Source organism: Triticum aestivum, chromosome 6B, assembly GCF_018294505.1.
Source record: "Triticum aestivum cultivar Chinese Spring chromosome 6B, IWGSC CS RefSeq v2.1, whole genome shotgun sequence".
In the NCBI taxonomy this organism is placed as follows: domain Eukaryota; kingdom Viridiplantae; phylum Streptophyta; class Magnoliopsida; order Poales; family Poaceae; genus Triticum; species Triticum aestivum.
The window spans coordinates 417,062,470-417,134,057 of record NC_057810.1 but is presented as its reverse complement, the minus strand read 5'-3'; the positions used below and the strand labels follow the sequence as shown (position 1 = coordinate 417,134,057).

At 45.5% G+C, this 71,588-nt stretch overlaps 4 protein-coding genes and 1 pseudogene across 7 annotated transcripts; 4 read left to right on the top strand and 1 right to left on the bottom strand.

The window, feature by feature from the left end:
• Positions 1 to 25,644: 25,644 nt before the first annotated feature.
• LOC123137311 (ribosomal RNA-processing protein 8-like) lies at positions 25,645 to 41,244 on the bottom strand (annotated as a pseudogene).
• Positions 41,245 to 44,290: 3,046 nt separating this feature from the next.
• Positions 44,291 to 48,182, top strand: LOC123139243 (uncharacterized). Its single transcript, XM_044559039.1, has 5 exons — positions 44,291 to 44,569; positions 46,672 to 46,860; positions 46,977 to 47,582; positions 47,688 to 47,825; positions 48,156 to 48,182. The coding sequence occupies exons 1-5, from the start codon at positions 44,291 to 44,293 to the stop codon at positions 48,180 to 48,182; spliced, it is 1,239 nt and encodes a 412-aa protein (XP_044414974.1).
• Positions 48,183 to 49,302: 1,120 nt separating this feature from the next.
• On the top strand, positions 49,303 to 58,037 carry LOC123134179 (uncharacterized). The gene is made up of 6 exons (XM_044553479.1): positions 49,303 to 51,428; positions 51,929 to 52,097; positions 52,203 to 52,301; positions 52,542 to 52,804; positions 52,892 to 53,060; positions 57,756 to 58,037. Exons 1-5 carry the CDS (start codon positions 49,375 to 49,377, stop codon positions 53,058 to 53,060), a joined length of 2,754 nt encoding a protein of 917 aa, XP_044409414.1. The 5' UTR covers positions 49,303 to 49,374; the 3' UTR covers positions 57,756 to 58,037.
• A 1,333-nt stretch (positions 58,038 to 59,370) lies between these two features.
• On the top strand, positions 59,371 to 61,301 carry LOC123139242 (uncharacterized). Its single transcript, XM_044559038.1, has 2 exons — positions 59,371 to 59,863; positions 60,710 to 61,301. The coding sequence occupies exons 1-2, from the start codon at positions 59,371 to 59,373 to the stop codon at positions 61,198 to 61,200; spliced, it is 984 nt and encodes a 327-aa protein (XP_044414973.1). The 3' UTR covers positions 61,201 to 61,301.
• Positions 61,302 to 61,311: 10 nt separating this feature from the next.
• LOC123137310 (uncharacterized) lies at positions 61,312 to 66,562 on the top strand. 4 transcript variants are annotated; one of them, XM_044557016.1, is made up of 6 exons: positions 61,312 to 62,646; positions 63,332 to 63,798; positions 63,940 to 63,959; positions 64,645 to 65,268; positions 66,225 to 66,389; positions 66,473 to 66,562. In XM_044557016.1, the coding sequence occupies exons 1-4, from the start codon at positions 62,538 to 62,540 to the stop codon at positions 65,132 to 65,134; spliced, it is 1,086 nt and encodes a 361-aa protein (XP_044412951.1). In that variant the 5' UTR covers positions 61,312 to 62,537; the 3' UTR covers positions 65,135 to 65,268; positions 66,225 to 66,389; positions 66,473 to 66,562. The 4 variants fall into 4 exon arrangements, 3 of the variants coding, with proteins under 3 accessions (XP_044412951.1, XP_044412950.1, XP_044412948.1); XM_044557015.1 differs by lacking the exon at positions 63,940 to 63,959; XM_044557013.1 differs by lacking the exon at positions 63,940 to 63,959 and having other exon boundaries at positions 64,645 to 66,389.
• Positions 66,563 to 71,588: the final 5,026 nt, after the last annotated feature.

Here is a 71,588-nt window from a genome sequence, read left to right as displayed (position 1 = left end):
GCAGATGTCTCTAATGCATAACCCCAAAACAATAGTGGTAAATCAGTAGGAGACATCATAGATCGCACCATATCCAATAAAGTGCGGTTACGACGTTCGGACACACCATAACGTTGTGGTGTTCCAGGTGGCGTGAGCTGTGAAACTATTCCACATTGTTTTAATTGAAGACCAAACTCGTAACTCAAATATTCATCTCCACGATCAGATCGCAGAAACTTTATTTTCTTGTTACGATGATTTTCCACTTCACTCTGAAATTCTTTGAACCTTTCAACTATTTCAGACTTATGTTTCATCAAGTAGATATACCCATATCTGCTTAAATCATCTGTGAAGGTCAGAAAATAATGATACTCGCCACGAGCCTTAATACTCATTGGTCTGCATACATCAGTATGTATTATTTCCAACAAGTTTGTTGCTCGTTCCATTGTTCCGAAGAACGGAGTTTTAGTCATCTTGCCCAAAAGGCACGGTTCGCAAGCATCAAATGATTCATAACCAAGTGATTCCGAAAATCCATCTTTATGGAGTTTCTTCATGCGCTTTACACCGATATGACCCAAACGGCAGTGCCACAAATAAGTTGCACTATCATTATTAACTTTGCATCTTTTGGCATCAATATTATGAATATGTGTATCACTACGATCGAGATCCAATAAACTATTTTCATCGGGTGTATGACCATTGAAGGTTTTATTCATGTAAACAGAACAACAATTATTCTCTGACTTTAAATGAATAACGTATTGCAATAAAAATGATCAAATCATATTCATGCTCAACGCAAACGCTAAATAACATTTATTTAGGTTTAACACTTATCCCGAAAGTTTAGGGAGTGTGCGATGATGATCATATCAATCTTGGAACTACTTCCAACACTCATCGTCACTTCCCCTTCAACTAGTCTATGTTTATTCTATAACTCCCGTTTCGAGTTACTAATCTTAGCAACCGAACAAGTATCAAATACTCAGGGGCTACTATAAACACTAGTAAGGCACATATCAAGAACTGTATATCAAATATACATTTGTTCACTTTGCCATCCTTCTTATCTACCAAATGTTCAGGGCATTTCCGCTTCCAGTGACCATTTCCTTTGCAGTGTAAGCACTCAGTTTCCGGCTATGGTCCAGCTTTGGGCTTCTTCACAGGAGTGACAACTTGCTTGTCTTTCCACTTGAAGTTCCCTTTCTTTCCCTTTGCCCTTCTCTTGAAACTAGCGGTCTTGTCAATCATCAACACTTGATGCTCTTTCTTGATTTCTACCTTCGTCGATTTCAACATCACGAAGAGCTCAGGAATCGTTTTTGTCATCCCTTGCATACTATAGTTCATCATGAAGTTCTAGTAACTTAGTGATGGTGACTAGAGAATTCTGTCAATCACTATCTTATCTAGAAGATTAACTCCCACTTGATTCAAGCGATTGTAGTACCCAGACAATCTGAGCACATGCTCACTAGTTGAACGATTCTCCTCCATCTTTTAGCTATAGAACTTGTTGGATACTTCATATCTCTCAACTCGGGTATTTGCTTGAAATATTAACTTCAATTCCTGGAACATCTCATATGGTCCATGATGTTCAAAACAACTTTGAAGTCCCGATTCTAAGCCATAAAGCATGGTGCACAAAACTATCAAGTAGTCATCATATTGAGCTAGCCAAACGTTCATAACGTCTGCATCTGCTCCTGCAATAGGTCTGTCACCTAGCGGTGCATTAAGGACATAATTCTTCTGTGCAGCAATGAGGATAAACCTCAGATCGCGGATCCAATCCGCATCATTGCTACTAACATTTTTCAACACAATTTTCTCAAGGAACATATCAAAATAAACATATGAAAGCAACAATGCAAGCTATTGATCTTACAACATAATTTGCAAAATACTACCAGGACTAAGTTCATGATAAATTTAAGTTCAATTAATCATATTACTTAAGAACTCCCACTTAGACAGACATCTCTCTAGTCATCTAAGTGATCACGTGATCCAAATCAACTATACCATAACCGATCATCACGTGAGATGGAGTAGTTTTCAATGGTGAACATCACTATGTTGATCATATCTACTATATGATTCACGCTCGACCTTTCGGTCTCCGTGCTCCGAGGCCATATCTGCATATGCCAGGCTCGTCAAGTTTAACCTGAGTATTCCGCGTGTGCAAAAACTGGCTTGCACCCGTTGTAGATGGACGTAGAGCTTATCACACCCGATCATCACGTGGTGTCTGGGCACGACGAACTTTGGCAACGGTGCATACTCAGGGAGAACACTTCTTGATAATTAGTGAGAGATCATCTTAAAATGCTACCGTCAATCAAAGCAAGAATAAGATGTATAATAGATAAACATCATATGCAATCAAAATATGTGATATGATATGGCCATGATCATCTTGCGCCTTTGATCTCCACCTCCAAAGTACTGTCATGATCTCTATCGTCACCGGCACGACACCATGATCTTCATCATCTTGATCTATATCAATGTGTCATCACATGGTTGTCTCACCAACTATTGCTCTTGCAACTATTGCTATCGTATAGCGATAAAGTAAAGCCATTATTTGGCACTTGCATCTTATGCAACAAAGAGACATCCATAGGGCTTCTGCCAGTTGCCGATAACTTCAACAAAACATGATCATCTCATACAACAACTTATATATTATCACGTCTTGATCATATCACATCACAACATGCCCTGCAAAAATAAGTTAGACGTCCTCTACTTTGTTGTTGCAAGTTTTACGTGGTTGCTACGGGTTTAAGAAACAACCAATCTCACCTACGCATCAAAACCACAACGATAGTTTGTCAAGTTGGTGTTGTTTTAACCTTCGCAAGGACCGGGCGTAGCCACACTCGGTTCAACTAAAGTTGGAGAAACTGACACCCGCTAGCCACCTGTGTGCAAAGCACGGCGGTATAACCAGTCTCGCGTAAGCGTACGCATAATGTCGGTCCGGGCCGCTTCATCCAACAATACCGCCGAACCAAAATATGACATGCTGGTAAGCAGTATGACTTATATCGCCCACAACTCACTTGTGTTCTACTCGTGCATATAACATCAACGCATAAAACCTAGGCTCGGATGCCACTGTTGGAGAACGCAGTAATTTCAAAAAAATTCCTACGCACACACAAGATCATGGTGATGGCATAGCAACGAGAGGGGAGAGTGTTCGTCCACGTACCCTCGTAGACCGTAAGCGGAAGCGTTAGCACAACGCGGTTGATGTAGTCGTACGTCTTCACGATCCGGCCGATCCAAGCACCGAACGTACGGGGCCTCCGAGTTCAGCACACGTTCAGCTCGATGACGATCTCCGGTCTTCGATCCAGCCGAGTTCCGGAGATGAGTTCCGTCAGCACGACGGCGTGGTGACGATGATGATGTTCTACCGACGCAGGGCTTCGCCTAAACTCCGCGACGATATGACTGAGGTGGAATATGGTGGAAGGGGGCACCGCACACGGCTAAGGAACGATCCGTAGATCAACTTGTGTGTCTATGGGGTGCCCCCCGCCCCCGTATATAAAGGAGGGAGGGGGAGGTGCGGTCGTCCCCCTAGGGGTGCGCCTGGAGGAGTCCTACTCCCACCGGGAGTAGGACTCCCCCCTCTTGCCTTGGTGGAGAAGGAAAGGGGGGAGGGGAAAGAGGAAAGGGGGGCGCCGCCTGCCCTTCCTTGTCCTATTCGGACTAGGGGGGAGGGGGCACGCGGCCTGCCCTGGCCGGCCCTCCTCTTCTCCCTCATGGCCCACTAAGGCCCATTAACCCCCGGGAGGGTTCCGGTAACCCCCCGGTGTTCCGGTAAAATCCCGATTTCACCCGGAACTATTCCGATGTCCAAACATAGGCTTCCAATATATCAATCTTTATGTCTCGACCATTTCGAGACTCCTCGTCATGTCCGTGATCACATCCGGGACTCCGAACAAACTTCGGTACATCAAAACTTATAAACTCATAATAAAACTGTCATCGTAACATTAAGCGTGCGGACCCTACGGGTTCAAGAACTATGTAGACATGACCTAGAACCATTCTCGGTCAATAACCAATAGCGGGACCTGGATGCCCATATTGGTTCCTACATATTCTACGAAGATCTTTATCGGTCAAACCGCATAACAACATACGTTGTTCCCTTTGTCATCGGTATGTTACTTGCCCGAGATTTGATCGTCGGTATCCAATACCTAGTTCAATCTCGTTACCGGCAAGTCTCTTTACTCGTTCCGTAATACATCATCTTATAACTAACTCATTAGTTACAATGCTTGCAAGGCTTAGGTGATGAGTATTACCGAGAGGGCCCAGAGATACCTCTCCGACAATCGGAGTGACAAAACCTAATCTCGAATTATGCCAACGCAACATGTACCTTCGGAAACACCTATAGAGCACCTTTATAATCACCTAGTTACGTTGTGACGTTTGGTAGCACACAAAGTGTTCTTCCGGTAAACGGGAGTTGCACAATCTCATACTTGCAGGAACTTTGTATAAGTCATGAAGAAAGCAATAGCAGTATACTAAACGATCAAGTGCTAGGCAAACGGAATGGGTCAAGTCAATCACATCATTCTTCTAATGATGTGATCCCATTAATCAAATGACAACTCATGTCTATGGTTAGGAAACTTAACCATCTTTGATTAACGAGCTAGTCAAGTAGAGGCATACTAGTGACACTATGTTTGTCTATGTATTCACACATGTATTATGTTTTCGGTTAATACAATTCTAGCATGAATAATAAACATTTATCATGAAATAAGGAAATAAATAATAACTTTATTATTGCCTCTAGGGCATATTTCCTTCAAAACTTTCACATACTTTTATCCCCGTTGAAAACTTCAACCAGTTTGTCATCAATCACCACAAAGGGGGAGATTGTAAGTGCATCTAGTGCCACCCCTAGTTGGTTTTGGAGTATTGGCGACAAACGTGGTTGAGGGACTAATGTGTTTGTGAGAATTGCAGGATAACACGGGTAGTAGTCCCTCATTGATTCGGTTTACCTACCAGAGATGACCCCTAAAAATGTGTGAAGACATTGAAGACAATGGTGGTTCGTGAAGACATTCATGATGAAGATTATGACGTGTGAAGATATTCACTTGAAGACTATGGAGTGCGAAGACATAGCCGTTTCGTAGTTTCCTTCTTCTTTATTGAGTCATAGGAACCACCGTACTGTTAAGTGGGGTCCAAGTGAGCAAAGTCAGAGTGGCTGATGTGATTCTCAACCAAATCCTATGTCTTCGAGTGAAGACAATGAAAGCAAATCTTATCCCAAGTCAAGCTATCGCGTGTGTTTGAAATCCGACCGTTGGACACGTGTCGGTTCCTTAGTGACTGTCACGCCCAAGATGCGACCCTATCCTAAAGGAACTCGAAGGTCCCACCAAGGATAGAAGTGCATCTTGAAGACGCTTTTGCAAGGTGGATATCATTACGTCAACATTACATAATAGTGGGGATACATCCAATACATATAATGTCACATGAATACAACAATACAACATACAAGAACAACATCCGACTACGGATGAATCATAAACAGAAACTCAAACAATATCCACCCTGCTAGCCCAGGCTGCCGACCTGGAACCTATCCCCTGATCGAAGAAGAAGTAGAAGACAAACTCCAAACAAGCAAACATCCCTCTCGCGTCAAGATCATCGCATAACCTGTACCTGCAACTGTTGGTGTAGTAATCTGTGAGCCACGAGGACTCAGAAATCCCATTACCATGGGTATCAAGACTATCAAAGCTTAATGGGAAAGGAAGGGGTAAAGTGGTGAGGTTGCAGCAGCGGCTAAGCATACATGGTGGCTAACATATGCAAATGAGAGCGAGAAGAGAAACAAAGAAACGGACGTCATCTAGTAATGATCAAGAAGGTGATCCTGAACTCCTGCTTACGTCAAACATAACCCAGAAACCGTGTTCACTTCCCGGATTCCGCCGAGAAGAAACCATCACGGCTACACACACAGTTGATGCATTTTAATTCGGATCTGGTGTCAAGTTATCTACAACCGGACATTAACAAATTCCCATCTGCCACATAACCGCGGGAACGGCTCTCGAAAGTTTATACCCTGCAGGGGTGTCCCAACTTAGCCCATGATAAGCTCTCGCGATCAACGAAGGATATTCCTTCTCCCCGGGAAGACCCGATCAGTCTCGGAATCCCGGCTACAAGACATTTCGACAGTAATAAAACAAGACCAGCAAGACCTCCTGGCGTGCCGACATCCTGATAGTAGCCGCGCGTATCTCGTCTCAGGCCACGACCGGATGAGCAGTACATACAACTAGAACCAGCCCTCAAGTTTCCCCGAGGTGGCGCTGCAAGTGGCTCTAGTTTGGACCAACACTTAGACAAGCATTGGCCCGGGGGGGCTAAAATAAAGATGACCCTTGGGATGCGTGACTCCCAAGGGAAAAAGGTAATAGGTGAGGCAAATGGTAAAACCAATGTTGGGCCTTGCTGGAGGAGTCTTATTCAAAGCGAACTGTCAAGGGGGTCCCATAAATCACCCAACCGCGTTAGGGACGCAAAAACCGGGAACATAACACCGATATGACGGAAACTAGGGCGGCAAGAGTGGAACAAAACACCAGGCATAAGGCCGAGCCTTCCACCCTTTACCAAGTATATAGATGCATTAATAAAATAAAAGATATTGTGATATCCTAACATAAAATAATCGAACATGGAGCAATCTTCATCTTCACCTGCAGCTAGCAACACTATAAGAGGGGTTGAGCAAAGCGGTAACATAGCCAAGCAACGGTTTGCTAGGAAGGGTGTCAAAGGTTAGAGGTTCATCGCAATTTGGGAGGCTTGAAGAGCAAATGATAGGTAACGCGGCATAGCGATAGAACGAAGCAACTAGCATAGCAAGGATAGTAGTGAGATCCAGGGTAGCGGTCATATTGCCTGAAATCCCGCTAGGAAGAAGAACGAGTCCATGAAGAAGATGAACGGATGAAGCCGAACCAAGCGTAGACGAACGAATCCTCACGATCGCAATGAAACAGGAACTATCGAGAAGAAGCACACAACATAGTAAACACACCACACATGAACAAAGCATGATGCACAACAAGCATGATGCATGACAAAGCTACATGGAGCTACTCATGGCAATAGATGATGCAAACAAGAACAACACATCAAAGCAAGTTTAAATGAGGCCGGAAACAACATATAACAAATCCGGTAAGTCCTCATATGCAAATTTCGAAATTGGTCCAGATCTGAATAAACCTTATGTTCAAGTTGTTAAACAGCAAGTTAAGATGCACCATGATGAACTACATGAAATTCCAGTCAAGTTACATATAAAGTTCATTTAGTTCGGAGCTACGGCCTAGAAGATATGAGCAAAACAAGTTAAACATGGCATTGATGCAAAATGCATGCAAACATCAAGCAAACACACCAAAACAAGGATGCAACATGATAATATGAAACTACATGCAATTCTAAGCAAGTTTCATATAGAGCACACCCAAAACGGAGCAACGGTTCAACACATACACTATACAAGCCATAACAACAATCTGTCCAAAACAGCAACTAGGCATATTGCAAGCATCAAAACAACATGCTACAGCACCTCAACGTAAGAACAAAAGGCATGGGCATGAAGTACAGGTAAAGCATGACAAAAGATGAACACTAAGCTATCTCCAGAAATCACTAGAACATGCTCAAACACACATGGAAAGATTGCAAATAATGACAGTTTCAGACTCATCAGGAAATAACATCAGGTTGCAATGTTTAGAGCAAGCAAACAACATGTTACAGGAACATATCATGGCAAACAAAGGCATGACATGAATCTACTAATTGCATAGAACAAAAGTCCCTTACTGACCATGAGCCAAAAGGGCACAGAAAATATGATGGCACCCATGTAAACATGGCAAGTTATATTACAGATTCATACATGGCAGGAACAACAATAAGTATGCATGTTGGTGAGCTTGAACCACTCACCACAGAGAAATACATGGCCTAGAAAGGCAACCAACAGTAAGAAGACATGTTCATGAAGTTAAGCATGGCAAGAACAAGTTCATAGGGTGCATGGATTACTAGAAAAGCACATGGCCAAAACTGAACTTAATGTTAACAGGCTGACAGCAACATTATTTAGCAAGTTTGGAGCAAGATTACAACATGTTACAACAGACTATAAATGCAACCAGGGGCATGAATGGAAATAATAAGACATGTATAACAAAACATCCTTAGTGAACATCTCCAGATTATGCATGGAATGACTTGTGGAAGCGGGTTTACATAGCATCAAAACATAACAGAATATGTCAGGAAAACAGCAACAGCAAGTACCATACTTAACAAGCTCGATGCACTCAGCACACAACTCACAAAAATACATGGTTTGCACCTATGGAAAGATGACATATCATAGATCAAAACACATGTAGACATCAACCTCATAGGATGCACACATCAAACATGGCAAAAATGACAAATCAGCATGTTATAACAGTTCCAGCAGATTAACATCAATATGCACTCTTCCAACAGCATTTCGGGCATCAAGATGAGCTCAAATGAAAATGATGCAATGGAACAAAATGAATTACCCATCGAAGCAAACAATTTGACATATTACACGCATGAAACGGAGCAGTGTGCAGCAAGTCATGATGCGATGAACATGGCATGATTACGCAAAAATCTCAGGGACTTGGAAGATTTTCGAGGTCAACCTTAGGGCTGGATCTGGATCCGGGGCGCGGATCCCGAGGATCACCGGAGCTCCGCCGGAGATTCGTCGGGGAAGAAGAGGAAGCAGTGGTCGGGGCTTGCGGGGTTCGCCGGAGACGCGAGGAGCGCGGGATCTGGGGCGGCGCGGGCGGCGGGCACGGCCGCCGGCGACCTCGGCGCAGGGCGGCGCGGCCGGGTTGGGGAAGACGGGAGACGGCGGCGCGCGGTCCGGCCGGAGGCTCGGCGGCGCAGGGGCGGCGCCGGTCGGGGCGCGGAGGCGGCGGCGACTCCCGAGCACGGGGAGGCGTGCGGAGGCGGGCGCCTCGGGGCGCCGGCGGCGGAGACCGGGCGCCGGCGGCGGAGGAGCACGGCGGGGACTGCACGGTGAGGACGGCGGCCGGCGGGGAGGTGCCGGCAAGGCGGCGGCGGAGGCGAGGGCCCGAGGCGCGGGCGCGCGGAACCAGTCGAGCGGCGGCGGGGGCGCCGGGCCGGGCGGGCCTCGCTCGGGCCCGCGCGGGTTGCGGCGAAGGACGGCGGCGGGAGGACACGTGTCGCACCCGGATTCGCCACGGGGGCGGTGGCGGACATGTCCGATGGGAGGAGAAAGCGTCCGGCGGCGCGGGGAGGAAAAGATCTAGGGTTTGGACGAAAATTTCGGGGAGAGAGGCCTATTTATAGGTAGAGGGAGCTAGGAGAGTCCAAATGAGGAGCGGTTTTCGCCCACACGATCGTGATCGAACGACCGAGAGCATGGAGGGGGTTAGGATGGGTTTTGGGCCACTTTGGAAGGGGTGTTGGGCTGCAAACAAAAGAGGCCTTTGCGGTTACCCGGTTAACCGTTGGAGTATCAAACGACCTCCAAATGGCACGAAACTTGACAGGCGGTCTACCGGTGCTATACCAAGGCCGCTTGTCAAACCTCGGCCCATTCCGAGAACATTTAATACCCGCTCACAATGAGAGACAAAAAGGGGACGCCGGAGGACATAGGAGTGCCGGATTGCAAAACGAACAACGGGGAAAATGCTCGGATGCATGAAACGAACACGAATGCGAAATGAGATGCACATGACGACATGATATGAAATGCATAAGATGACATGGCAAAGTGCAACACGCAAGCAAATGACATGGCAACGACGGCGAATAACTGGCAGACACCTGGCGCATCGAATCCGGGGCGTTACAACACTCCTCCACTAACAAGAGATCTCGTCCCAAGATCTTAGGACCGAGACGGAAGGGAAAAGGGATGAGGTGAAACAAGAACTCAAGAGAAGGAGCAAAGAATCGAGAGCACTCGAGAAGAAGAGAGGAACGATGAGAATGACAAGAATCGAAAGCTCATGGAATCAGATAGACTATGTAACCACTCCTGTTTGAACGAGATAAGAAACGAATAAGACTGAAAGGATTTAGGCAGCACTCCGGCTGAAAATGGAAGGAATAGAACACGAGCTCCACAAGATGGGATGGCACTTGATGAACTCTTGAAGAATGAATTAAATCATGAAGAACCATCATGAAGAACTCCGGTGACAAAAGTATGATGAGATAGAATGAAGGAAGAAAGAATAAGATTAAAGCCTTGCGTTGATTTAGATGGAGGTTCCAACGAAATGGCCGAGGAAAAATTTGAACTCCGGAAAAGAAAAGATGAAAACACTTGAAACTAGAATTTATTCATCAAGAACAAACTCCGAAGAAAGGGATTAATCACTTGGATGAAATAAGAATAACATTTATTGTATGCTTATATCCTTCATCAAATTAAATTGATGACAAGCAATGGATTTTGCATACTACTTATTCTCATTGAAAAATGATTACATATAGAGATATAGTGCAAACTTGAGAAGGTATTCATGAATCACCGGTAGGTTGAAAAGAACGAATGGATTAATATGATAAACAAGGAAAAGAATCTTGAACGAACCACCGTAAGAATTCAGAAATGACTGGAGAAAGAGAATGAATCACCGGGAAGAATTAGGAGCACAAATATGCTTGAGGGGATTTAGATGCAAGAGGACAAAGAGATCATGAGCTGATTGAAGAATACTTGAGCGAAGCACCGGAAGAATATTGAGACGAACGAAAGAGCACAGATATCGAATAATTGGAGAACGAATCTGAAAACTTAGAACGAAGAAATCTTCCGAAAAGATGGCCTCCAGATGATCGAGAGAGAAAGCAACTCCTAAAATGCTCCGGATGGATGAAAAGAATTTGCATGACTTGAAACAATTTGATAGGATAACATCGAGCTAGCACCGCGAATCTCCGGGGAACGGACAAGATTTAGAGGAAAGACTCTTCTTCGGTTTTCAAATGGTGACGGAAAACAACACAAAAATTACTGAGATACTCCGGGAGAATGAAAAAGTGAAGAGGTTAAGCCAACAATGAAATGATTTGAAAGAGATCTTGGAGAAGGCAAGTGACTGATGGGATCCATTCTTACATCACACTTGAAAAGAATTGAGAATAACTCCGGGGAAATTAGAAGAGTCAGGTAAGATCCTGGGAAAAGACCTATGGGTTAGGGCCCACCGAAGAAAACACCGTTGGAAAGGATTGTTGAAAAGATAGATGATGCACCGGAACAATTGAAATATATGAATGAGGTGACAACCTCGAGATAATTGAATGCAAACACGAATCTTCTGAGATGTCTTCATCACTCCGAAATGATAAAATGGCGAGAGGCGAACAAGCAAAGGGAACACTTGAGTCGAGGAAAAGAATATGATCGAACCGAGAAAATTGAGTTGAAATCCACCGGAAAGAAAAAGAGATGAAGAATGTCAAACGAGACGAGACTTCACCGGTTGAAATAATTGAGGGAAGACTGAAGAGGCTCCGAGCGAATGAAATAGCTTCTCAAATAGATGCTCAGACTCTGGGAAGAAAAGGGGTGGAAGGGCGGGAAAAAAACAGGCAACTGGAAGGGGAAACCGACGAATATCTAGAGAGAAAACACTGGTTGAAATCATTGAGGAAAGAAAGCAAAGACTTCGCACGAGTAGGAAGGATACTCGATTACAGACTCTGGTTCCAAAAAGAAGAAGGGTGGGTGGGTGGGTAAAGAAAACAACTGAGGATTGAACTTGCAAAAACGGAGAGGGTCGAATCACCTTGACGAGAAATGCACCGGATGAAAAAAAAAGCTAAGAACCAACGATCGGAAAACCAACTGTGTGATCCTAAAGAAAATTTGAAAGGGAAGAGGAGTAGTTCAAAACACCTATGTCAAGATTCCTCACCAGAGCGACGAAGGGGCTGAGGAGTAAAAAGAATTCCTACTCTCTGATATAACTAGACTCCGAAAATAGTTTTCTTCTAGACTCAACAACGGCCAAACTACACGATCAAACAAGGGGGCTCCTAGGGTCAGTCGAGGCTCTGATACCAACTTGTCACGCCCAAGGTGCGACCCTATCCTAAAGGAACTCGAAGGTCCCACCAAGAATAGAAGCGCATCTTGAAGACGCTTTTGCAAGGTGGATATCATTACATCAACATTACATAATAGTGGGGATACATCCAATACATACAATGTCACATGAATACAACAATACAACATACAAGAACAACATCCAACTACGGATGAATTATAAACAGAAACTCAAACAATATCCACCCTGCTAGCCCAGGCTGCCGACCTGGAACCTATCCCCTGATCGAAGAAGAAGCAGAAGAAGAACTCCAAACAAGCAAACATCGCTCTCGCATCAAGATCATCGCATAACCTGTACCTGCAACTATTGGTGTAGTAATCTATGAGCCACGAGGACTCAGCAATCCCATTACCATGGGTATCAAGACTAGCAAAGCTTAATGGGAAAGGAAGGGGTAAAGTGGTGAGGTTGCAGCAGCGGCTAAGCATATATGGTGGCTAACATACGCGAATGAGAGCGAGAAGAGAAACAAAGAAACGGTCGTCATCTAGTAATGATCAAGAAGGTGATCCTGAACTCCTGCTTACGTCAAACATAACCCAGAAACCGTGTTCAATTCCCGGACTCCGCCGAGAAGAGACCATCACGGCTACACACACGGTTGATGCATTTTAATTCGGATCTGGTGTCAAGTTATCTACAACTGGACATTAACAAATTCCCATCTGCCACATAACTGCGGGCACGGCTCTCGAAAGTTTATACCCTGCAGGGGTGTCCCAACTTAGCCCATGATAAGCTCTCGCAATCAACAAAGGATATTCCTTCTCCCCGGGAAGACCCGATCAGTCTCGGAATCCCGGCTACAAGACATTTCGACAATAATAAAACAAGACCAGCAAGACCTCCTGGCGTGCCGACATCCTGATAGTAGTCGCGCGTATCTCGTCTCAGGCCACGACCGGATGAGCAGTACGTACAACTAGAACCAGCCCTCAAGTTTCCCCGAGGTGGCGTTGCAAGTGGCTCTAGTTTGGACCAACACTTAGACAAGCATTGGCCCGGGGGGGCTAAAATAAAGATGACCCTTGGGATGCGCGACTCCCAAGAGAAAAAGGTAATAGGTGAGGCAAATGGTAAAATCAATGTTGGGCCTTGCTGGAGGAGTCTTATTCAAAGCGAACTGTCAATGGGGTCCCATAAATCACCCAACCGCGTTAGGGACGCAAAAACCGGGAACATAACACTGATATGACGGAAACTAGGGCGGAAAGAGTGGAACAAAACACCAGGCATAAGGCCTAGCCTTCCACCCTTTACCAAGTATATAGATGCATTAATAAAATAAGAGATATTGTGATATCCCAACATAAACATAATCCAACATGGAGCAATCTTCATCTTCACCTGCAGCTAGCAACGCTATAAGAGGGGTTGAGCAAAGCGGTAACATAGCCAAGCAACGGTTTGCTAGGAAGGGTGTCAAAGGTTAGAGGTTCATGGCAATTTGGGAGGCTTGAAGAGCAAATGATAGGTAACGCGGCATAGCGATAGAACGAAGCAACTAGCATAGCAAGGATAGTAGTGAGATCCAGGGTAGCGGTCATCTTGCCTGAAATCCCGCTAGGAAGAAGAACGAGTCCATGAAGACGAACGGATGAAGCCGAACCAAGCGTAGACGAACGAATCCTCACGATCGCAACGAAACAGGAACTATCGAGAAGAAGCACACAACATAGTAAACACACCACACATGAACAAGGCATGATGCACAACAAGCATGATGCAAAGCTACATGGAGCTACTCATGGCAAGAGATGATGCAAACAAGAACAACACATCAAAGCAAGTTTAAATGAGGTCGGAAACAACATATAACAAATCTGGTAAGTCCTCATATGCAAATTTCGAAATTGGTCCAGATCTGAATAAACATTATGTTCAAGTTATTAAACAGCAAGTTAAGATGCACCAAGATGAACTACACGAAATTCCAGTCAAGTTACATATAAAGTTCATTTAGTTCGGAGCTACGGCCTAGAAGATATGAGCAAAACAAGTTAAACATGGCATTGATGCAAAATGCATGCAAACATCAAGAAAACACACCAAAACAAGGATGCAACATGATAATATAAAACTACATGCAATTCTAAGCAAGTTTCATATAGAGCACACCCAAAACGGAGCAACGGTTCAACACATACACTATACAAGTCATAACAACAATCTGTCCAAAACAGCAACTAGGCATATTGCAAGCATCAAAACAACATGCTACAGCACCTCAAAGTAAGAACAAAAGGCATGGGCATGAAGTACAGGTAAAGCATGACAAAATATGAACACTGAGCTATCTCCAGAAATCACTAGAACATGCTCAAACACACATGGAAAGATTGCAAATAATAACAGTTTCAGACTCATCAGGAAATAACATCAGGTTGCAATGTTTAGAGCAAGCAACCAACATGTTACAGGAATATATCATGGCAAACAAAGGCATGACATGAATTTACTAATTTCATAGAACAAAAGTCCCTTACTGACCATGAGCCAAAAGGGCACAGCAAATATGATGGCACTCATGTAAACATGGCAAGTTATATTACAGATTCATACATGGCAGGAACAACAATAAGTATGCATGTTGGTGAGCTTGAACCACTCACCATAGAGCAATACATGGCCTGGCAAGGCAACCAACAGTAAGAAGACATGTTCATGAAGCTAAGCATGGCAAGAACAAGTTCATAGGGTGCATGGATTACTAGAAAAGCACATGGCCAAAACTGAACTTAATGTTAACAGGCTGACAGCAACATTATTTAGCAAGTTTGGAGCAAGATTACAACATGTTACAGCAGACTATAAATGCAACCAAGGGCATGAATGGATAGACCAAGACATGTATAACAATACATCCTTAGTGAACATCTCCAGATTATGCATGGAATGACTTGTGGAAGCAGGTTTACATAGCATCAAAACATAATAGAATCTGTCAGGAAAACAGCAACAGCAAGTACCATACTTAACAAGCTCGATGCACTCAGCACACAACTCACAAAAATACATGGTTTGCACCTCTGGAAATATGACATATCATAGATCAAAATACATGTAGACATCAACCTCATAGGATGCACACATCAAACATGGCAAAAATGACAAATCAGCATGTTATAACAGTTCCAGCAGATTAACATCAACATGCACTCTTCCAACAGCATTTCGGGCATCAAGATGAGCTCAAATGAAAATGATGCAATGGAACGAAATGAATTACTCGTCGAGACGAACAATTTGACATATTACATGCATGAAACGGAGCAGTAGGGAGCAAGTTAGATGCGATGAACCTGGCATGATTATGCAAAAATCTCAAGGACTTAGAAGATTTTCGAGGTCAACCTTAGGGCTGGATCTGGATCCGGGGCGCGGATCTTGAGGATCGCCGGAGCTTGCGGGGTTCACCGGAGACGCGAGGAGCACGGGATCTGGGGCGGCGCGGGCGGCGGGCACGGCCGCCGGCGACCTCAGCGCAGGGCGGCGCGGTCGGGGTTGGGGAAGACGGGAGAAGGCGGCGCGTGGTCCGGCCGGAGGCTCGGCGGCGGAGGGGCGGCGCCGGTCGGGGCGCGGAGGCGGCGGCGGCTCCCGAGCACGGGGAGGCGTGCGGAGGCGGGTGCCTCGGGACGCCGGCGGCGAAGGAGCACGGCGGGGACTGCACGGCGAGGACGGCGGCCGGCGGGGAGGCGCCGGCAGGGCGGCGGCGGAGGCGAGGGCCCGAGGCGCGGGCGCGGGGAACTAGTCGAGCGGCGGCGGGGGCGCCTGGCCGGGCGGGCCTCGCTCGGGCCCCGGCAGGCCCGCGCGGGTGGCGGCGAAGGACGGCGGCGGGAGGACACGTGTCGCGCCCGGATTCTCCACGGGGGCGGTGGCGGACATGTCCGGTGGGAGGAGAAAGTGTCCGGCGGCGCGGGGAGGAAAAGATCTAGGGTTTGGACGAAAATTTCGGGGAGAGAGGCCTGTTTATAGGTAGAGGGAGCTAGGAGAGTCCAAATGAGGAGCGGTTTTCGCCCACACGATCGTGATCGAACGACCGAGAGCATGGAGGGGGTTAGGATGGGTTTTGTACCACTTTGGAAGGAGTGTTGGGCTGCAAACAAAAGAGGCCTTTGCGGTTACCCGGTTAACCGTTGGAGTATCAAACGACCTCCAAATGGCACGAAACTTGACAGGCGGTCTACCGGTGCTATACCAAGGCCGCTTGGCAAACCTCGGTCCATTCCGAGAACATTTAATACCCGCTCACAACGAGAGACATAAAGGGGACGCCGGAGGACATAGGAGTGCCGGATTGCAAAACGGACAACGGGGAAAATGCTCGGATGCATGAAATGAACACGAATGTGAAATGAGATGCACATGACGACATGATATGAAATGCATAAGATGACATGGCAAAGTGCAACACGCAAGCAAATGACATGGCAACGACGGCGAATAACTGGCAGACACCTGGCGCATCGAATCCGGGGCGTTACAGTGACCCAGGGTCATTTCAGACATATCAGATCGGGTTGCCTTGTGGCTATAAATATCCCACCCCCTACACCATAAATTGGTGGCTGCTCAGAGTTAAGTGCACGACTTTTGTTCTTTGAGAGCAACCCACCTCCGAAGCATTTGAGAGAGAGATCCTTGCGAGGACAAAGCCCAAAACACCCAGAGCCAAAGAGTGTTAGGCATCACTGAAGTCTTTCTGTCCGCGTGATCTGAAGACTTGTTACACTTGTGTACTGTGAATCCTCCAGCCGGTTAGGCGTCGCGTTCTGAGCATCCAAGAGTCATTGTGGATCGCCGGTGAACGAAGTTTGTGAAGGTTTGGAAGTCTACCTTGAAGACATACCAGAGTGATTGGGCGAGTACTGGGTGTCCTTAGCTCAAGGGGAATAAGGTGAAGACACGGTCTTCTGAGTTCAATCTCAGCCTCCCTAACTAGATGCAGTTGTCACATCAACTGGAACTGGTCTATCAAATCCTTGTCTTCACCAAACTACTGGTTCTATCCACTACTCTCCTTACTTTTCAGTTTGTCTTCGTGAAGTCATTGCTTGCCTGCCTGATTCATTTGGCTTCATTGTGTGAGGACTTCTATCTGTTTGGCTTCATACTGTCTTCCATTCTGATCCTGCCTACCTAGTTGCTGATAGTCTTTGTGCTTTCTCTGTACTGCTTGCTTGACTATTGCTTGCCTAGTGTAGTTTACATTCCGCTGCATATCATATAGGATTCAGTATTGCCTGTTTGTCTTCATAAAAATCGCCTATTCACCTCCATCTGGTCGATAACTAGCACTTTCAATGTGTGGAGTAATAGTAGTAGATGCAGGCAGGAGTCGGTCCACTAATCTTGAATGTGATGCCTATATATTGATCATTGCCTTGGATATCATCATAATTATTCGATCTTCTATCGATTGACCAACAGTAATTTGTTTACCCACCGTATGATATTTTCTCGAGAGAAGCCACTAGTGAAATCTACGGCCCCGGGTCTATCTTTTATCATATTGCTTTCAGATCTATTTTTCAGCACATTTGTTTTCAGATCTATTATTCCAAAAACCCCAAAATACCTTGTTGCACTTTTTCTTTACTTATTTTATTTCGTGTTTTATTCAGATTTATTTATCCAAACACATACAGACCAATCTATCTTTTTACCGGGAGGGATTGACAACCCCTCTTATGCGTTGGGTTGCGAGGATTTGTTCTTTGTGTGCAGGTACCGTTTACATAGTGTTGCTTGGTTCTCCTACTGGATTGATACCTTGATTTCAGAACTAGGGGAAATACCTACCATAGCTGTGTTGTACTGCATCATCCCTTCCTATTTGGGGAAATACCAACGCAGTTTCAAGCCGCATCAAGAACATATTGTTGATCTTGATAACCCACCTCCTAAGAATAAAGGATATGATAAAAGTGATTTCATTGCTAGAAAACATGGTAAAGAAAGAGAACTAGGGGTTAAAAAACCCATGCCTTTTCCTAGTAAGCCTCCAAAAAATAAGGATGAGGAGGATTTTGAGCGCTTTGTTGAGATGCTTAGACCCATCTTTTTGCACTTGCGTTTGAGTGATATCTGAAAATGTCTCCTTATGCTAAGTACATGAAAGATATTGTCACTAATGAAAGAAAGATACCTGAAGCTGAAATTTCCACCATGCTTGCAAATTATTCATTTAAGGAAGGAGTACCTAAGAATCTAGGAGATCCAGGAATACCAACTATACCATGCTCCATTAAAAGAAACTATGTTAAAACTGTTTTATGTGATCTAGGAGCCGGTGTTAGTGTTATGCCTTTCTATTTGTATCGCGGACTTGATTTGATTAAGTTGACACCCACTGAAATCGCTTTGCAAATGCCTAATAAATCAACTGCTATACCCATCGGTATTTGTGAGGGTGTACATGTCATAGTTGCAAATGTTACTATCTTAACAGAATTTGTTATACATGATATGCCCGAGGACGACAGTATGTTGATTATCCTTGGTAGACCCTTTTTTAATATTGCAGGGGCTGTTATTAATTGCAACAAAAGCAAGGTTACTTTTCATGTTAATAGTAATGAGCATACGGTATATTTTCCAAGGAAACAAAGTTCAGTGAATAGTATCAACTCTATTGAAAAAATTGTGACAATTACTATTGGAGGTTTTGAATTCCCTATTCCATCCGTCAAAAAGAAATATGAAATCCTTATTTTTGGGGAGATGCATATCCCCGTTGAGGTAACTTAGCGTTATGCTAAATTTCTTCGGTTTCATGTTACTTGGAAATAGTTTGTGAATAAGACTTGATCAACCCTATTAATGGATTCTTTTTTAGGGGAATGTGGTCGATGAATTTATTAAGCACAACCTAATATGCCTACTATTTTCTCTCTGTTATTTAAATTTTAATGAAGTAGAATGCCATGATTATCATGATTCCTGAATTATCCATGCAATAAAAAATGTCCCAAAAATAAAAGTTCCCGGAATGACCTGAAAATTTAGTATGATTTTTCTACAATATTTATGATTTTTTGGCACTGAACACACCCTGTGAGCCACGAGCTCATAGGGCGTGCCTAGTGAGCTTGTGGGTCCCACAGGGCCCCCCTCACTTATTCCTCTAGCCTATTGCCTTCTCCTTCCTCCAGAAAAAATCACCATTGCCTCATATCCTGTGTTCTTGCTCATTTTCGTGTGATTTTCGATCTCCTTGCTCGAAGCTTCGTTTTCGAAATTGTTTTGGGGGATCGCTCCAACTCCTCCGTTGGTCCAATTAATTTTTGTTCTAGAGTTTTATGTTTTGCAAATCTTGCTACTGTTGGTGACCATGTATATGAGCTTGCATTTTGAATTTGTATGGTTGAAAGTAGTTTTGAAGCATGATATAGCCTCTAGACACTTGTGGGAGTAGTTGCTATCAATTTTGTTAAGTTTAGTTCACTTTTATTTTGAGGACTAAAAATTTCAGAAATTTTCTCAGAGAAAAAGAAAATGATTAGGAAGATATTCCATGGCGTTTCTTCGAGCAACAGATCCTCAAGGGTTGCAATACATGAGTCGGATCTCGAACCACCACGAGATGCTCTCGTGCAACCATGTGAATGGCCATCCGATGCCTTCATGATATGAGCCGATATCAAAGAAGAGTTAGATATGTGCGTGCAATATGCCGAGTTGACAGACTTCTTATCAGATAAGTGTCTGCAATATCATGATCTAACTGATTCCTTTGTGCGGAAATTCAAGTATATCTCACCGCTCCTCTCATGATGTTATGTTTGACATTTATGATAAATTCTTTTGCATGCCTTAAACCTCTTAAAGCATTCGCACGGGATCATACACCAAAGAAGAGGACACATTGATTTGCGAGAGTTGGATTGAGATAGGCCAAGATCCCAAGATCGGTGCCAAGCAAAAAGGATCCCTTTTTTGGACGAGAGTTCATACAACCTTTCATGAATGGAGGAAGTTTGCGCCATACAAGTTTGCGAGCAACCGTGGCATCAACTCAATCCAAAAGAGATGTGGGTTCATTCAACAAGAATGCAACAAGTATTGTGCCGCACTTGAGAGCGTTGAAGCCCGTCCCGTGAGTGTCCTAGGCGTGTGTGACTTGGTATGACCTCTCCTATTTCATTGATATGCCATGTTCATCTTTGTTGCATCTTGTGCCCTTTCCTATTACATTTGTGGCCTTCTCTTTGATTGTGTAGGCATTCCAATCTTTAGAAGCCTTCAAGGCCCAAATAAGAACAAGCCATGCACTCTCATTCATTGTTGGCCGTTCATCAAAGATTGCCACAAGTTCAAAGATCAATATGCCGCTCTAAAGAAGAAAGGAGGGCCGGTGGCCGTGGCTGGGATTGGAGATGTGGTGAAGAGGACGAGGGGAAAGACCAACTCGAAGGTTGACGAGAAGCGTGATGTGGCATCTATCGCCTTGCAAGAAACTTTGCACGACATGATGACTCAAAAGAAAGTGAGGGACGAGAGGAAGCGCTAAGGAATGGAGGACCAAATGAAGATATACTTGGAGCTCCAAACGAAGACGCTTGACATGGAGAAGGCCGACAAGAGGAGGAAGCTCGACATGGAGAAGGTCGTCCAAACGAAGAAGCTCACAATCAAGGCCACTAATGCCGCCACTAAGGCAAAAGAGGTGGCGCTAGCAATCATGGGCGTGGACTTGACCAACATGTCCGCAAAGAGTAGAAGTTGGTTCGAGAGCCGGCAAAAGGAGATGTTCGACCGAGACGGCATGAACTAGGGAAGACTCAGCCGTGGACTATGGCCGTTCTTTCTGAAAGCTGGCAAGTGTGTCGGTCACTGGCTTTGTTGCTGGCGAGAAAACTTGGGGGGTCATTTTTGAAGGCCGGCAAGGGTGTCGGTCGCTGGCTTTGTTGCCGGCGTGATCATTTTTTAGGTTGGCATATGTATGCCACTAGCGCTGTAGCATGCATGAACTATGCATTGCTGTTGGCATGAACTACGGACGCGGTGCAAAATTTCATTTGCAAAAAAATTCAGGAGGACAAAACAGACGTATTTTTGGGGTCGTGCGTTGGAGATGGCCTTAGAGCATCTACAACTGGGCGCCTCAAATCTGCCTCATAAGCCCGGGCAGGCCGCCTGGTCACTGTCCGATCACGATTTTTTGACCCAAACGACCCCACAAACGGCCCTCAAATGCCCAGGCTGACCGGCACCCCTCATATCCAGCCCAAATATGGGGCGGGGCGCGGGCGCGCCCATCACGTCTAACCCGACCCATGCTGGCCCACTTGACCCCACATAAATTCCTCCCCGTCCACTCGTGGAACCAAACCCTAGCCACTTCACCCCCCCCCACTCCCCTCTGCCACCCAACCTCGTTTCTGGCTCCTGGCGTCTCCGACATGGCGGGAAGTGGATCTGAATCCTTCACCTCCAGATCCGTCGACTCCGAGCTAATCCCACGCGGCCCCGAGGAGGAGATGGTCGTCCGGCTTGTGCTCCGCCGCGCCCGGGAGGAGGCCCGTGCACGGCTGCGCTCAGACTCCTTCCATCGGTAATTCATTTGCGTCCGCCCAAATGGCGCATGGGTCTGGCGCTAGGCCAGCTGTAACTGCCTCGCCGGAGGTTGTGCGGTCCGTCTGGCGTTCGAACACGTTGGCGGACGTGCAACCCCTCCGTTGGCGTGCCGAGCATCAGAACGCACCATGGGCCTCGTCCGACGAGAACATGGCATGGGTTGCCCGCCGTGCACGGCATCGGGCGCGGGAGGCAACGGCAGCCCTCGCGGCGGCGGACGTCGACGAGGCGGAGTCGCATTCTCCGACGCCCCGTATGGTGCATCAGTCCGGACGCCGTAACCGCATCATGGTGGACGTCGGCGGCTCGTCCCCGGACGGATCTGTCATCGATCTGACGTCCATTGGCACCCAACGGGTTCCGGGCTCCGACGAGGAAGAGTAGGGCATGGGAGACGACGGCGCCTTGAGTCCCGTGAGCCGGCTCATGTCCCATGCCCTACTCTACCTTGCTGGCGACCAGGCCAACACTCTGAGGAGCGCAACCGGCCGCCAGACATGGCCACGACGACCAGACGAACTCCGCTTAAAGATCGCTATGTTGCATGTAATACTATGGAGTTGTGGTTTCTAATTTGAGGTATCCGGATGTGGATTGCATTTTTTGAGGCGTGACTGGTCACTATCCGCGGACGTGACCGGGCACACCTGCGGGCGTTTGAGGGGTCGAATTACGGCACGTCATCTGCATGCCCGGACCTGCGTGGTATAAATCCTCTCCCGGTTGAACGAAGCACTTTGCCTGATAGAAAAAAAATTGTTCATTTTCTTACTACTTCCTCTGTTTCGAAATAGATGACTCAACTTTATACTAACTATATACTAAAGTTAGTATAAAGTTGAGTCATCTATTTTGGAACGGAGAGAATATATTAAGAGACATCCATTTGAGCGACATACATTTGACGTTTGATGGAGAGTAGTAGATAGATATACACGAAAGATATTCCACTAGAAAAAAAGAGGAAGAAGGCGGAAATACGGGGTAGGTGGAATTTAGCGGAAGGGTTGGAAAACTAAAGGTCCAAACGCGGCGTTGGATCGAGGAGACGAATTAGCCCTAAACATCGATCATTGCGGCCCCGATACGCAATTAGTGTTATTCTTGGCACCTTTCGGGGGTATGGCGCCAAAAAACACTAAAAACAGAAGCTAATTAGGCCGAGACGTAGACGAAAATGATTACTGGTATTTCGGTAGGGATTGCTCCGACCCACGAAAATGAGTGTAGCGCATTATAATGATCATGTTTGCTGTGGCTTAAGCCAAGTGTGTGCCCCCCCCCCCCCCCCCCCCCCCCCCCCAAACACTGCTCATTTCTTTCCACTTCATAATTGGGATCCGGCCAATGAGTCCAGATAGCGATGGATGGATGGATACGGCTGGTGAGTGAAGGTTGCACGAAGCAGCGTGTGTGTAAACTATGCTTAACTTAGTTGTTAGTACTTCCAGTATACAAATGTACTACATATTAGTTGTATATAGTACTACTGTGTGTGGCGGAGTCTACCGTTTCTTTTTTACAGCCGTGTGCTGTGTGCTGTGTCTCTCTCCCTCTCGGAAGGGGCACCTGTCAGATCTAAAGCGATCCTCCATTAGCAGGGCATTAACCACTGCATGTACATAAAGTAAGTAATCCTACTTGGCAATAGAATACGTACAGGGAATATTTAAGTATCTGTCTACTTGGATCTTGGAATTAGGGAGTCACCCGTGGAGTACTACTACGCTATTTGGTGCGTGTGTGTTTTCTTACTCCTATGTCCTGCCAATGGTATAATAATAAACAAATAAAAGTCAAAACGGGAGTATCGTTTTCATAACAATTGACAATATCGCTCGAGCATTTAAGGGCCTGTTTGGATCGGATCGCACGGATAGAAGAAAAATATAGAAATTTTGACAGAAGTCCACGCAGAAACAGTTCTTCTCAACTGTGCAAGCGCAACTTAATTGTGAAACTATACATTGTTGATCACATTCACATGCCACTTGTGCATCGGTGGTGGTTTCATACAAGAGGAAAACACATTTGCGTGGACTCTAACTCGAGACCACATCGTATCAAGCAAAGTTCGGTATGATGTGGGAAATCCAGATCTCCATCATCATTTGCTACAAGCTACTCTCTCTGTAAACTAATATAAAAACGTTCAGGTCACTATTATAGTATTTTAAACGCTTTTATATTAGTTTATGGAAGGAGTACTGTATAAACCGGTCATGACAGGCTCGTGCTCAGCCACATATGAGGAAAGTTGAGGTGAATTCATTTTCTTCTTTTTTTGCTGGGAGAAGCGAATTCAACCCAGGAAAAAGGGAACCAATTTTCCACCAGGAAGTGGCAGGCATGCAGACAAATCGGTCGCCATCCAAATCCACAAGTGGCAGGGACGGGTCAGTCCAATAACCCCAATCAAAAAGGCTAGCGTAGATATTATAGGGCGTGTTTGATTCAAGTTTTAAACAGTAGTTGCATTGCATACACTTCTCAACCCAGCACGGTTAAGCAAAAACAGCCACAAATGCGTCATCTGCAAGTTGTTTGGTTGCCTGCATCGAGGGTCACTGCATTAGGTAATATGCAAGTGCACTTTGTTTGGTTGCCTGCATTAGCGCAAGCGGCACATGAACACGGTATTTGGTTGCCCGCATGGGGCATGATTAAGAGCTAGCACTTGCACTTAGAGCACAGGGTTAAGAGCTAGCATTTGCACTTAGCACATAGGGTTAAGAGCTAGCAGAGGGAGGGGGAGAAGAAATGCAGTGTGCGCCGGACCATGGCGACTGCGGTGGATAGTGGCTGTGGCGCCGTGTCCGACATGACGAGCATGGAGTCGTCGATGAGCGACCCCGTCGGCGGCACGGCGAGCGACACCGTCGACGAACTAGTTGCGATGCTCTCGCAAAGACAGTCGACAGAGGAGGAAAATGTAGTGCTCGCACCATGGTATCGTCAGTGCAGTGGACGAGAGAGGAGGCCGAGATAATCGATGCCGGAAACGACTCCAGTGTAGTAGTGCGAGAGAGAGGAGGTGAAGATGATCAACCCCGTCGGCGGCGCGGCGAACTGCAGTGTGCGCGGAGGCAGAGGAGACAAAAAAGTAGTGTGCGCGTCATTGCAGTAGGAGGATGACTGAGAGTAGGCCGAGATGAGCGACGCCGGAAACGAGTGTAGTAGCACACGAGCAAGGAGTTCAAGGGGAAGGGGGTTCGGCGTCGAGAGGGACGAATAGGAGGGCTCTGAGCAAAGGACAGAGGAGCTCGACATGGCGGCGTCAGTGCAGTAGACTGTTGTCCAAAGAGAGATGAAGCTACGATCGTCGAAACCAAAAACTTACAACACGAATGTTGTGAGGAACTGCGAGATTAGGCTGCTGGTCAAAGGAAATTTCAAATGATCGATCGTGCGCGACAAATCTGACAAAATTCATCCAGAATAGCTCCAAACGGGAACACAAGATTAAGAACTTACGGCCGACGAAACTACGAACCGATCGCCTGAATGGAACCGTAGCATCGAGGTGTACCTCGAACCAAAGCACCGATGTGTAGATCAAAGGGGCAGGAGATTAGGGAGGAGCCAGGGGCAACCAAACAGCCCGTTCCCTTCCTGCGCGGGCCTGGTTGGGCCTCATGCAGGCAACCAAACACGCCCCTAGCTACAAGGATGACCTCCTTGTGAGCTGAGAGAAAGTACTACCTCCGCAAAGAAATATAAGATTGTTTAGATCACTATAAAGTAGTGACGTAGTGATCTAAACAATCTTACATTTCTTTAGAGGGAGAACCAAACATAATAAATAACACAGAAATCATGTCCTTTTGTTGATCTTATCCTCCACTCGTTTACAAGACCCAGGAAAGAAGATATGAAGCAGATTCAGAACTGTATGATAATACACTTCTAAACTGCCTTGAGTTACAGCGCTTACTAGGTCATATCTGGTGTGGTCTGATTCTTTCAACATACAGCTGCCCAAAGGTAAAAGAAATAGGAGCAGAAAAGGATGACTACTTTAGCACAAGACATCGATTAATTTAACCACACTCTGGAAGAGGTCTGGAGCGACCATAGTGGAGGTTGAGATCATCGCCGCTTGTATAAGCAAGGTTTCAACTGGGGCCATTCAATGTTTTTCGCCACCTTGCTCTTTTCCTGTGGAGACAAGTCAAACCGCAACATCAGTTCAGCGTTAAAATATATTTTGACTATGTCAATGATGCAATTGTTAATTGTCACTCAGGCGGAGGTAGGAAACAGGGAGACCAACCTTTTTCCTGAAATAAAACAGGACAAACATTTTGTTCTTCTCATCCTGCAGAAAGGAACCAATTAGCAACTGAGAAGTACCCGAGTAATCTTCTCTTTTCATATATTTTATGTATGGTCATGTCATTATGTCAATACAAAAACAAACTATATATGTACATCACTACACCGGTATGTCAAAAGGATCCAAAGTCCAACCAAAAACAAGAACCCGTCATGTGGACTTTCAAACATGGAACACAGAAAAAGATGCATCAATGGGAACATTTCAAACCCATAACCGCGTACAAGATCCACACTCGGCTCAAAGAACAGATTAGTTTCTGAAGCACGTCCTAAGGATGCATAATTAAAGCTGTGACATCCATATCTCTTATTGTCCATTATTTAGTCAATGCACTAAGCAACATTGCCACTCCAAATACTGCAGCTTGTGTACCCTAATATACAGAAAACCAGAATTCAGTATGGAGCACGTGATAATTCAGTTTTCAAGGATATGCAAGCCTTTGGAATGATCTTTCACTCCAGTTATTTCAGCATAATAAGAAACTAGGTTGGTCTATGTTCTTCAAAGTTTTAAACACAAACAGCACACACACGACAATTTTGTCTTTTTGATATCAAGTTAATTTTCAACACAAATCTGTACCAATATAAAAATATCCAAAGGGGCAGATCCAACAGATCTCGGCCATCCATTCGTGTTAATCCAAATAGTTCTTATTGTCTAATGGTGAGCGACTAAACACGTTTAGCGCTAAACAATTCTTTCTCTTCCTGATGATTCCCTTCCTTTGGCACGAAAGGAAAGGAACTGCCCACGTCAAAAAAGAAAGAAAGGAAAGGAATTGTCGCACCGTCGCTCCGCCCCCAATCGCCTCGAGCCGCCTCACCTTCACGACGCCACCCCCATCCCCTCGAGCCGCCGCACCTTGAAGGACACCCGTCACATCGCCGTGTCACCCCATCGCCTCGCCTCGGCCGTCGGCGACGACACCGCCTGGCCGGCTGTCAGGGATGGCGCCTCCTCCTACACCTCCTGGCTGGCTATCAGGGACGGCGCATCCTCCTACAGCAGGCCGTCAGGAAGCCGCCCCCTAAACCGCCTAGTCGGCCGTCAGGGACGCCTCATGTTCCCCCGTGTTACTCGTCGTCCATCCGCGCGGCGCCGCGGACAACTGCGCCACTAGCTTCACGTCCTCGACATCCTCCAACCGGATCTTTTGATCTCCTTCTCGGTGCGGAGAATGGCGAGCAAGAGCGGCAGCGGTGGTCTCCCTGTTCGGCTCTCACTCTATCTGTCATGCTCGGTGCCCTTCCGTGGTCGACATCGGGCATGTGCCGGCCGACGCCGTCCCCGCGGGTTCTGGGCCTTCCACATGCTGCATCTGCCCCGCCGGGAACCAACGCAGGCTCAAGCGACGACCATGGCCAGTGGATCTCTCATTGCGTGAAGTTTGGCCAGTTACATGCCCTTGCCACGCGCCAGCCGCCACTAACACCACCCCCCCCCCCTCCATGTGCTATCATGTTGATCTGATGTATTTTTCTGTTCGGATGTGTGATCTGAATCTGATCCACTGTTAAAAATATCGGCCGATATTTAAGTTAATCGGCCAGTTTATCCTGATTCAGTAGGTCACAGATTCGATAACAGCTTATCCTTGGAGTTAACTGGTCAAGCCAATTAACTGGTTGTCAGGCCGATTTATCCCACTGGCCCGATTAACTGGAGAGAGAAACTTGGGCCCAATTTTTTTGGCCCATTCCCTCCTTTTTCCAGATCTGGGTGTTTTAGGTCACAGCCCGTTCCCTCTCTCACTCTCCCCTCCCTCGTTCCCCCGTTCCCGTTCCCTCGTTGGAGGCTGGAGAAGCCGCCGCCGCCGCCCCTCTCCGAGCTTCCTCCTGCTCAAGCTCGCCGCCCCTCCCTCTCTCGAAGACCAGCAGTAGCAGCATCGCCACCCCTCCCTCTCTCCGAGACCAGCAGTAGCAGCATCGCCACCCCTCCCTCTCTCCAAGACCAGCAGCAGCACCGCCACCCCTCCCTCTCTCCGAGACCAGCAGCAGCAGCACGGCTCCAGGTTGCCGCCCCCTCCCTCTCTCCATGACCAACAGCAGCAGCACGGCTCCAGGTCGCCGCCCCCTCCCCCTCCCTCTCTCCGAGACCACCACCAGCAGCAGCAGCAGCACAATAGCATATTTAGGCATTTAGTACATTGCATGTTCCTATGTAGCTAAGATATATAGATATGGCCCTAATTAACCTACCGATAAATGGGTTACCGATAAATTCAGTTAATAGGCCGATTCCCCGATTAATCCCTACTCCTCACCCGACCGAGCAGCTACAAGCTACCGATATCCTGAACATTGATCTGATCAGACTCGCATTTTCAGCTAATTAGCAATTTAAGAGGTGTAGATCGTCTACCTGTGCATTTGTTCTCAGAATGATGAAGGGAACTGCAGAGTATTGTCCATATGGAAAAACCAAGTCAATGTGATTAATCAAGTACATTCACAAGCAGTCCGGTATACAACTGATCTTCCTATTATCATGTAGATACTTATTACCTCATTTTGCCTTACTGTAAAGGTGTGTACTGATGATCTTTTTAGATGTTACTTATATATGAAAAGGCACAAAAGTAGCATAGATAGTAGTACTGCAAATCATGAAGTTGTTGCTATGCTGAAGCTATTTTTTCTGAACCTGAGGTGACAAGATCAAGATGTAGGATCTTTGCTGGTTGCAACCAGCCCCATATTTTATTTATTTTTTTGAAGTTACCAGCCCCATTTGAGAGGTCCATATTGGTGAAGGAAAATTGATAGCTCATTGCTCAGGTCTCATGCTTTTTAGAAGATTGTCAGCGATGTGAGTCCAATAAATTCAGAGATGGCATATTTATCGTACATAACTTATGGTAATCTGGGGGAAAAAATACATCATGACAACTAGCCATTGGTAAGTCTCTGTGCTCTGGTTTTTTCCCTTCTACTAGGCATCAAGGTTAGTAAAATATCTTCATGCTTCTCCATTCATACTAGAGTTACTAAAAGATTAAGTTAACATTATTTATTTCACTTTTGTGTATAACCATTATGCACACAATAGTGGGTTGGATGATTGATTTCCCTGGAATTTGCGCGTACTGAAATCATGGCTGATGCAAAGTTAATTTACAGTTTTCTTTTGTTGCTATTAAATGTTATGAAGTGAGCCTATATTCCATCGGGCCAACAGGCCAGCACATATACATTTAGGGAAATAAGCAAAGAAGCCCCTATACAATATGATAACTACACACACAGCACAACCCTGTTCTAACACCCCCCCCCCCCCCCCCCCCCCCCTCAAACTCAAGGGGGATCTTGGACACCAAGTTTGGACAGGAAAAAGCTGTGTTGGGACCGTGTCTGAGCTTTCGTCAGAAAATCAGCAAGCTGAAGCTCCGAGGGCACATACTGAGGGGCCACAATTCTGTCTTGCACCTGAGAACGCGTGTAGGAGGCATCAACACCGATGTGCTTGGTGAGCTCATGCTTAACAGGATCACGGGCAATGCTGAGTGCCCCAGTGCTGTCGGAGAGCAGAGGGGTCGGTGTAGCAGTGGAAACACCAAAATCCTGAAGAAGCCATCGTAGCCAAGTAATTTCTGCAGTCACGGACGACATAGCTCGCAGCTCAGCCTCAGCACTGGAGCGAGATACAGCAGTCTGCTTCTTGGTCTTCCAGGCAATCAGGGAGGAGCCAAGAAAAACACAATAGGCAGAGAGAGAGCGGCGATCAGTGGGATCGCTGGCCCAGGTAGCATCACAGTAGGCCTGAAGCTGAAGAGAGCTGGAGCGAGGGAAGAATAAGCGACGAGTCACGGTACCACGAAGGTAACGAAGAACACGAAGAAGGTGACTGTAGTGAAGTTGAGTGGGAGCAGAGACAAACTGACTTAGAATGTGCACAGCATAAGAAATGTCAGGACGAGTGATGCCTAGATAGACAAGGCTCCCAACAAGATGGCGGTAGCGTGTGGGATCTGCAAGGGGTTCACCCTCACCAGGACGAAGATGGAGACCAAACTCCATAGGAGTGTCAACCGTGCGCTGATCGGTGAGGCAGGCACGAGTGAGAAGATCTTGGATGTACTTCTCTTGAGAGAGATAAATACCCTCAGGGGAAGAAATGATCTCAAGTCCAAGCAGCGAAGAGAACCCAAATCAGTCATCAAGAATTGCTCATGTAGACGTTTCTTCACAAAATCAATGAATTGGTGGTCAGCCCCTGTGATAATCATGTCATCAACATAGAGTAGTAAAAGGGTGCGACCGCGAGGAGAAGTGTGAATAAACAGAGCAGGATCATGAACACTAGCAGAGAACCCGATCCTTGTGATGACGGCGGAGAAACGCTCAAACCAGGTACGAGGAGCTTGTTTCAGCCCGTAAAGAGCGCGCCGAAGGCGACAGACAGTGCCATCAGAGACAGTATAGCCAGGAGGCGGCTGCATATAGACCACTTCCCGCAGCTCACCATTCAAGAAGGCATTCTTGACATCTAATTCAGAGATGGACCACTGCCGAACAGCAGCAACAGCCAAAAGAGTGTGAACAGTGGTCATGTGAGCAACAGGAGCAAAAGTCTCATCATAGTCACGACCATACTCCTGCTGGAAGCCACGCGCAACAAGACGAGCTTTGTAGCGCACGAGAGAACCATCTGAATGTGTCTTAACCTTGTAGACCCATTTGCAAGTGATGGGTCTAACGCCTGTAGGCAGGGGTACAAGGTCCCAAGTGCCTGTGCGCTCAAGAGCATGAATTTCCTCTGCCATAGCATGCTGCCATTCAGAATGAGCAGCAGCCTCACGATACGTAGATGGCTCAACAAGAGTGGTAGCAGCAGCAACATAGTACGCAGGAGGCTGGAGAGTGTGGCGATCACGCAGATTATACCGAGGAGCAGGAGGGGTAGGTGGTTCTGAAGGAATGGGACCCAACAAGGAAGGAGTGGAAGTGGAAGTGGGCGCATCCGAGGGAGAAGGGTGCCGAGCACGACGGGAGTAGACAAAAGGAAGCGGAGAGAGAGGGGAAGTGGAAGGTGGCGCATCAGAGGGAGAAGGGTGTTGAGCACGACAGGAGTAGGTAAAAGGAAAAGGAGAGAGAGTGGATGGCTCAACCCAAGTAGGAGAGTCAGGAATAGAAACCTCATCCTGTGTAAGCTGAAGCTCATGAGCAGACACAGGTGAAAGGCTAGGAGTGGACCTACCAGGTGATGATAAAGGTGAAGAATCAGGTAGAGTCAAAAAAGAGAGAGGCTCGACTAACGACTCGGTTGTGGCAGTAGAAGAATGACGAGGGTAGAAGGAGCGAGACTCATCAAAAGTGACATCTTCGGAGATTCTCAGTCTTCGAGCAATAGGGTCCCAGCAACGGTAACCTTTGTGCTCCAAACTGTAGCCAAGGAAAACACATTCAACAGATTGAGCAGTCAATTTGGTGCGTTCATGAGGGTGGAGAAGAACAAAACAGGCACAACCAAACAGGCGTAGACCACTATAATCAGCTGGACCATCACCTAGATGATCAACTGGTATCCCTCCCTGAAGAGCAACAGAAGGCTGAATATTAATGAGATAAACAGCGGTAGAGATAGCCTCAGCCCAAAAGTGCGGGGGAACAGCAGAAGATAAAAGAAGAGCCCGAGCAGTCTCAAGGACGTGACGATGTTTGCGTTCAGCCACCCCATTTTGAGCATGTGCACCAGGACAGGAATACTGAGGAAGGGTGCCCTGTTCAGCAAGGAAACCACGAAGCGCACGAGATAGGTACTCGCCAGCCGAATCAGCACGAAAAACTCGAACAGAGGAATCATACTGAGTGCGAACCATGGTAGCAAACGACTTGTAAATTTGAAGCACTTGACTACGAGATGACATAAAGTAGATCCAAGTGTGGCGAGAAAAATCATCAATGAAAATTATATAATATTTGTGACCCCCTTTCGAAACAAAGGGGGCAGGACCCCATACATCAGAGTGAACAAGTTCAAAAGGTCGTTGAGAAACAGAATTACTAGAGGGATATGGAAGTTGTATCTGCTTGCCAAGCTTACAACCCATACAAGTTAGTGAACTATCACCAGATACAGATCCTAGAACACCACTCCTAACCAAAGAAGACAAGCGGGAGCCACAAATGTGACCCAATCGATGATGCCACTGAGCGAAGGATGTGGTGGAGGTGGCAGCTGAAGCAAAAGGGGTGGTGATGTCCGACTGGCTAGAGGACGCAGCGGAAGGAAGGCGCAGCCAATCGAGCTCCCAAAGGCGCTGAGAGTCATGGCGCCGAGGACCGATCCCAACCAGAGTCCCCGTACGACGATCCTGAACACAACAAGAGTCAGAATCCAGAATAACACGACAACCCAAGTCAGTAAGTTGACCAGCAGATAGAAGTTGCATAGTCAGTTTAGGAACATGAGAAACGGCAGGGACATGAAAAGAAGACGTGGAAAGAGTCCCTCTTGCGGCAACAGAAAGAGAAGTGTCATCTGCAGTCTGAACTGTAAGAGGAGAAGGCACGGAATTGACAGCACAAAGATGATCTCTGTGTGGTGTCATGTGGAAGGAGGCCCCAGAATCAAGAATCCAGGGCAAAGATGTACCTGACGAAGAGTGCGGTGGTGGACCAGACGTCTGACCAGCAGAACCAGCAGAACCTGAGGATGGTGCAGAAGCAGTAAGGCGGCGCAGCAAGGTGAGCATCTCCTGGTGAACCTTCTCAAGGGAGCCCTCACGAGAACTAGAGGAGCCTCCCGAGTCCTTTTGAGGACGGCCACCACGGCGACCCTGTTTCCTCCTCTTGTGCACTCCGTGATCATGTGACCATCCTGCTTGCAGTAGTTGCAGAAAGCACTAGTGAAGGTTGCTGCCACCTGTGTAGAAGAGGGCACACCAGGCAGCGGTGGTGGAACGCGGGCAGCCAGGACTGCTGAAGAGGATGGCAATAAGCCCGTGCTCCGTAGGCGCACCTCCTCAGATCGCACCTCAGCAAGGGCCTCCAGAGTAGAGAGCCGAGGATGGCGTGCCAATAGCTGAGCACAACTCTGCTCGAACTCCGGCCGGAGGCGAGTGAGGAAGTCGTAGAGGCGACGAACCTCCAGCTTAGCTTGTTGCCGCACACAACACTGACATCTGCGACAAACATCAGCCCCCAGAGAGTCCAATTGGCGCTACACCGCCGACATCTCCTTGTAGAAATCATCCACAGTAGCATCTCCCTGTTGTAGTTGTTGCTCTTGACGAACAACAGAGAGATACATGGCATCCCCTGTAGACTCATAGCGATGGCGAAGGTGCTCCCACATCTGATATGCAGTGGTAAGGGCCACCACATCCATGGTGAGATCAACATCCATGCTGTTCACCAAGATAGAAGAGGCTCGAGCATCATCATTTGTCCATTGCTTGTATAAGTGGAGTTGATTCTGATACTCTTCAGTGGCCTCTTCAAAAGCATCTAGCATCTCACGTTGCTTGGTTTCATCGGCATCAACAGGGAAGGCCAACTCAGCTGGAGGAGTGGGCAGCAGGGGACAAGGCAGAGCACCAGAGAGGTGCTCCCAGACCAGCTGGCCCCTCATGTGCAGCTTCATGTGCTGCACCCAGTCCCTGTAGTTCTGTCCGTTGAAGATAACAGGACATCGTGGGACTGGGACAGCACCGGTGGTGGTGGAGGGCGCCATTGCAGCAGAGCAGCAGCAGCAGCTCGTTGAAGACCAGCAGCAGCAGGAGGCACAGCTTGATGGCAGCAGCAGACCAGGAGGAGAAGAGCAGCAGCAGCCGCACTTTGAAGAGCAGCAGCAGCAGCAGCTCGTTGAAGAGCAGCAGCAGCACGTTGAGGCGGCGGCGCCGGCCGGGAAGGACGGCAGCGGCCTGGACCAGCAGGCGGCAGCAGCTACCAGGAAGAAGAGGGGAGAGGCTCGATGAAGAGAGGAGCGGCGGCCGGCGGCGGCCGCGGCAGCGGCGGCGGCGGCTGGGGAACCTAACCCTAGCTCTTATACCATGTTATGAAGTGAGCCTATATTCCATCGGGCCAACAGGCCAGCACATATACATGAAGGGAAATAAGCAAAGAAGCCCCTATACAATATGATAACTACACACACAGCACAACCCTGTTCTAACATTAAATACTCCCTCTGTCCCAAAATAAGTGTCTCAAGCTTAGTACAACTTTGTACTAGCTCTAGTACAAAGTTGAGACACTTATTTTGGGATTGAGGGAGTACTTCATCAATTTGGCAAATGTCAGAGATTATATACTCCCTCTGTTATGTAATATAAGAGCATTTAGATCACATGAATGGTTATTTAATAGCAGGTGATACCTAATACCGCATGCCTATACCTAATCCTGATATTGACAAACTCATCATATGAAACCACAAAAGAAAACTCATTCAATCAATTACAGAGGGAGTACTACAAAAGAGCAAAGATGACACATGTCATGTGAATGACCAGAGTGGGGAACCATGCATGGCACATTTTGTGAAAAGAAGATTGAACAAACATGGCACATGTTGTTAAGAAAATTGTATAGATGGACAGGACATTTTTTCACGGATTTTTTTCTTGGATCACAAAATGGAAGAAAATAATCTTGGAGATACATGGGGTGGAGAACGACATGAGTAAATTATTAGAGATGTGTTCTCCAAAGGACAAAGGGCATTTTGATGCAAGATGAGAGGCTTAGAATTATTTCTAAGATTAGTTTCATAAACACAAGAAATTCATGGGTAGTATTTAAGTTACCATTTCATCATCAAACCTGCCAATCATTTGAGGGGTATAATTTAGCCGGTATTGAAAGTTTGAGGTTGTCTCCTAACCAGTTTCGGGGTTCGGGGTTGTAAATAAACTACCCCTAGACTTCAAGGTTGAAATATGCACTTCTCTCTAGACATTAGAGTTTCGAATAATTTCAATAAAGCTAGCTGGCTGGTCAAAGGATCTGGTTATAATTTCCTTAACTGTTGTTGTGCTTTGTACTGCAGGTGAAACTTCAATATAATCCAGGGACTTTTTCGGGAAGAAAAAAAAGCTAGCAAGTAGCCGAGCACTGTATCATGTGAAAATCTTTCTAGGAAATCTTTGAAATAGTAAATACAAACCTTCGAAATAAGGGAAAAGCCAAGCTGGCTGATGGCTTCAGAGAACTTATCAGGATCAGCACCTCCGGTGTCCGGGTCTAGCCTACTCCTCACTTCCGCAATAAGAAGCCAACCACTGCTTAAACAAATGTGTAAAAGGACAGACCCAGTGCTTAAACAAATGTGTAAACACTAAAAAGTGAGCCAAAGACCATTCATTGTAAAAGTGTAGCAGCTAATCATTGAGCAAACCTTGGCTTGAGAACTCTGTTAGCTTCCTGTAGATAACTCGGAAAGTTGGTTCCCATCAAAGAAAGACAAAATATCGCCACATCTACAGAGGATGGCTCCAATGGGGTCTGTGCATAAATGACTACACATTTAGTTGAAGTAACAACTCGGGTACCAAAAGAGACATTTCCATGTTTATATTAAATGCTTGGTTGTAAACACACTGAGGACTAGTACTTCTTTTTATGTTCAAAGGGAGGACTGCATAAGAAATCCAAAAGGAAAAAAAAATGTCACAGGAATATACGTGATAAAGTCTAATCAGGAGAACAGCAACAAACCATCATAGTGAACGGTATTGCTGATGATTTAGTTTACCAACATCTCAATTTAAGTGAGTAAATGATTCCTAAAGGATGATGCCGTGAAATACTAAGGAGATGAACCTATTGTTGTCAACTAAGACACCTCCAGTATAAACTACATTGGTTCCACTTTAAATTTAAACAATGGACCAATGTATTGAATATTGGTGATAGCAGCTTCTGTTTCGAAAACAAGAATACCATACTAATATCAGGAACTCTTAGTGTTGAAAGATCCATCATGGAAAAAAACTTTTACAAAACCCCATTCCACTAACGGGAAACTGCATTCGATTGTGAGTCGCACATGCTGGTTACTACTTGTGGAGTACAAAGATTGAAATGAAGGAGAACCATTCCACATATGTAGCATGATCTAACATTACAATTAGCAGCTTGCAAGTGAGAGACAGACCACAGATTGCATCACCAAGAACTGCAAAGAGTGATGCACAGAAATAATTCACAAAAATTGAGCATTCCAGTTCACGAAGCACCAATACTATCTCATCAGCTTTACTTAGGTACAACTCCTCTCCAAATGTACAGTCTCAGCCACGGCACACCTCATTTCAAAGAAACAACTGAAGCGCACCCAGAACAAAAAAAAAAGGAGAAGGATACAACTACAATAACCACCATGTTACTGAAGAGAAGTGAGGGGGCAAGCTAAAAGAGAAAGCCCCCCTTCTGTGGCCAATGGCTACCAAGGTCGTCGGATGGAGGGTGGGGGTATTAGCAGGGTCAGGGAAAGACGGCTTGAGAGGCCGGGAGATTGCGGCACGAGGATTCCACCATGTAAAACATGAAATGATACCAAATAAAATGTGCAACTGCAAGTGGCTATGAAACTAATCTAGCCAAAAATGCTAAGCTCTTGCACAGGAATATTGTCAGTGTTCATTATATTGTACTAAAGTCATTCTGCCATATTCCGCAGTGTTTTCTCATGCTTATCATTAGTCATGAAGATCACGATTTGGAATCCAAGGAGCTAATTGGGAATAACTGCTAACGTGTTTCTGCAGCTAAAATGGAAGTTAACAAAAAAGAGCAGATCCTAAACCACCAAAACATAAAGCTAACAAGGTAAAACACCACAAAAATAAATGCGGCTAGTGCTTACATGAGCCATATCACAAGCAATCACTGAAGGGTCATCTGAAACAAGATCGATGGAGAAGACCTTGTTCTTCACGTTTTTAGCAACTGCTGCATTCCCTGTGCAATGTGAATGGTAATCTCATGCTTGTGCAGGGAAATAACGAGAGGTAAATTGCAAGAGAGTGCAAAATTCAAGAAAGTAACTTCTTAGCATTCTTACCACATCCAAAATCAGCAACGGTCCATGATTTGTTATGACTCTTCAACCACTTGATTATCACATTAACTGGCTGCTCTGGCCAATGTGACATCTGCTCTTGATATCCTGCATGATACTAAAAGAGAACAGAGTGAAATTTCAACCACGTATCAGGTGAATATGGAGTTGCTTTCTCAGGATCAATTATCCTGACTTCACTTATGCAAGAAGCTTTCTGCATATCAATCACTAAAAGACATTTTCAGATAGAATGTGCAAACAAGAAACTATATATTCAAAAGAAAGAAATAGCAAACCATGTAGAAGCTCATACATGGTTTCAGATAGAATGTGCAAACAAGATGGAAGCACAAGACCCGTCAAAAAGAAAAGATTGAATCACAGAGAAATCAAACAATGAGCACTAAATTTATGGTTTCAGGATGTCACATATGCGAAAACTCACCCTGCCCAGATACTCCAATGCTTTACCACTAGAGCAGACATACTTATATTGATTAGAGCTGACATACTTATCTTGATACTGACTCCATGTCAATGCTATAAACTAATGTGCTAGAAAGAAGAATAGTATATGCTAGCAGATAAAAATATTAATATGGTAGAAGAACTAAATACATAACATACCACGTCAAAAAGCTCAGGCTCGTTTTTAAAGTAGTCAAATGCATCCTGGCCACTGGAAAATATAAGAACAAATGAGAAGAAGTCTATCATGCAAAAGTTGATGCTCTGGTTTCTATGGAGGATCCAGTATTTCCAACTCCAAGGTTAAAGGCATACACACCCCTAGGTTAATGAGATGACAATCATTCAGGCTACCAGTTGATATGAGGGATAATTGGCAGTGCCAGATCAGGCAAGGCATGAAGAATATTCTCGGGTGTTTAGGTTAACAACTGTTGTATACATTTTTATCACCTTTCATGATCAGTATTTAGCAAATGTCTGTACCATATCCGATCTAGTTAATCATAACTCACAATGCCATATGTTTCACAATATGAAACTGAAGCATTATCATGTTCTTATGATTAATTATTGGCCAAAACTATACTGTGCAGTAAGTGAATGTTAAGAGTCCTGATCTACCAAGTACCAACACATCAACTTATACAAAAAGAAGTGTTCTGTGGAATGAATGTGAACCTGCAAGTGTACAGTTTCTCGTTTAACATTCTGAAATGACCTCCAGATAACCTTGCACGCATCTACAAATAGACGTCACCAGACAAAAAAACATCAAATTAACTCATGAGAAAAGGTCAGAGAAATAAAAAGAAGGTATGACTAACACAATCATATACAGATACCAATTTCTTTTCTTTTCTTTTTTCCCTTGAGAAAAAGAGCTGTCATCAATTTATATCATTAATAGATATCATAGATGTTGGATACAGCAAAACCAAACCAGCGCTCACGATTACCGGAGCTTAATCCAGTTCATTACGGGTTTAGGAAGCTGAAGAAGCACTTACAGAATGACCAAATGACTAAGAAAGGAAACAAAGATCTACCAACAGTCCAATACACAGTTAACGTTTGGGCTAAACACCCGCACCCAAGTGACACTGTCGTGCACTCTAGGCCCTTGGCAGATCAGTGAAATCTCCTTAAGACCTTCACAATTTCTTCACCAGCTTCGTTATCCTTGGCGTTGTTGCAGCAACAGCCTCCCATCCTCACGTCACCTGGTACACCTCACTTGCTACTGCCAATCATGTTTAACAACTCCAGCTATCCAAACCGCACATAAATTGTGGGATTTGTTAGAAAAAAGACCTAAGAGCAAATGTGCATTTTGTGTGATGGAGACGTGTATTAAATTCAGCCAAGCATTAAAGCATGTGAGTATCTCTAGCTTAAGTGTTGACATTATCAACATTAGGACACACCCCTGCTGGTCCTTTTGGAAATCCAGAACAATGATCACATCATCAAATATGACCTCCCGTTGCTGGGTTTAAGTACATGTGCATACACGAAAGTTCCTGACTGTTTCGTACTAGAGATAGAGAACATGCTAAAATATGTGTAATACACCATTTGTGCACGGGCGAAAGAAAGACTGCACTCAGTTCGTAATACAAGTATACTTCTTATACTAGTGAGTGGTACATGCTACGCATGTGACGGTATTAGTTAGTACTAAAGTGTGTTCCTAGAGTAGTTATTATACTGCAATATTTTTCTGCTCATCATATATATAAAAAATTATCCATCCCCATATAAATTAATCTTACACTTCATCTGAAATTTACACACTTGTTTCTTTGTCATACACTGCATGTACATGTCAGCTTTAAATTGGTTACACATGCACACATATTTAGTTGGATAGTACTCCCTCCGTCCCAAAATAAGTGTCGCTGATTACTTTGTACTAAATCAGCAACACTTATTTTGGGACGGAGGGAGTACATAACTACTAGTACATGGGTACATGCACAGCACGTTCAAAGTTTCCATTCTGATAATTACTACTTGCGCTACAGCCAGCTTAAACAAACTCGACCGGAACTTCAACTCAATTTAAAAAATTAAATAAATCTCAAAGGTGCAAGCATTATTAGTTTAACTTCTTGTGTAGCCCTATCTTTAAATACATGCAGTTCTAAGCAACTCTCTCGAAACTTCACCTCCTAGTTATCTCAATGGCGCTTGATTGGCGCACATGTTGCACGCAGAGCACACACTGCCACGCTCACGGCTCAGCTGCCAGCACTTGTGCCATGGACGGAGCGGCTGCCCAGGCACACGTATGCACACAGATATGACAGCCACAAGCAGCTCAACTTTACACTATGTAGCAGGTACTGTAGCTGTGAATCCCAGCATTTCCAACCATCCGATGGACTTAATCAACGGTTAACATTGCTTCTTGGTCTTGTGATTCAAAAGTTCAAAACTGATACACTATATAGTAGTATAGATATAGTTTTTGCATACAATTAATTTTATGTAGACTTCTATTCTACTTCTCTACAAAGCGCACTAGATAGACAATGCCTTTAGTTGTCTACGTCTTTCGACAGTGACCAAGCATGGCAATGGGCAGGCGGGAAGTCGCACAAAGAGCGGGCAAACATGTTGGTCTCCTCATGCTGGTTTTTAAAAGATTCTAGAGATGCAACATGGCATGATCCAACCGAACTGAGAAATAGATCCAACGGCCATGGATGATGGGATTCACCACTTCTCCATCATTGGATGTGAGTAAATCAACGTCCGATATTTGAAGTTATTAGTACACTATATTAAGGATTTGTAGGAGATTCTAGAGATGCAACGCACAATCCAACCAAACTGAGAAATAAATCCAGCAGCCAAGGACGATGGGATTTGCCACTTCTCCATTGGATAAAAATAAATCAACAGATAATACTTTGAAGTTATTGGTACACTAGATATACTTTTTTTGCAAAGTGGCACATATGATCATAATTCCCGCAATTTTTTTATCATAATTGTGTACAGTTGTTTTAATGAAATGAAATGAATTATCATGCATTCTAGCAGTATGCTCTAGTATTTTCATCTTCAGGGATTTTAATCATACGAGTAAGTATTCAAAAGTAAAAATCCCAAGAGGTGCGTACATACAGATGTAGCAAATCATCTCATCGAACACACCAGTTTGCAAAAGGAAACAAATACCAAGCTACCAACACTCCTCATTATAGTATTCTAACCATGCAGCTCTAGGAGTCTCTACCCCTATAAAGGAATTACCTTTTCGAGTAGGCTCGTAGGCTTGCGCCCCTTGGGTATTGCGGCGGCCTCGCCGGCCTTGCGACGCCGCTTCTCCAGGGGGGAGGCCGCATCCGCTGGAGGGGCAGGCCGAGTGCCTGTTGTGAGGAAGAAGAATCCTTCTGGCGTTTCCCGACTCCTCCTCTACGCCGCCTCTTGCGGTCGTCGACGGTCGACTCTTGCTGAGGTTCCATCTAGGAGGGGAGGCCGGCGGCCGGAGTCGCAGCGGCGGCGTGACCTTTTCAGGGTTTGGGGGGAATTCGTGCGGCTCTTCTGTTGCAAACTTGCAACCCAGTTACACGGAAGCGGGCCAGCGATACATGCGCCTGTCGTCGCCCTGGTGAGGCTAAGATAGCACGGCCCAAAGTGCATGATATTAGCCCATGCCCTTGTACCGAGGCATTAAAAAAAGTTATACTTTTTAACCTTTTTGTAATGCCTCGGTAAAAGTTATACTTGACCCCTCAAAAAAATGCAAAAAAGTTATACTTTAAGCTCTTCACAAAAAACTTATACTTGATCCTAAAAAAAAGCCCCTCCAAAAAATTATACTCTCTATGAAAGAATTTTGTAATTTTCTTTACACATTTATACATTATTAAGAGAAATTTATAAATATTTTTAGCCTTTTAGATATATTTTTGACATACTAATAGCCGTACAAAGCATTACACGGACGTTCAAAATTGTATATACAATCATGCGCATTTTTATGTTCTAAAAATGTTTAATATTTTAATAAACATCAAGTATCCCATATTATTCTATACTTAAGAGAGTGATTTTCGCTAACTTATTTATCTCAACATGCAAGTATCCTATATCATCAACAGATTGTCCCGACCAGGAAGCAGCTAGATCAAAGACAGTTCAAGGGCTATTGATGGTCAGTGGCGGAGCCAGGAAAAAAGAATGAGGAGGACCGAGTGCTGCCGAGCCTTGTCAGGGAGGGCCAATCCACCATAATACACCATTTTCTTAGCAAATAATCATTTGTTCAGATGTATATTAAGCTTAAATCAGTTGTATTAGGGGGGGGGGGCAGGGCCCCTACTGGTCCCCCCTGCCTCCGCCACTATTGATGGTGTTACGACCCGGTGGTGCCTCACCTTAACGCAAACCGACCTGACTATGCTTCTCAGTCGGCGTGTCCCTATTGAAGCGACGGTGGTCAATCCGATCTCGTGGGGCTGACCACATGTATTATACACCTAAGTGTTTTGGGATTATTTGGTTTTCATAAAGTGACTTATACACCTAGGCGGTGGGAGTAGTAACACATGTATAGTGTCATGCAAAGCTTCATTTATTAGGTTAATTATAAACTCATTTTGTGTTGGTATGTGTGATGTTATTCATAGAATAAGTAACTAGCCAAGTTACTCAATTTACATTTCTCCTCATTAACTCATTGGCACATAGGCAAATTTGCTGAGTTGGACCCGGTGTTACTCTCGAAGTTACTCCCATTGTGGCCGGTCTAAGTATAGTGTTGCATGACACCATACATACATTACTCCTCACTATAAAATACTACCTCCATCCTGATTTATTAGTTCCTCTTGATGTTTGGGTTAAAGTTTGACTACATACTTGACTAGCAAAATGTAAATGCATGTCATCAAATATTATTTTAATGAATTCATATTTGAATGTAGTTTCCAACTATATTACTTTTGTTATATATAACTTATAATTTATTAGTTAAAATCATGATAAAAAAAGATCACAGATTGGAGTAACTTCAAAAAAAAACTAGCCACAGTGGGAGTAACTACAGTATTAACATCGAGTCCAACTGAGCAAATTTACTTATGTGGCAACGAGTTAATGAGAAAAGAGATAGTGTTAACGACACAGCTATCATCTTGATCCCTAAAGTTCAATTCCCAAAAGAACTAAAGGATTTTAGACCGATTAGTCTGTGTAATGTGATTTATAAGATTATGTCAAAATGTTTGGTTAACCGACTACGCCATATTATGTCTGAACTTATTTCGGAAAATCGGAGTGCATTTATTCCAGGGAGGCTCACTACAGATAATTCTATCATAGCATTTGAATGCTTGGAATTCATCCAGTCGGTTGGAGCCAGTTCACCGGCTTGTTGTGCTTACAAACTTGACCTATCAAAAGCGTACGACCGAGTGGACTGGTTTTTTTCCTTGAGAAGGCTCTACGTAAATGGGGTTTCTCACAGCAGTGGATTTTTTGGATTATGGTATGTGTGACGTCGGTAAAATATTCAGTGAAGCTGAATGGAAAATTATTGGAGTCCTTCATCCCCTCACGCGGCCTCCGACAAGGTGATCCCTTGTCTCCGTTTCTTTTCCTCTTTGTTGCTGATGCATTGTCTTTGTTGGTCAACAAGGCTATTTCGGAGGAGGGGTTGGAAGGAGTGAAAGTTTGTCGGCGGGCACCTATGATATCTCACTTGTTATTCGCAGATGATTCATTGTTGTTCTTTCACACCACTGTGCAACAAGCAACTATTGTAAAAGGTTTGTTGAGCACTTATGCACGAGCTACGAGTCAACTCATAAACCCTTCGAAGTGTTCCATCCTTTTCTCTGGTAATTGCAGTGAGGTGGTGTCTGTGGAGGTTAAACGTATTCTAAAGATAACAAGTGAAGCTTTTGAACCCAAATACCTAGGGTTACCGGTTCCGGAAGGGAGAATGCATAAGGGTAGGTTTGAAACTACTCAAGAAAGAGTAAAGAAGAGACTAGTTGATTGGAGTGAGCAATTTATGTCCTCTGGTAACAAGGAAATATTAATTAAATCGGTGGCACATGCAATACCGACTTACGTTATGAGTGTTTTCCGCTTACCTGCATCGGTTTGTGATGATCTTACCAAATTGATGAGACAGAATTGGTGGGGAGTTGAAAGAGGTAAAAGGAAGATGGCTTGGCTGAGTTGGGACAAACTAAGGCTGCCTAAGAGTAAGGATGGCATGGGCTTCAGAGACATGCGTGCGTTTAACCAGGCCTTGATTGCAAAGCAAGCTTGGAGATTATTAGAGTTCCTTGATAGTCTTTGTGCTCGACTATTAAAAGCTGGATACTATCCTCATGGCAGTCTGTTGGATACAGTTTTTACTGGAAATTCGTCTGCGGTTTGGAAAGGTATTATGCATAGACTAGAGCTGGTGAAGAGGGGAATTATATGGAGAATTGGGGATGGTAATTCGGTGAGAACATGGAGAGATCCATGAATCCCTCGACGGTATGACTTTCGGCCTATTACCCCTAAGAGGAACTGTCGGTTTAACCGAGTGTCGGGTTTTTTGAACACCAATGGAGCCTGGATTGTGGATCGGATCCACGAGCACTTTTGGCCGATGGATGTTGTAGAAATTCTGAAAATCCGTACTTCTCCAAGGAATAGGCATGACTTCATTGGCTGGTCTCCTGAGCCTCGTGGTAATTTTACGGTCAAGTCGGCGTACAAGCTAGCTACTGAATCACATGATGATATTCACGCTGGGGGTGCTAGCAGTAGTAGACCGGACGGCAATCGGACAATCTGGAATTATATTTGGAAATCTCAGGTCCCGCTCAAGATGCGCATCTTGGCGTGGAAGACGGCGAGTGGGGCGTTAGCTACTAACTTGTGCAAGGTACAACACCATATTCCTGCGCGTAGCTCCTGTCCGGTCTGCGGCAAGGAGGAAGAGAGTAGCTTTCATGCTCTTATCACATGCATGCATGCTCGGCAAGTCCGGGATGGTCTGCGCATGATTTGGCCACTACCTGATGATGTTCTACTAATTGAAAACCCAAATCCTAAAAAGTGCAGCTGTGCTCGTTAGCGCACTTGAGCGCACACGTCTCTGCACCGTCCGATCGCGATCACGCCCACCAGGTGCGCCGTTGTCTGTTTTTCCTCGCTCGCGCGTTTCACTTGGTCGGCCCGTCTCCCGTTGGGTGGGAGCGTCGGTTCCGGGTCCCACCACTTCCTCTCCTCTCGCGTCCGTCTCCCCTCATTTTCGAAACTGTTCACCCACTCCGCCCCAAATCCCGCAATCTCTCCTGCCCCTGCCCCAAATCCGCCACCGTTCGTCCCGCCGGGGTGGAGCTATTCACGGCGAAGGGGAGGTAGCCAGCACCGCGCGACGGCCAGTTGCGGGCGGCCATTCACGGCGAAGGAGAGGTAGCCAGCGGCGCGCGGCGACCAGGTGCGGGCGGCGGTTCCTGGCGAGGGGGACGATAGCCAGCGGCGCGTGCGGCCTCCAGGTGCGGGCTGAGTTTACCGGCAAGGGGGAGGTAGCCAGCGGCGCACGGGCACCAGGTGCTTCTGTTGCGTTCCCTGTTCCCGGAAGAGGAGAAGTAGGCTGTGCTGCGGCGCCGCTCACGGTCGTCGGAGTACAAGTCGTCGACAGGGGAGGAACGGCCGCTGCGAGCGCCGTGCCGTTCGCGCAGAGGTCAGGGTCGCGTATAGGACGACCATCTCCCTGCTTCGCAATCGTTTGGTAAGGAGATCTGGCCTCGTTTTTCGTTTGCGCTTGTTGCCCTTGTCTCGAAATTGACGAGTAGATAGTTGACGAGTAGATAGTGGACGTTTGGGATTGTTTGGCAAGGTGATTCCACTACTGGTTGGATGTAGGTGGTTTGAAGCCAGTTTGTCGGATGTTTTTTGGGATGCTGGGTTGAAGGTGAAGTGTTGTTTGGGATGCTTATCACAGAGGTAGTTTAGTTTTTGTTCACATTTTCTGTAGTGTTGCTGTACTGTTGCCATAGTGTTGAGAGCGAATTGCTCAGTATGGTGCAAAAGTTGCCCACACTGAAACTCTGTAGTTTGTCCCCTTTTTTTTGTCAAGTTGCTCTAGTTTTGCGAGCGACTTGCTCAATATGTTTCCTGAAGTTGCCCATACAGAAGTTCTGTAGTTTTTTGTTCGTTTTTTGCTTCACTGCGGTGAATGACTTGCTCAATATGTTGCCAGAAGTTGCTCAATGAAGTATTTGGGCATCAGGAAAAAACCTGTATGTTGGTATCAAAACCTGAATTAGGGTCATTGTAGTATGTTGTCTGTCCATATGTTCCTATCTCTTATATGTGTGAACAATACTTTCAGATCAAGCAACCCGCGATAAGGCCATGGGTAGATGTAGAATAGAGGGAACTAGTTTATTGGTGTCAATTTTTAAACGACATTGGTGCAAGTTGCTTGATCTGAAAAAACAGTGTGTCTGATGTGCTTCAGTTTTTCTTTACACTTTAGTCCAACTTTATATAGCAAAACAGAAATAAATTCAGCTTTAGTTTTAGTTCTAGTTGCCTTATATGACTACCCGTTTTGCCAGCATGTCATGTTTTCTTTCTGTATGAGTTTGCCTGACACTTTTGCATCAGTTTTTTAGTTTTGTTTTTTTAATGTGATCATGCATTTTATGTGTGTCATTCTGTGTTTACATGACTAGGCTGAACACTAGGAAATTTGCAGTTTTTTTACTCCTTTTTTTCATGTGTGATGATGTTCTTTTTTACGTGCAGCACGAAAACATGTCGGGGGCAAGCAAAAAAGGCATACAGGATGCCCCCCTGCATTGGATTCTGTTGATGGCGCATCTCATGCAACTGAAACCCGTAGGATGGAGGTGTGCAGAATTCATTAAATCATTTTCGAAACATTCTACCTTTTTCCTTATCTTCATTCTTGGTTTATTTTTTCATAACTTCATGTTATGGATTGTTACTTATGTGTTTATCTTCATTTCTCAGGCTCAAAGCAGTGAACCGTTAGTTGGGTACAAGCGCCAGAGGAGTAAGGCAATTATCTGCCGAGGGAAGCGCCCTGATGATATTGTGAGTAATGAGAGTCTTCCCGGAGATGCTGAAAATGTGAGTGACAAAAGCGGTGGTGTGGATAAGCCACCAAATCCAAAGCGGCAGAAAACCGAAGGAAACGAGGTATTTTCTGCTTCACCTTATTGAAACAATTGCCTAGTAGTGGTGTCTAAATTGCTTTGCATATTCCATTTTTGTTGATTTTTGTTTCTTCTGTTTTTCAAACTATTTTCCCATAGGGTCGTAGGAATAGGGCATCGCCTGCAAGGCTGTTCAAATTGAATAAAGAGTTGGTTTCTAATCAAAAAGGTGTTATTATTGGAAAAGAGTTTGGAGGCCTGCTGGACCTTGCAGCGAACAGCATGCCTGGCGATCTTAGTCAATGGATAATGAAGCATTATGATCCAGAGATGTCACAGATAGTTATTCCAGAGAGGGGGAAGATTCCAGTAGATGCTGCGAGTGTTCGGAGGATATGGGGTTTGCCAAATAGGGGGAGAAAAGTCTGTTACGAAAACCGCCCTGAGATCACAAAGGCAATGTTCAGGATTTACAATATCACTTCAAAGAATTCACCATCTCTCACAGCATGGTGCAAGATGATCAAAGATATGGCAGGAGCTCACGATGACGACTTCCTACGCGCATGGTTGTCTCTTGTCTTCTCTTGCTTCCTTGCACCATCTACAAGTTTAAGCATTTCACCAAAAAGCTTCCCTGCGGTCATGGATGTAAATGGAATAACTGAAACCAACATATGCCAGTTTGTGGTTGATCAACTAAAGCTAGCATTCAAATCAGGTCGTGCCAAGAAGGCCGTTTGTTGCTGTGTTTTCCACCTCGTAGTAAGTCCACCTACCTTTTGAATCTGTATGTTTCCTATGTGCTCTATGTTTTCTTAAAAATCATATCATAACTCAAACTTTATGTTTTTCTTATCCGGAACTCAGTTGCTGTATCTAGACTCTTTGGATGTTGATGAACCAATTCCCAGCTTGGTACCAAGGGTTTCAGTTTGGAATTCAGATTTGATGGCAAGAGTTATCAAGAAGGACAGGAAAGCTCCCGGGGAATATGGGAAACTGCGGGTAAGCTATTTTTTGTCATCACATCTGTATTCAGTAATTGAATTTTATTTGCTTTAAAAGGCATAAGGTTAGGCAAATCTAGCTTCTCATAGAGGAGGCAATTGAATTATAAGGTCCAAACAAGTACAAAGTTTTTGTGGTCATTTTTTTTGTTATCTTGTCACTATTTTGTAGCTGATGTATAAGATTTTGTCAACAAGTAGGCAAGTCCAACACATTGCCCGTAGCAATTTGTATATTGGACAGTAGCAAGTTCAAAAGTACTTCATGAACCAACTTTGTAGTTTTCTACTCATTTTGTTTACCCTTGTTTGCAACTGCCTGCAACAGGTAGGATTTTTGCTGGGGCAGTTATAGCAGCTGATGTCTAAATTTTTTAAGAAAAAATAGGCAAATCCAATAATTTCACCATAGCAAGTTGCACACTAAACATTAGCAAGCTCATAGTTTTTTATGGCAACTTGATGGTTTCCTATAATTGATATAGTCCTGCTAAGTTATATACTGAAAAACTAAGCGATTCTACATGCTAGAAACCCCATCCACACATGATAAGGAAATTTAGGCAAAAATGATGCCACAGTGCTTGACTTGGGTTAAAGCATGCATTTGTTTTTCTGTAAACTTGGCAACATGATAGGCTAGTTTTCTAACTAAAAATGGCAGTTAAATCAAAGCACTCTCACGAGCATTTTACGGTTTCTTTTTTTTCTGTTGTCAAGCCAGTGCCAGAATTCACTAATTCCTTTTATCCCATCCTTTATTGTTTTTTTTGCCAACCCAACGAGCAGCTGAAGACTGAGTTCTCACGGTGTGCGGATGATAGCTTGTTTGGTAGCATGGACCACGTCACAAAATTTGTAGCAGCAAGATTACCTGAGTCATATGACAAAATGTAAGTTATCAAGTGCCTGTTATGCTCACTAGTTTTTCCATTTTTAATCTCAAACCAACATATTGTCAAGACTTATCATGTTCATCCATTTTTTCTACTTTCCTGTTGTTTGCAGAAACAAAAGAAGCTGACACGTATGGTGCACGAAATGTGTTCAACTATTTCACATGCAGTTGGGAAGCTTGTTTCTGGTATTGGGGGGATAGATGATGCGCAAGAGGGGACAAGCAGATCAGAGGCTGTTCATGTGGAAAAGAGGAGGCAAGAACCTACTAGGAGATCCAAACAAGCTCCAGCTGTGAGAGAAAGCTTATCGAGTGAAGAAGACTCGTTCAAAACTGACAGTGAGGAAGATGCAAGTGGCAGTGACGAAAGTGACTGGGACAAAGGGGGTGATGAAAGTGACAACGACGGCCACTCAAGCAATGATGATGGTGACGACTTTGTAGTTCAAAAAGCTGGATGCAACGACAACGAGGAGGGAGAAGCAACTTTTCAGGAGAGGGGAGCAGTAATGGATGAAAGCAAGGAGGATAAGGAGGACGAAGAGGAGGAGGAAGAAAAAAAGATGAGGATGAAGAAAAGGAAGACGATGATGATGAAGAAAGCGAAGACAATGACAACGACAATGACAAAGACACGGGGGACGATGATATGCAGGGTGATGAGGAAGACCAGGATGACAACAATTCTGGTGGCAACAGTGGCAATGGCGGAAACAATGGAGGGAACGAGGATTCTGCAGGTGAGGAAACAGAGACTGATGACGAGCAATCCACACTTCAATATTTACTCGAAGAGAAAAAGGATATGAAGCCAAAGGGGCTTGACGAGGCAGTTAGCATCTCTGTGAGAGATGTTGTTATGATGGACGAGGAAAGTTACTGCAAAATGCCACGCATCCGCATGTTTGAAGTGAAAGAAATGTTGGATCTCGACGAGCAGCCTATTGCAGTGCTAGCGAGCAAAATGTTCCAAGAGCTATTGAGAAAAGAAGAAATGGAACTGGGGATGGCATTCAATCTTGAGGATGTCTGCCCCAAGTGGATTCGCAAGAAAATCATGAGGGAGATAGGGGCTCCACATGAACCCAAGGAAGTTGGTGTACCACCACTTCCAACACCAAAGAAGAAAAAGAGTGTGAGTTTCGTATCAGAGCCAACGGTGTTGACAGAGACAGTGGAGGAACTGCGAGCTATGCGTGCCCAAAATGTTCAAGAACTGCAAGGTGGAAAGGAAACAAAGTCAGCCATGAAGAAATCTGGGCCTTTTCAGTTGCAACATCAGGCATTACATCATGCAAAAGAGGCAAGTTCTAGCACTCACAAGAACCAGCTTGAAACCAATACAGCATCAAGCTCAACAGCACGACATGCAGATCTCACCAGTGGCAAAGATACAAATGTTGCAGTTTCACCAGGGACTGTTTCAAAACAAGAACCAAGTGCCTCACAAATTCTAGCAAGTCATCCTAGGGAGGAAGCAAGTTCATCTGATTTTCAGGCAAGTATTGCACATGCATCAATTCAACCCACAGCAGGAGGAGCAACTCAAATGAAACAGGATGCATCATTGCAAGTAAGCAGAGCAGTCCCTAGTACAAACCGTAGTGGGAGGCAACCACTAAGCAGTCTAAATGGTCAAGCACAAAATCTTGTTCTAGGGAATGGGATGCAATCAGCCAATGACATCCAGAGGGGCAAATTGTTTCATTACAAAGCATCACAACAGGCTGTACCATTATATGCAGGTCAGGAGAACATACCTCCAGTGTCAATCACAGGGGTTGGAGGGATGGAAGATGTCATCGGCGGCAACATTAAACCAAGTTCGGAAGCAAAGTTGCTAAAAGTTCAGGGCAAGTTGCCTGCTTTTATTCCTACAGTTGCCCAATCACCTCCCCATCCGCAGCTGAAGGATATCAAATTTAGTTATGCTAACAAGGCGGTCAGTCCACTGGAAATAAATGTGCTAGATGTCAGTGAGCTCTTGGCAAGGTGCGTTCCCCCATCTACCAACGATCTGCAAAGCAAGTCAGCAATTCATATTCCAGCAGAGATGGATGGACAACAGTTTCAGCATAGCAGAAGTGAAAGCTCAAATGTCTTTGTTAGTGAATACTGCCCAGCTCCAAGTTTTGATATTTTCAAATACGATTTTCCTACAGCACATGTAGATGATGGAGCAGATCGAGATGCCAGAGAAAATGCATTGGCTGACCATGAGTCATCGCAGTGCCAAGTAACCAAGGAGCCAGTCATTGAAATTATTGAAGATGAAAAAGTTGGTAATCTCGAAGGCATAGATGAAGGGTATGCACATGCAGAAGAACAGGCTATGAAGTGTGAGCATGAGTCCCTGCAGTATCAAGTACCCAAGGAGCCACTCATTGAAATAATTGATGACGATCATGTTGTGGATCTTGAAGGCATAGTTGGGAACATTTACCAGACACCTGAAAAAGTTACCCACAACCAAGTAGTAGTGGGATCAGGCAGTAATATTTATAGCAGCAGCAGCTCAGGAAAGATGGTCCCACAACAATTTGAGAGAAGGATTATCAAGCCACCTCCTTGCAAGAGGTCACCATTCTTGGACTATAATGAGAGGAAAGTGTACATATGCAAACCTGAAGTAAGCAGGCTGTATGCATCGGTTATTCTGCACGGGAGATTGAATGAAGAAGAATCACCAGATGTAGATACTAGGTATGAAATTTTTTATGAGGCATTTTTTACATGTTTTTTCTAGGCAATTAAAATGCACCATTCAGGCAATTCAGGCTGAATTCATAGGCAAACAGAAGTAAAACAAGCAGGCAAAAAATCACCCCATGAAGAATACATGCTAACCAGAATGCACTTTCAGGCATTAACACATTTTTCCCATGCCTTATATATGCTAACTAGACATGCACTTTTTAGGTAGAAAGAATTCATTGCAAATTGTCACAACCCCAAGTTTATGTTCCTTAGGCAAAACAGGATCTATTTATAGGCAATCAAAAGTACAGCAGCAGGCAACTTGGGTGCTAACTAGACATGCACTTTTAGGTAGAAAGAATTCATTGCAAATTGTTACAACCCCAAGTTTATGTTCCTTAGGCAAAACAGGATCTATTTCTAGGCAATCAAAAGTACAGCAGCAGGCAACTTGGTTACTTTTTTCTCATGGTTGTCCTTTTTCGGTTTCTCGTTTTTTATTGCAGCCCGAAGGTAATTGACTACAATGGATATGATGTGTCGGTGAGGGAGCTTGCAAACTCTATGAAAAAAGAAGGATATGTCTTGACACATGTAATGGAAATTGGCATACTGTCCATAATGATGAATTTGCCTGCAGACTCCAAGAAGGTTGTCATGCCCCTGAGGTTCTCGGTAAGAAAAAGGACTAGGAGTCATTATTACTTCAGGTTCTGCATTTTTTTGTACTTGGTTCCTACTTGGTCATTTCTAACCACCTTGTCCCTTTTTGTGTTATAGACAAGGATGCTGCAGATGACTTTCCTCTCCAATGATATCAACAGCCAAGAGATTATTTCCCGATTCAAGAAATCAAATCACCTGGACCGGAAAGACATGGTAAGTCCATGTTTCTCGAATTTCCACTATAGTACTCTTCTCCCATTCCTTTTTTCCACCCGCATGTGAATAGCAGAGTACTAGTTTTCAGGACATGCATGAAAGTTGCCAGAGTGCAGAATCACAATTAGCTTTTCCTCATAGCATGAGAAAACTTTTACATGCTTTCCATATCTCTTCAAGTTGCCTACAGACTATGTTCTTACCCTCAGCTTTTGTTTTCTGCACTTTTTCCCACAGATAATGTTTATTGTGTTAGAGAATATCGACAAGTCAAAGAAGGTTTCAGGCAACCATTATTGGGTCTTCAACGTGAATATAAGGGATCGAAGGTTCGAGGTGCTTGATTCATGGAGGACACTTCAGGACAAGACTCTAGATGTCTGCGCAAGGACTATGGTTGCTAGTTTTCGGGCTCTGTGGGAAGAGCACTATCCGAAGTCTCACATCTCATTAGATGACTTCACACTAAGAAACATTGATGTGCCAAAACAAACTAACAAGTAAGCATCAATTCCCAGACAAACTGCAAAACAAATTCCTAACAAATTCATACTTGTTTCATAGCTGACCTGAAACATTCTCTATAGATATGACTGCGGCATTTTTGCTCTCTCAATTGCAAATGGGTGGGAAGGAAGGAACGTTCCAAGATTTACAGCAGAGGATGTTCAAAATATCAGGAAGCAGTTGACAAACACGTGGGTTAACACCAAGCGCAACAAGGCTCCATGGGAAGCTGTATTGAAGTTAGCTTAGGTCAGTTATTTTCCATTCATGTTTTTTACTGACTTTTTCTTTTTGCTCGCGTACAAACTGAAGTTTGCCAGCATTATTTTTACATGAATAATATTTTCATCATCGCCCTTTTTCCAGAAGTCATATGTAATTTTTTGAACATTCAAGGAGTTGCCTGAAACCATTCTGTAACTTGCAACAACACCAAACAGAATTTGCCTACCTTTCAATGGTGAAATGTAGTCATGGAACACCCATATTTTTTGAACAATCAAGGAGTTGCCTGAAACCATTCTGTAACTTGCAATAACACCAAAACAGAATTTGCCTACTTTTTTCCACGGTGAAATGTAGTCATGGAACACCCATATTTAACACCAATCTGTTTAACTGTAGTACCAGGCAATCTAAACATAATAATCACGCAATCCATTGTACTAATATAGTTATCCAGAGCACTTTTGAACCTTACAGGCTTAAAAAGCAAGTTGTCTTTTTTGCATGAAAGACAGTAATTCAAATGAGGGTAAACATATCATCGGGCATCTAGTAATTGCTCATTTTTTTGTCTTTCATAATCGAAACTCCATCTGTGTTCCCGCATTCCTGTGGTGTTCATCACGCCAATCTTGTGGGGCACAGTGCACTGTTGTGGTTGTAAGACCCACAGTAACTGCACTTGTTCTTCCTCTTCGGATGCAGCTCGAGTGCTGATTGCAACCTTTTCGACTTCGTTCTCCCTTTTGTAGTCGATTTTGGGGGGTCTCTAGGAACTCGGGTGTCAGGTGTAGTAGAACCACCTTGCGCTGCTGCAACAGCTGCACGTAGGGATTCCATGTTGAGTGGTTGGCGTGCATGTCCACCAGGAGGTTGCGCCAAAGAAGATGAGACTGGGGCAACATGTGCTTGTTGCACAGTAGTAGAAGTTATATACAGCCCAGAAGCACAAGCAATTGTTGCAGAATCTGTAGGGAATGCTGCAAGGCCAGCATTTGTAAGACGACTCATGTCTGCTCGTGTAGTAACCATGGATGGTGGTGCATCCCCCCTAAGTGGTAGTGCAGGCCAGTAGGTTGTTTGGGGAGCCCTCATCGTTGTTGGTTCAGGCTCTATGGTTAGTGTTCCAGGTCTGAACAGTTGTCGCGGAGCCCCCCTCAGTTTTTGGCCAGGCCCACTGTTTAGGGTCGGAGTCGCCAACAGTTGTGGTGCAGGCCCCCTGGTTTGTGGCGCAGATCCCATACTCTGAGGTACAAATCCTAACTGTTGCCCTGCAGCGAACGAGCTTGGCACCGCAGACCCCTTGTGCACTGGCGCACCCCCAACTGCTGTGTGTGGATGCACACCCTGCCCCATACTGTTTGTAGGTAGTGATGTTGCATTTTTTGGCTGTTGGGCAGAAATAGTTTGACGCTGCCTAGCACTAGCAGGGGCTTGCGCAGCTTGTGGTGGTGCGTTGCCACTACTCGCTGAAGCATTTGTCATTGGTGGCACAGGACCACCAGCTGATGGCGGTGGCCCACCAGTCGGTCCACTGGGAGGGGCTGCTGTTTTCTTTTTCCTTGACAGGCTGAGATTCTTTATTTCGTGACGCGCTCCACGCATATGCTTCTTTACAATATTTGTCGCAGCATCCGATGCACTAGCAACCTTAGCAAGTCCACCAAAGTCCATCATCAAGTTTGCATGACGGAGTTCTTTCTTCGATTGTTCCGGCAACTCATCAGGCTTATCCTCAACAGCAGGCGGTGCATCCGTGATTGCTAGAGGTGTCCATCTTCTTTTGATGTACTGCGTTGGGATTTCATCAACCCCAAGATGGTTGAAAACCTTCAATATATGGCAGCAAAGCATCCCATCCCTATGAAACTTGCAACACTCACATCTGTAGTCTCCAGCACTAGTTTCAACAGTCACAAAATAGCTCCTAGAACCATACTTAGCAACCCATTCTTGATTGGGGTAAAGCTCATACAAGTGTTCACCGTGGGGTCGCACGTTGTACCTTGTAGTCAACTGAAATTCATCGCGGAATTTCTCGTACAAGTCTCTAGTGTATGAATTGTAGGCTTGCTTTTCAATTGGGTAAGATGACCACATTTCACTTTGCAAATGTCCTGTCCTGTAATCCTTCGCACCCTCTCGAACTAGTATGTGTGTTTGGATTTTCTGATATTGCTTCACGAAGTTCAAGATGGACTTGTGTGGGTTCACATAACGCTTAAGGACAGCGTTGAACCCCTCACTGCGTTGTGTTGACTGCAAGAAAGGGAAGAATTGATGCTTGAAGTAACAGGGCACCCATGTTTCTCGGTACTTGTATAGATTCTCAAAGTGGGAGTCAGTCATAGCCTCATACTTCATCATCAGCTCACACCAACCTGCCTCAAACTCCTGTGGTGTAAAGCTAAAGTCAACACAATTGTTGAAATCTTTAGACAAGCCAGGGTTTCGTCCCAACAATGGCCCAAGCTTCTCTTGTGCTTTCTTCATAATATGCCAGCGACAACAGCGGTGCACACTTGTAGGGAAGATTTTCTTAATTGACTGCGCCATTGCAATGTCCTGGTCGGTTATGATGTTGGTTGGCGCTACTCCATGCATTGCTTCAAGGAAGGTTTCGAATAGCCAATCAAAACTAGAAGCCAACTCTTGCCTAACGAAACCACAGCCCAACATAAATGATTGCCCATGTCTATTAATTCCAATAAACGGCGCAAAGGGCATGTTGTACATGTTAGTCATGTATGTTGTGTCAAAGGAGATGCAATCATGATAAGCTTCCACGTATGCCTTCCTTGCTGCACCATCGACCCAGAAAATATTCTCCACTCTGTCTTCTTCATCATACTTTATCTTGTAAAAAAAGTCTGGATCTTCTCTTTGCTGATCTTTGAAATATGCTACTGTCTCTATCATGTCGCCTTCTCTTGTAGCATCCTTGTTCAAGACCGTCTTCAGGTTTGTAATGTGCTTAGTTCCATAAGGCACAATTAGCTCTGTCCCATAGAAGTCTGACATGATGTGCATCATGCGCCCTGCATTCAATGGAGTCAAAATGAAGTCAAAATGGTGGTCAAACCCTTGTTACCTAAGAACAGTACAAAAAAACAATTTTGATTTCTTTCACCAACTAACACAACTAAGAACAGTCAACTCAGGTGGATATTTTAGGCATTTTCATCCTAATGTACAAGCAACTAACACAACAAACATGCAGGTAGGCAGGTAGAAGAAATAGAAGAACAAGCTTCATAAAACCAGTCAGACAAACTTATTTTTGGGCTGTGGTTTGTACTAACATGCATTTGCACAAAAGGCAGGTAGGCAGGTAGTAAATATACATTGAGCAACTAACAGACAATTTATAGGCAAGTCCATCTACCACATTTCACAACAAAGACAAGACAACAGAGGCACGACCCATCGCGTTTGTTTTCTGATCAAGAGCAGGCAAATAATACTTAAAAACAAGGCAAGTTTTAATGGGTAGCAGACCTTTTTTCATAAAAAACAAGCATGTTTGTGTGCTTAGTCTGGCAAATCACACACATGCTGCAAGCAAGATGGATACAATACTTGGGCAAGTCTGGGCAGTTAAAATTGTCGGAGAGAAGGGTAATATGGTTATAGACCTGTTGTCAAGTTGCAGTTATGTAGGTGGGTAAGGAATGCCTTTTCTTCTGGTGGGATACCTTGGTGCGATCTCAAGTACTTAGTCAAACTTGGTTTGTCAACTAGTGGATGGTTGTGCTCGCCAACAAAATATATCACTTCCCATCTGCCATCTATCAGTTTGACAACCATCTTAGCTTTGCAACCAGTTTGCACTATTTTATCTCTCTTCCGCTTCTTGCTCCTCTTTTTGGTTTTATTATCATCATCAAGAAAGACAATATCCTCGTCTTCATCATCATCTTTTGTTTGCTCAACGATATCATCCAGCACAGGAATTTTTTCTGCCCCTCCGTCATCAGCTTCAGGCTTTCGAAACTTGTTGCAAACAAACTGTTGTTTTATCAACACTCCAGTTTTCACAGCCTTCCTTGAAGTATTCATTTTGATTGAAAAACCAATCTGCAAGGCATATGCATTGTAGTGCTCTTTTGCGCCTTCCAAAGTGTCAAACCTCATGCCCACATGAGGCTCCTTCGGTTGTGACCAAGCCTCTTCATCATTTTCAGCACCAAAGCCTGTCAAACCATTACCAACAGTCACACTTGTATCACCCGCGGCATCCGTGCCATCAAGGGTATGGCCATCAGTCTCAGATTCTTGCGCTGCAGGTGCTTGCTCATCTGTCTCCACTGTTTTTGCCACAGGAGCTGTGGCATTTTGCACTATATGAGGAGTAGGAGAATCACCGGTTAACTCAGGATTTTGAGCAGCCTGTTGTGTAGAGTTCACTGGATCACCAATATCCATATCATCTGGTTCCTCATTTAGGTCAATCATCTTTTTTACAGCCTGTGCAACATTTAAACCAGAAAAACCAAAGCTAGTTAGTTTGATGTCAAGCAAGTAAGAAACTAAACCCAGGCAATCACAACTGAATGATAAGATAGCATTTTTTGTTGTTGTAAGAATGACTTCAACACAGAACATTTTTTGTTGTTGCTGAAAATCACAAACTGAATGATAAGACAGCATCTTCTTTTGAGCATCTATTTTTTGATTGTATCATAATTTTTACTAACCTTTTATCATTTTAAAATGCAGGCAACTCATACATATGCATGGTTTTCAAGGATCTCAAGGGGGAAGCAAGCTAGATGCCAGAGAATAGACATTTTTTTGGAGTGTTTTCAGCATGGATTTCACACCAAAAAACAGAGAGAGCAGCAGCATGTTTTGTGTCAGAAAAAACTTAAGAATAGCAGCAGTCATGGGCAACATATGTTTGTCCCTTTTTATGTTCAGTACTTTGTTTTTCTCTTAAAGTTTGTACTGGGAGCAACTTTGGTTATCACTGTCTTTGTGTAGTCGCTTTTCCAAGCAATCTGTTTGTCGAGGTCGTGAATTGTTTCTTCGTGCTGCAACTGATACATCCATTTTATAGTAGTTCTATAGGAAATTTCTTTTGCCATTTCTTTTTTGCAGGATCAAAATAGCAATATATGTTGCATCCACCCGCATTGTTCCCCGCCAATTGCAAGATCACAACAACAACAACTGTTGTAGGATCATGCAACCTACACCTTATTGGAAAGGTAAATTAAACCTCACTTTTTTTGTCACTGGTGAATAAAAGTACCAACGATAAACCATTTGTAGTAGATTTTAGCTTTTATACATCACTTGCTTCTTCACAATAGCTTTCTTGCCTACCTCTTTATTCCAAGTTGCTTTTCCATCAGCCATGAGTTGCATGTTTTTCACAGTATTACTTGCCTAGTGTTCATTTTTTTACAAGCTGATAATGCAAGCAATGATTTTTTTGCCTAGGTTTACAATGCAAGTTGCTGCAGACAATATTTTTTTTGCCTAACTTCATACAAGTTACGATGCAAGTTACTTTCTACAACCCATCAACCATCAGCCATGATGTTCATCCTTTTTTTTCTACTTGACACATGCTTACAATCAGCAGAAGCAGGCAGATGATTCAATAATCAACACAGGGTTAAAAATCGTTCATATGAAAACAGGACGAAACACAGATGGAGAAAATCAAGAAGCAGCTCCATTTTTTTCTACAGAAGATGCTGGAGAGGGCTGGGGCTTGGGGAAGGTGAGCAGATCTACAACTTTTTACCTCTGAACTTGCCTGCTTCTGATGCTTCTAGATGTGTTTAGATCAACAGTTTCATGGACGCCGTCCGTATTGCAGGCTTGAAGCTTTTGAGATCTGAGCAGGATGAACCTTGCCTCTTTCTTGGGGGAGAAGAAGATGTCTCTCTTTTGGGACGGCTGGAAGGGAATAGGAGGGGAGGAGAGGTGGGGATGGAGAAAAGTAGGATGGAAAAGAATCACGTGAGTCGGGGTGGTGGAGCAGGTTGTGATCGCGGGGGAACGTCCCCTTTCTGATCGAGGGGGGACAGGAACTTACCTTTTCGGGGCCTATCAGGGCAGGCCGCCAGGAAACGCTAGAGAGCACACGGCTGCTCCCTAGACGCGTCCAATTGAAAAAGGGAAAAATTGGCTCTTGCAAATCTTCATCTTCATCTTCTTCATTACTATTAAACAATCAAACAAGAACTTTTTTAAAGACACCCCGTAATTAGTCCAACAACAACACACAGACTAATCAGCACCACATAATTAGACCCACAATTCTTAATCTAACAGTCCTTATTGATCTACTACTTCTATCGTGTGCACTTAGTAATTTTTCATGACTGACCATACTCCACCATCCACCAGGAGAGAAGTACTCGAACTACTATCCCTACAATCACGGATCGGGAGTCGCCCACCACGGCCGACGCTGCCGCGCCCAACCTCCACCGCGGCCGACTGCCTCCACGCGAATTCCCTTGCGAGGCTCTCTGGCGACCACACCGCCTACTCCAGAGGCGAGGAGCTTGCCGGCGTCCAGCTCCTCAAGGAGAAGCGCGCTCCACCGCCGACGCTGCCGCGCCCAAATCCCACCGCGGCCGACCGCCTCTGCTCTCTCGATGGGGATCCGCTGCGGCAGTGCCAGGACGTTCACCATCGCCACCGCAGTCTGTTCACCGCGGACGCCACATGCCTGCACCCCACGGCCGGCCACCGCGCGTCTGGAGCGCGCTCTTCCGCCTATTCCCAATGTGTCGCCGCCGGCTCACCCGAGCGCGCCGCTGATGGCCTTCGGTGCTATTGCAGGCACCAAGACCGTCGCTGTGCTGGTAAGTCCTCTCCCCCAGCTGGCGTAGCGCCCGGTTCTACTATCTCTCTTCCATGTCGTTGCAACACGGTCTCTCCTCTGTCGTTGCTGCTGCCGCCACCGTGTTTCTCCTTCCTGCTTCTGCCACTGTCGTTGGAGCTAGCCAAAATGGATCAAACATAGGTGAGTTAAATTGGGGGTGCATCTTTTATCTTGCTTGATACAATCTTCTTCAGTTGTCTTCTGATTTCAGTCACATACATTGCCATGTTCGTTCTAGCCCAGCAGGTGTTCGTGTGTATGCCTATGAAATGATAGCACATGTGGTTTCGCGCATGTAATCCTCCTTTGTGTATGCCTATTCGTGATTACCCTTAGCCAGTAATTCATGTTAAGTAATGGTCTAGGCTTAGATGCTTGAGCCAGTAAACTTACTGGTCAGAATCTCAGATTACTATTTAGCCTTTTCTCAGCAATTTGGAGACATGTCGGCCTTGTATCCTTATAATGAAAGGCGGATGAGATTGTTTGTAGCTATTTTTAATGGTATCCTTTGCTATGTTAGGTGGCTTGCTTGATTTAAATATGCTATGGAGGATTACATAGATAATACTCTGCTTAATTTCTTTATTTTGCTTCCCTTCTTGGCGGTCTTCTAATACAAGATGCATGTTTGAGATCTTCACTACTATTAAACAATCAAACAAGAACTTTTTTAGAGGCACCCCGTAATTAGTCCCACAACAACACACAGACTAATCAGCACCACATAATTAGACCCACAATTCTTAATCTAACAGTCCTTATTGATCTACTACTTCTATCGTGTGCACTTAGTAATTTTTCATGACTGACCATACTCCACCAGGAGAGAAGTACTCGAACTACTATCCCTACAATCACGGATCGGGAGTCGCCCACCACGGCCGACGCTGCCGCGCCCAACCTCCACCGCGGCCGACTGCCTCCACGCGAATTCCCTTGCGAGGCTCTCTGGCGACCACACCGCCTACTCCAGAGGCGAGGAGCTTGCCGGCGTCCAGCTCCTCAAGGAGAAGCGCGCTCCACCGCCGACGCTGCCGCGCCCAAATCCCACCGCGGCCGACCGCCTCTGCTCTCTCGATGGGGATCCGCTGCGGCAGTGCCAGGACGTTCACCATCGCCACCGCAGTCTGTTCACCGCGGACGCCACATGCCTGCACCCCACGGCCGGCCACCGCGCGTCTGGAGCGCGCTCTTCCGCCTATTCCCAGTGTGTCGCCGCCGGCTCACCCGAGCGTGCCGCTGATGGCCTTCGGTGCTATCGCAGGCACCAAGACCGTCGCTGTGCTGGTAAGTCCTCTCCCCCAGCTGGCGTAGCGCCCGGTTCTACTATCTCTCTTCCATGTCGTTGCAACACGGTCTCTCCTCTGTCGTTGCTGCTGCCGCCACCGTGTTTCTCCTTCCTGCTTCTGCCACTGTCGTTGGAGCTAGCCAAAATGGATCAAACATAGGTGAGTTAAATTGGGGGTGCATCTTTTATCTTGCTTGATACAATCTTCTTCAGTTGTCTTCTGATTTCAGTCACATACATTGCCATGTTCGTTCTAGCACAGCAGGTGTTCGTGTGTATGCCTATGAAATGATAGCACATGTGGTTTCGCGCATGTAATCCTCCTTTGTGTATGCCTATTCGTGATTACCCTTAGCCAGTAATTCATGTTAAGTAATGGTCTAGGCTTAGATGCTTGAGCCAGTAAACTTACTGGTCAGAATCTCAGATTACTATTTAGCCTTTTCTCAGCAATTTGGAGACATGTCGGCCTTGTATCCTTATAATGAAAGGCGGATGAGATTGTTTGTAGCTATTTTTAATGGTATCCTTTGCTATGTTAGGTGGCTTGCTTGATTTAAATATGCTATGGAGGATTACATAGATAATACTCTGCTTAATTTCTTTATTTTGCTTCCCTTCTTGGCGGTCTTCTAATACAAGATGCATGTTTGAGATCTTCACTACTATTAAACAATCAAACAAAAACTTTTTTAGAGGCACCCCGTAATTAGTCCCACAACAACACACAGACTAATCAGCACCACATAATTAGACCCACAATTCTTAATCTAACAGTCCTTATTGATCTACTACTTCTATCGTGTGCACTTAGTAATTTTTCATGACTGACCATACTCCACCAGGAGAGAAGTACTCGAACTACTATCCCTACAATCACGGATCGGGAGTCGCCCACCACGGCCGACGGTGCCGCGCCCAACCTCCACCGCGGCCGACTGCCTCCACGTGAATTCCCTTGCGAGGCTCTCTGGCGACCACACCGCCTACTCCAGAGGCGAGGAGCTTGCCGGCGTCCAGCTCCTCAAGGAGAAGCGCGCTCCACCGCCGACGCTGCCGCGCCCAAATCCCACCGCGGCGACCGCCTCCGCTCTCTCGATGGGGATCCGCTGCGGCAGTGCCAGGACGTTCACCATCGCCACTGCAGTCTGTTGTTCACCGCGGACGCCACATGCCTGCACCCCACGGCCGGCCACCGCGCGTCTGGAGCGCGCTCTTCCGCCTATTCCCAGTGTGTCGCCGCCGGCTCACCCGAGCGCGCCGCTGATGGCCTTCGGTGCTATCGCAGGCACCAAGACCATCGCTGTGCTGGTAAGTCCTCTCCCCCAGCTAGCGTAGCGCCCGATTCTACTATCTCTCTTCCATGTCGTTGCAACACGGTCTCTCCTCTGTCGTTGCTGCTGCCGCCACCGTGTTTCTCCTTCCTGCTTCTGCCACTGTCGCTGGAGCTAGCCAAAATGGATCAAACATAGGTGAGTTAAATTGGGGGTGCATCTTTTATCTTGCTTGATACAATCTTCTTCAGTTGTCTTCTGATTTCAGTCACATACATTGCCATGTTCGTTCTAGCACAGCAGGTGTTCGTGTGTATGCCTATGAAATGATAGCACATGTGGTTTCGCGCATGTAATCCTCCTTTGTGTATGCCTATTCGTGATTACCCTTAGCCAGTAATTCATGTTAAGTAATGGTCTAGGCTTAGATGCTTGAGCCAGTAAACTTACTGGTCAGAATCTCAGATTACTATTTAGCCTTTTCTCAGCAATTTGGAGACATGTCGGCCTTGTATCCTTATAATGAAAGGCGGATGAGATTGTTTGTAGCTATTTTTAATGGTATCCTTTGCTATGTTAGGTGGCTTGCTTGATTTAAATATGCTATGGAGGATTACATAGATAATACTCTGCTTAATTTCTTTATTTTGCTTCCCTTCTTGGCGGTCTTCTAATACAAGATGCATGTTTAAGATCTTCACTACTATTAAACAATCAAACAAGAACTTTTTTAGAGGCACCCCGTAATTAGTCCCACAACAACACACAGACTAATCAGCACCACATAATTAGACCCACAATTCTTAATCTAACAGTCCTTATTGATCTACTACTTCTATCGTGTGCACTTAGTAATTTTTCATGACTGACCATACTCCACCAGGAGAGAAGTACTCGAACTACTATCCCTACAATCACGGATCGGGAGTCGCCCACCACGGCCGACGCTGCCGCGCCCAACCTCCACCGCGGCCGACTGCCTCCACGCGAATTCCCTTGCGAGGCTCTCTGGCGACCACACCGCCTACTCCAGAGGCGAGGAGCTTGCCGGCGTCCAGCTCCTCAAGGAGAAGCGCGCTCCACCGCCGACGCTGCCGCGCCCAAATCCCACCGCGGCCGACCGCCTCCGCTCTCTCGATGGGGATCCGCTGCGGCAGTGCCAGGACGTTCACCATCGCCACCGCAGTCTGTTGTTCACCGCGGACGCCACATGCCTGCACCCCACGGCCGGCCACCGCGCGTCTGGAGCGCGCTCTTCCGCCTATTCCCAGTGTGTCGCCGCCGGCTCACCCGAGCGCGCCGCTGATGGCCTTCGGTGCTATCGCAGGCACCAAGACCGTCGCTGTGCTGGTAAGTCCTCTCCCCCAGCTGGCGTAGCGCCCGGTTCTACTATCTCTCTTCCATGTCGTTGCAACACGGTCTCTCCTCTGTCGTTGCTGCTGCCGCCACCGTGTTTCTCCTTCCTGCTTCTGCCACTGTCGCTGGAGCTAGCCAAAATGGATCAAACATAGGTGAGTTAAATTGGGGGTGCATCTTTTATCTTGCTTGATACAATCTTCTTCAGTTGTCTTCTGATTTCAGTCACATACATTGCCATGTTCGTTCTAGCACAGCAGGTGTTCGTGTGTATGCCTATGAAATGATAGCACATGTGGTTTCGCGCATGTAATCCTCCTTTGTGTATGCCTATTCGTGATTACCCTTAGCCAGTAATTCATGTTAAGTAATGGTCTAGGCTTAGATGCTTGAGCCAGTAAACTTACTGGTCAGAATCTCAGATTACTATTTAGCCTTTTCTCAGCAATTTGGAGACATGTCGGCCTTGTATCCTTATAATGAAAGGCGGATGAGATTGTTTGTAGCTATTTTTAATGGTATCCTTTGCTATGTTAGGTGGCTTGCTTGATTTAAATATGCTATGGAGGATTACATAGATAATACTCTGCTTAATTTCTTTATTTTGCTTCCCTTCTTGGCGGTCTTCTAATACAAGATGCATGTTTGAGATCTTCACTACTATTAAACAATCAAACAAGAACTTTTTTAGAGGCACCCCGTAATTAGTCCCACAACAACACACAGACTAATCAGCACCACATAATTAGACCCACAATTCTTAATCTAACAGTCCTTATTGATCTACTACTTCTATCGTGTGCACTTAGTAATTTTTCATGACTGACCATACTCCACCAGGAGAGAAGTACTCGAACTACTATCCCTACAATCACGGATCGGGAGTCGCCCACCATGGCCGACGCTGCCGCGCCCAACCTCCACCGCGGCCGACTGCCTCCACGCGAATTCCCTTGCGAGGCTCTCTGGCGACCACACCGCCTACTCCAGAGGCGAGGAGCTTGCCGGCGTCCAGCTCCTCAAGGAGAAGCGCGCTCCACCGCCGACGCTGCCGCGCCCAAATCCCACGCAGCCGACCGCCTCCGCTCTCTTGATGGGGATCCGCTGCGGCAGTGCCAGGTCGTTCACCATCGCCACCGCAGTCTGTTCACCACGGACGCCACATGCATGCACCCCGCGGCCGGCCACCGCGCGCCTGGAGCACGCTCTTCCACGTGTTCCCAGTGTGTCGCCGCCGGCTCACTTGAGCGCGCCGCTGATGGCCTTCGGTGCTATCGCAGGCACCAAGACCATCGCTGTGCTGGTAAGTCCTCTCCCCCAGCTGGCGTAGCGCCCGGTTCTACTATCTCTCTTCCATGTCGTTGCAACACCGTCTCTCCTCTGTCGTTGCTGCTGCCGCCACCGTGTTTCTCCTTCCTGCTTCTGCCACTGTCGCTGGAGCTAGCCAGAATGGATCAAACATAGGTGAGTTAAATTGGGGGTGCATCTTTTATCTTGCTTGATACAATCTTCTTCAGTTGTCTTCTAATTTCAGTCACATACATTGCCATGTTCGTTCTAGCACAGCAGGTGTTCGTGTGTATGCCTATGCAATGATAGCACATGTGGTTTCGCGCATGTAATCCTCCTTTGTGTATGCCGATTCGTGATTACCCTTGAGTCAGTAATTCATGCTAAGTAATGGTCTAGGCTTAGATGCTTGAGCCAGTAAACTTACTGGTCAGAATCTCAGATTACTATTTAGCCTTTTCTCAGCAATTTGGAGACATGTCGGCCTGTATCCTTATAATGAAAGGAGGATGAGATTGTTTGTAGCTATTTTTAATGGTATCCTTTGCTATGTTAGGTGGCTTGCTTGATTTAAATATGCTATGGAGGATTACATGGATAATACTCTGCTTAATTTCTTTATTTTGCTTCCCTTCTTGGCGGTCTTCTAATACAGGATGCATGTTTGAAAAAAAGACTCACAAAATTGATATGAAGAAACAACAACCAGAACTTGCTTCAGTAATTTATTCTCCACCAGTGTGTCCTGAATCATTTGTACATTACTAAATTCTATGCTTATTTGTTAGCAGCAAAATGACTAATTCAGTTCTGGTACAATCTTAATACTTGCAGGAAAACCGATCTTCATTAGTCATAAGTAGAGATAAGAAGACTGTTAAGTTTATGGCAAAGTCATGTCATTATTAAGTCTTTATTCTTATTGGATCAGCTTAGTAAAAATGATTTCAGTTGTTGCCCTAAATTCGATAAAGGTAGTAATGTGTTGTAGATACCACCACTTGCATGAACAACCAGAATGGCAATAATAAGTGCTATTTATTCATGTCAGCTTACTTTAAATAAATATGTCTTTCATGGAACAGTATGTGTGTGATGGATCTTTTCAAGTTCGATTCATGTTCAATTAGGTGCATATTTCGTGAGAAAATCCCGACGTCCAGCTCTTCAAGGAGAGGAGCCTGCCACCACCGACGCTGACGTTGCCATGGGTGCCCATCCTTGCTGTCCGATGGAACCACTCAGACGGTCATACCGCGGTCGTCGTCAGAATCATCCGAGTTGATTTAACCAATGTATGTTTGGCAGACCTTTCATCTTTTTAGCAATTGCATCAAACAAGGAATATACCATAACCTATGTTTTTGCAACTTGACAGTTTTGAATCCTCTCTGAATAAGCAGGAAGTTGTATTTGGAAGCTTTCTTGGACTTATATCGTAATCATGGTATATGGCTTGATTGTTTCATGTGGTGCTTGCATAGTATGTGTGTGATGATTTTCCTGAAAGGCAGAAGTTTTATCATGCTATGTTCTTTCAACTTATGCGTAACATTTTGGTTTTCTTATGGACTCAAATCTGATATACTAGACCCAAACCTTTATCCTTCTTCCATTATACACCTAATCTTGTCTGCTCATCATCCAGATTTAAACCTTGCCATTATACACCTAACCTTGTTCGCTCAACATTTGGAAAGCTAGAAATGAGTCCATTTGGGTCGCCCCGTTGGGCCAATTTTGTGTCCGGATGATCCAAACGGACAAAATGAGTCTTTGCATTGGAGTTGCTCTTAACGTTTAAAACGTGCATTACACGTGCACACTTACTAGTCCTATCAAATTGCCCAGCACACACTAGGGACATGGTGATTATGACCATTTGGCGAATATGACAGCTACGTAATGATATTACTCATGGAAAGGGCGAGACCCCGGTTCAAGCTACTGTTGATTACTTGGACAACTATTACAAGTCACTTCATTTGGCAAGGAAATTTAGTATGGAAGAGATATTAAAAAGGAAAGATGCCAATATCAGAGGATGGACGTGTCGTGAGCAGAAAATATGCACCAACCCCTGTTCCATGGCCTCGCCCACCAACAGGCTGGGTAGCCCTATCTGTTGATGGTTCTTTTTCAAGCCATGATGGGCGTGCTTATGCTGGAATGGTACTGCGGAACGGGGACGGGAGTACGATCTTTGCGGCACATGGATACATTTTTCATTGCAATAACGCCCTTGAAGTGGAAATTCATGCAATCATGCAAGGTATGGCTTTGGCCATTCAACATTCAGACATGCTGGTGATAGTCCAATCGGATTCTTCGAATGCATTGGCAACCCTCACAGACGCCACACTTTCCAGATCAGCCTATGGTCATCTTGACGCAGAGATTAAAGCTCATATGGTTGCTAGGGAGTTTGTTCCTTGTAAAATTGGTCGAGAGCAGAATAGTGTAGCTGTCAGGACCCCGACTCGATGCCACATCGATCTAGCATGTAACACCTCATATCACTTTGCGGCCTCACGCACGGTATTCCCACGGGTGTCGTCTTACCTTTGCCCGGGACCGTTTGCGCCTTTTGGCACACGTATATGATAGTGTCGCTAGCATCCATATGGTAAGGAGCCCGGGCTGACATGGCTAGTCGTAAACTCAAAGTGGCACAGACTTACAGGGACAGACATCCATGACCCAGCATCGAACGTGTCGGTCAGCAGCGAGTGAATCCGGGCTGTAGCACTGGGCTAGCAGGACTCCGGTAAACCGGGCTGTAGCGGGCTAACAGGACTCCGGTATCCATCGCGTGCATTTCCCCGAAGGGACAGACACAGGAACGAAGAAGGACACATGCCGGCCGGCCTAAGTGTTCCGGAGCAGTAGCAAGCTACCAAGGCTTAGTGGAGACACTAGGAGACATTTTCCGGTAAGAGAGGCTACTAAGAATAAACAACTAGATAGTCAGACCCCACACATACCAAGCATTTCAATCGTACACACAATATGCTCGATATGTGCAAATACAACAAGGCATCACAACATGACTCTACAACACAAGTACTTTATTTAAGGCTCAGGGAGCCATACATAGCATACACACAAGTACGGGTCACACGACCCAGCATTCAAGTCATACAGACATACAAGCCAACAGCGGAAGTAACTTGTCTGGGTACAGACAACTAGTAAAATAAAAGAGGCTTGAGAAAGCCCGTCTATACTACGTGGTCCTTCACAAGCTCAGGATCACCACCTGGGCCTCGGTCTACTCATCGATGTCAACGTCTACGAAGAACCCATCAGAAGGGGTTGCAGCGTCTTCTGTAAAATGTAAATTATAGCAACATGAGTACAAAGGTACTCAGCAAGACTTACATCAGATCCTATATACATGCATATTATCAAGAAGGGTTGGTGGGGTTATTGCAGCAAGCCAGTTTTGACTCTTGGCTAAGCTATCCTACGATACACCAACTTGAAATGATTTTGCGCACACGAGTCCACTAGTCACCACTTCAATACACCACCGAGGATCCACCTCCGTCATCCTACGAAAGAGCCATCCCCGTCACTCACACTTATCTTGAGATTTTTAGTAGTATCCATTCACTTGTCTGTGAACTGTATAGGCAACCAAGTAGTCCTTTACCGCGGACGCGGCTATTCGAATAGATTATGTTAACCCTGCAGGGGTGTACTTCTTCACACACGCTCTCACCACTTACCGCCGTTTACACGACATGTACTCGGCAACCTTCAAGCGGAAGCCCAACGTGGGTGTCGGCCACGACCTACCTAAACACCTAAGTCTCTAGTCCAGGTTTATCGCCTATCCAGGTTCCATCCGCAGGGAGTCCGGCCGAGGTTTCCCATACGGCCCCGAACGATGTGTACAGGGTTCCCGAGATACCTAACGGGTATTTGGTACACCGTGCCACGTACCTACTGCATCACAGCCCACCCCTACGGTCAGCGCTGTCCACGGCCTCCAGTAGGCTACAAACACCAAAAACTACTTGCAACTCCTGGACAGAAGACTAGGGTGAATAAGAAGTCGAGAGGGTCCATTGGTTTCGGGCCCAATGCATGGTAGTAGCTGATTCTTAAATCACACATACAGATCTCAGTGCTTAGGGACGGCCTCAATGAAACAACCCACCATGTACTCCTACATGGCCTCTCATCGATACCTTTACCAAATCGTGTTCACCACATCACTCTCATTACTGGCATGATCATTTCACTCTAGCCCATCACCCAGATGGACCAGACCTGACACGACTCTAAGCATAGCAGGCATAACAAGGTAGGAACAACACATACATATGGCTCAAACAACTCCTACACATGCTAGTGGGTTTCATCTAGTTACTGTGGCAATGCCAGGTCATGCAGAGGAAATGGGTTCAACTATCGTAGCACACAGCAGTTTGAAACGCGTTGTCTTAATGCAGTAAAAGAGAGCAGGAGCGAGAACATGGGATTATACCGATATGATCAAATGGTTGGTTGCTTGCCTGATGGGTCGATGCACTGATATGGTTCTTCGTTACGGTAATCACGGTACTCCTCAGAGGCAGAACCTGCCGCAAAGAGCACGATACACAAACATCACCAAACAATATGCAACAATATGATGCATGCATGAAACATGGCAATATGAGTGTGTTGGGCTAATGCAACTAAGACCAAATGGGTTTGAATCATTTTGAATCAAAGATTCAAGTTAAAACTCATAGATGGCCCTTTAAAGTGCTTTATTTAGTTCTGCTCTAAACATCAGGTTAACTTGCTTAAACATGCATGAAACCAGTACAGATGGATATATTGGATTTTTCTGATCATTTTTCATATATAAAACTTTGCATTTGGAGCTACAGATTAATTCTTATGATTTTTGAAGTTTGGGTTATTTTCTGGAATTTATAAATCATTTTGGATTTATTTTAATTCCAGAAAAGGATTACTGCGTCAGCATGAGGTCATGCTGACCTCAGTAAGTCAACGGACTGGTCCAGGTCAAACTGACCAGTGGGTCCCGCATGTCAGCAGTTAACTAAACTAACTTACTTAGTTAAAACTAATCTGGGTTAATTAGCAGAGGGGGGCCCCACTTGTCATAGACTCCGGGGAGTCAAACTGGGCCCACCCTGGTCAAGGTCAAAGTCAAACACGCCGGTGACTAGCCGCCGGCGAGCCCGACGCGGCGGTGGAAGTGGTTTTGGCCGTTCCGGCCACCAAATGAGGCGCGGAAGGCATCTAAGTGGAGCTGGGAACAAACCGCAGCTCTTGGTGAAGTTAGTTGGGGTCGGGATGGCCGGAATCGGCGCCAGTGACGACCTAGGCGGCCGCCGGAGTTCGGGTGGAGACAAACTCGGGGCTAGGGTGTGCGGTGAGGTGCGGGGAGTGCATGGTTAGAGCCTACGCGGCGTGGTGAGTGCGATGGACAACGAGAGGTGGCCGGAGGATGGCCGGGAGCACGTCGGCGACGAGCTCCGCGGCGGTGCGTGCGGTTGATCCTCGTGTGCTCGTGGTGGTGCACGAGAGCAAGAAAGGGAAGGGGGAGAGGGTAGCCAGGCTCACGGCGATCTCGTGGGAGCAGACGACGCGGTCGGAGACGAGCTGGTGCGGCGACGGTGTTGAAGGGGATCTCCGGCGACGGCGGTTCGGTCGAGGTCCGTGCGGTGGCTTCGGGGCACGCGAGCGCTCGGGGCTCGGCTTGCTCGAAGGAGGGGAGGGTGGTGGAGCTCCTGGACACGACGGTGCGGCGTGGGGTTGACGGAGAGCGCGTCTACGGCGAGGGGGTGGCGGCGATGGCGTCGGCCACGGCGTGGGAGAGCGAGGGAGAGGAGCTGGGGCTGAGTGAGAGTGTCCTGGGGGTTCGGGGGAGAGGGGGGGAGTGATCCACGTCGAGGCTTGACGAGGGGAGCGGCGAGGCGGCGACCAGGTGCGTGGCACCCATGCGGTGCTCACCGCCGAGCACCTGCCTGCCTGCCTGGCCGAGCCAAGCAGCTCGCTGGCGCGGCAGCTGGGCTGGGCCGGCAGGTGGGCCGGTTAGTAGGCGCCAGGTAAGGTTTTTCCTATTTTCTGTTTTTGTTTTTATTCTGTAAGTTTGTTGAATTATCAAAAATACCTAAACAACTCCTAAAATCACCAAACTGCACCTGGTCCATAATTGGAATATTTCCAACATGAAACATTTTAGTTTGGAAATATTTGAGCATTTGAAATATTTTATAATTTTTAAATGCCCAAATTCAAATACTTATGAATTAACTCAAAGACCTTAGGATGACCTAGAAAACTGTGCATCACTTTTGGCAGAGGCTCTGAACCAAGACAAAAATGATGGACATTTTAGAAGGGCATTTCAGGTTCATTGAAAATATTTTTAGTAAACCCTAGTTGTTTTAGAGGGGGCTGGGGGTTCTGTCATCCCCATTTCAAGTTTCTGATAAAAGGGTAAACATGATGCAACACTCTAATGC

Bases quoted from the DNA above. Each gene is read 5' to 3' on its own strand.
- LOC123139243 (XM_044559039.1), top strand. From the start codon at position 44,291: ATGGATGTTGTAGAAATTCTGAAAATCCGTACTTCTCCAAGGAATAGG. The intron at 44,570-46,671 runs GTACAACACCAT...TTCATTTCTCAG, and splicing joins TAGCTACTAACTTGTGCAAG to GCTCAAAGCAGTGAACCGTT. The intron at 46,861-46,976 runs GTATTTTCTGCT...ATTTTCCCATAG, and splicing joins AGAAAACCGAAGGAAACGAG to GGTCGTAGGAATAGGGCATC.
- LOC123134179 (XM_044553479.1), top strand. From the start codon at position 49,375: ATGCAGGGTGATGAGGAAGACCAGGATGACAACAATTCTGGTGGCAAC. The intron at 51,429-51,928 runs GTATGAAATTTT...TTTTTATTGCAG, and splicing joins TCACCAGATGTAGATACTAG to CCCGAAGGTAATTGACTACA. The intron at 52,805-52,891 runs GTAAGCATCAAT...CATTCTCTATAG, and splicing joins GTGCCAAAACAAACTAACAA to ATATGACTGCGGCATTTTTG.
- LOC123139242 (XM_044559038.1), top strand. From the start codon at position 59,371: ATGACTGACCATACTCCACCATCCACCAGGAGAGAAGTACTCGAACTA. The intron at 59,864-60,709 runs GTAAGTCCTCTC...ATACTCCACCAG, and splicing joins CCAAGACCGTCGCTGTGCTG to GAGAGAAGTACTCGAACTAC.
- LOC123137310 (XM_044557015.1), top strand. From the start codon at position 62,538: ATGTCGTTGCAACACGGTCTCTCCTCTGTCGTTGCTGCTGCCGCCACC. The intron at 62,647-63,331 runs GTGAGTTAAATT...ATACTCCACCAG, and splicing joins CCAAAATGGATCAAACATAG to GAGAGAAGTACTCGAACTAC. The intron at 63,799-64,644 runs GTAAGTCCTCTC...ATACTCCACCAG, and splicing joins CCAAGACCGTCGCTGTGCTG to GAGAGAAGTACTCGAACTAC.